This window comes from Lepisma saccharinum, chromosome 12 (assembly GCF_977018435.1).
Source record: "Lepisma saccharinum chromosome 12, izLepSacc3.1, whole genome shotgun sequence".
Taxonomy (NCBI): Eukaryota; Metazoa; Arthropoda; class Insecta; order Zygentoma; family Lepismatidae; genus Lepisma; species Lepisma saccharinum.
The window spans coordinates 31271743-31343831 of NC_139240.1; the positions used below are offsets into that span (position 1 = coordinate 31271743).

At 37.4% G+C, this 72089-nt stretch overlaps 2 protein-coding genes across 8 annotated transcripts; one reads left to right on the forward strand and one right to left on the reverse strand.

The window, feature by feature from the left end:
• Nucleotides 1–1021: 1021 nt before the first annotated feature.
• Nucleotides 1022–1378, reverse strand: LOC145996297 (protein GVQW3-like). The gene has a single exon (XM_083132727.1). The coding sequence runs from the start codon at nucleotides 1376–1378 to the stop codon at nucleotides 1022–1024; it is 357 nt and encodes a 118-aa protein (XP_082988853.1).
• Nucleotides 1379–2615: 1237 nt separating this feature from the next.
• LOC145996427 (protein arginine methyltransferase NDUFAF7, mitochondrial) lies at nucleotides 2616–60419 on the forward strand. Of its 7 annotated transcripts, none has more exons than XM_083132895.1 (9): nucleotides 2616–2666; nucleotides 5823–5891; nucleotides 19241–19512; nucleotides 24081–24191; nucleotides 30149–30421; nucleotides 33424–33537; nucleotides 36936–37079; nucleotides 58260–58433; nucleotides 60201–60419. In XM_083132895.1, the coding sequence occupies exons 2-9, from the start codon at nucleotides 5873–5875 to the stop codon at nucleotides 60360–60362; spliced, it is 1269 nt and encodes a 422-aa protein (XP_082989021.1). In that variant the 5' UTR covers nucleotides 2616–2666; nucleotides 5823–5872; the 3' UTR covers nucleotides 60363–60419. The 7 variants fall into 7 exon arrangements, with proteins under 7 accessions (XP_082989021.1, XP_082989027.1, XP_082989020.1 ...); XM_083132901.1 differs by having other exon boundaries at nucleotides 2644–2666; nucleotides 19258–19512; XM_083132894.1 differs by having other exon boundaries at nucleotides 2654–2701.
• The last annotated feature ends 11670 nt before the right edge of the window (nucleotides 60420–72089 follow it).

A 72089-nucleotide genomic window follows, 5' to 3' on the forward strand; every position in this document is an offset into this window, starting at 1 on the left:
TTCAGGTGAACTGTACATTGTCAGTAACATTCAGACACTTAAATAATAAGCTTTCCTGGTGGCGAATAATGAAGATGTTTTCTCGGGCAATCAACCAGGTGATTTCTGAATAGGCTTCCGAGCTTTTGAGAGCTAACATCACTCTCATCTTGGATTGAACTGAAGATGAGAGTGACGTTAGCTCTCGAAAGCTCGGAAGCCTATCCAGAAATCACGTGGTTGATTGCCTGAGAGAACCTCTTCATTCAGACACTTGTTTATTTGCACTGTTGATTAAATAAAGTCCTCAAACTTTGTTTTCAGTCCACTGAGATAGAATCTCTGGAATTTCCCTGACCTACTGTTCAAAGTTGACGAATCTAAACTGTTTAAATAATCCTGCCGGAAATTGAAAGTAGAATGCCCTTAATACTGGGCTCATAGAATTAACTACTTGTACTGTTGGGTTAATCGCAATGAGGAAAATATTGAGATGAAAGATGTACAGAGCCAGAAGAAAGTATGAGGGGCAGTCAAATGAAAACCGAACACCCGCAACAAAGTGACAGTGGAGTTTGTTTTATTCAAAAGTAATTGACACAATTGGTAAGACATTTATCCCACTGGGAGACGAGACGATCAATTCCAGTCTTGTAGAAAGAAGTAGGTTGCTGACGGATCCACAACCTCACCCACTGTTGCACTTCCTCGTCCGAATGAAACCGACGTCTACGAATGTCTTTCTTCAGGTCACCAAAAATGTGCCAGGGCGTTTTGACTTTATGGCACATCGCAGTTTCTGCAACGTGTCTGCATAGCGCTGTGCATTGATTGTGGCTCCATGCTCTAGGAAGTCGACAAGCAGAGGACCCTTGCAGTCGAAGAAGAAGCTCAGCAATACCTTATGGACAGCCTTGGATTTCTTTGGCTGGGGAGAATCGATGTGTTTCCATTGTTGGCTTTGCCGTTTGCTTTCGGGCTCAAAATGGTGGCACTACGTTTCGTTCCCTGTAATGATACGTGACAGAAACGCATACTCTTCCTAGTGGTACCGCTGCAAATGACTCAGACATGCAGTCATTCTGTCAATCTTTTGTCCCTCCGTCAGTTGATGTGGAACCCACTGCATGCAAATTTTTCGGAACTGCAGATGTTCTTTGATAATGGCATGCACAGAGCTATCACTAATGCCAATCTGAACACGAATTTCTTCCTCTGTGATTCGTCGGTCTTCCCGGATCAGACCATTGATCCTCGCAATCACATCAGGCGTAATGGCTCGATGGGCCTGTCCCGGGTGCGGATCGTCTTGCAGTGATGTGCATCCTTCGCGGAATCTCTTCTGCCACTCGTGCACACTTGTCAGGGACATGCAGTGTTCGCCATACACTGCAGACATGCGACAATGAATTTCGTGTGTTCCAGCACCCTCAGCCACCAAGAAACGAACCACACCTCTCTGCTCTTCTTTGCTTGCCTCCATTTCCAATGCTGGAGGAACACACTTTTCACTATGCATTTCTCCTACCCTACAGATGGCAGTATCGATTCGTAACAACAGTGTTGCCAACTTTTGCGAGGAATGTGTTTTATGGTGGGTGTTCGGTTTTCATTTGGCTGGCCCTCATATCTATGTCCATTGAACATTATGGTAGAATAAAATGTTCAAGAAGTAGGAAAAAGTGGCATTTCCAGGGATGATCGATGGGCAAGAGTGAATTGTGCAATAGGGTGGATTATAAATCATGGATGATGCAGAATATTTTGCAGGGAGGGAAAGGAAAGTATTTTTTCAAGTGGGGGAATTAAGCATAATTCTTTTCCATAAAAGTGTTGTCTCCCATGATAAACACTCCTTTAGTTTGTAGTTATAATGTTCCTGCAATGCCATTAAAAGAATTGTCACAAATCAAATTACATATGCGAAGTTGACAATGATTTCCCAGGGATGATGCTGTGCCCCACACCTTCCGCCCATTGTGTAAATATACATTTTTAACCAGTGACGTGCCCGAATTGTCTCATTTAGCCATATTGTCCTCTTTGGCGTTCTGGGGGCCTTTTTTTTTATGCCAGAAAGGGTTATGTTCTCCACCAACCTCTCCTTGGGCATTCCAGTGTTTAGAACCGACAATAAGTCTTTTTAAGATTCCACAGATGGGAAAATTTTACCGATTGTGGATGAATCACTATTTATTGTGGTAATTATGCACATGCATAACTTGTCGGAGTCAAGTGCCACCTGCACCCAATTTTAAAAGTTAATTAAACTCCTCGTATCTGGTAGGCAAAGTAACGAGTAATCTTTATGATTTCGCAAATTTAGAAAAATAGTCCTGAGCGCTAATTTTATGGGATATAAAACATTTGATTATTCCCCCCAAGGGTACGGTTATGATATATGACTCCATAAACAAGCGAGTGCTATACAATTCAGCAGCGTCAATTATGCAACACTTTTTTTCTGTACTAACATGGTAAATTTGTGTGTCGCGTACCCATGTACCCTCCGCTAACAACGCCCTAGACAGTCGAAATGCAGACCTTGCAAAGATGGCCGTGAATCACGTCATCATCCTAGCCACAGATTATATATATGGAGAATAGTGGCGCCATAACGATACTGTGGTGCTGTGTATATCGTATTCGTATATTTTGTACAGCATTGTGTTTATGTCTTTATGGCGGTACGTGTGAATTTTATATTTATGCTTCTGGTGGTGTAAGTCTGTGTTCGTCATATTTATTTTACTTTGAAAACATTTAAAAAGTATATTCCACTTAAGATAACATTAGAAGTAATCGAAAAATATACCTAAGCTTAGATATACTCGAAACACAGTTTGGAATTTTGTTTATGCACTTTATATACAAATGTATACATAAATTTCTGTGACTGGTCACATTGTGTGTAATTTTTTGTACCCAATTTTCGTGTTATTCGTTGTGACGGCGCAAGCTCCGATTGTGTAATTCCGAAATTGGTAACTGTTCGATCTCCGATCAACGGATTTCGGTAAAACTGTCATATGCGGGAAATCGCCCTAACTCGTTTATTCTCTACTTTTTTACGGTAAATATGCGATATCGCCCGGACGGATTCCTTCAAATTTTCAGGAGAAAGTACTTACTGAAATGAGTTTCTCTAGCATTCTGGACGTTCTTGGAGGTATTTTCTTTCACGGGAAACTAAAAACTTCGTATTTGAATTAATCACTTTTTACGTAAGAAACTTGCATTTTATGGAAAAAGGCATAACTTCACCTTAAAGAATGTTCCGTAATGCAGAAAAAGTAAGTACCAGTGGTAAAATTAAGGAAATAAATGAGTTAAAGGTGTCCGGGCGTTATCGCATATTTACCTTTTTTACATTCGTACTTACCTATTGTGCATTGCGAAAGATTGTTTAACAAGGTATTTAGCTTTTTTAAACGAAATTAGTATCTATTGTACACATATCGAGTAATTATTGTTCGTTTTTTTCTCGCTTCCTGAACACGCAAATTGGCGGGCAAATCTTGACCAGCGTTGTGTTTCAAACGGCAAAGCAGTGTTTCAACTTTCTTAACAGAAAAATTCCCTCACAGCCCCAAAAACCATTCGGGATAGTATCCAACAGGTAATCCGAATTTATCATGATATGCACAGGCATTTTTTACATGGTTTGATTTCTAACTATTTCTGTTAGCACATACTTCAGTGTCTTCAGAGATTTACTGCACGTTTTCTGAAGAACGATTTCTCCCACCAGTGTGCACATGTGATTATTTTTTTGCTAACAGTTGTTTACTGTCGACTTGTATACGAACTGCTGCTTCTACCCACTTCATATGCATGTTGTGGGAATGGATATTTCGATGTTAAATGGTTTCGTAATTATGTTAGGGGGTCAGGTTTAGGGCTCTTTGCATTAAAATGACGGTGATGAACATCGCAAAATTTCGTGTCCGAATCCACTGTAAACCAATAGTTTCTCCAAGCTTCGAAATTGCTTCCACATTAATTTTAAGTATTCTAATGCAACATTAATTTTAAGTAATCTAAAGCGCTTTCTAATACTCCTATAAAACTTGCGAAAAATCATTAAACATTCGAAACTTTAACCATTATCACCAATTGATAAGTACAATCGCCTATTTTGTGCCATAAACCACAGGTCACTGCAAAAAATAAAAATTATTGTCCATTTTTAGGAAATCACTCACACACACAGATGAATCATGAGATCTGTGACGATTACCTGCCTGCAGAGCCATAAGGAAGGGTGTACGCTTATTAATTTTCAGACATGTTAAGTGTGTGTATTGAAATGTGGAGCATTACTTTCAAGTATCTTTCTGTAGAAAGGGGTAAAATAATTGTGAAGTTATTGAATAATAAGATGTAAAATCTTATATCAATCTACCGTCTAACATGGAACAAAAGCAGTTCTTTTGTTTTTTTCTGTCTGAAGTTTTATGCACAGATAGGCTAATTGGGACTGGACCTACAGTTTAAAGTGGGATCCGAACAACTATGTGCTTTCACAGAGTATCAAACTTGGCACCCCTTGATTACAAGGCAACAAGTTTACCACTATGCCATCAAGGAGGCCCTCGTTGTCTGTGAATACTTGAGTTGGTCCACATGTGCATATCATTGGTAGGATTGTTTTTCATAGGTACTGACTATCCAAAATTCTAAGTATTGCATATTCTTAACTGAAATAAGCAACTAATGTTAATGAAGTTTGTTTTTCAAACCTCTCTTGTAGAGAACAAACTGCTGTAAGTTATTGTTTGCTGGTTGTGTGCAATATAACACCAAGTAATGTAAACAGATTCCAATGTTTGTTTTGCAACATTGCCAGCACCATTTTTTAAAATTCTGCCATTTCAAGAAGAAGTACAGGGGTCTCGATCTTTGGGCAAGTCTTAAAGTGCTGTAGGTACACTTTTATTTTTCCACCTGTAAGAGATGAGGCTTTGTTATATTCATCACTAAGAGAAATATTAAAAAGGTGGTTCTGTTTTCCACTCGCAGTCTAGCTGTTTTCAGATTTTCCAAAACTTTTAAAGCAGGAAAAGGTAAAAGAACAAAGCAAGAATTTATAAGATGGAAGTACACCTTTTTAATTTTTAGAACTTCATCAAAAGTCTGGGTATGACTTAAGATGACCGGATCCCTCTCCGAGTTTCTTCATATTTGACATACTTACTAATTGAGGCCTGCTAATGACGATTTTGAAGTTAAAATTTGTCGGAAACGTCTAGAAATTGTAAAATAATTGCTAACCATTGACATGTGGTTAGGGTAAGCAAACATAGTTAAAATTTGGTGTCATGGTAGTATCATGAATATATATATTTCCTTGTGAAACAAAAAATTTCGCAAACAAAGACTGTTTCCATTCCGAAAACTAATTTCTTATTTTTGCTTATTTTGCAATTTCTAGACTTGTCCGACAACTTTTAACTTCAGATTTGTTATTAGGAGGCCTCAATTAGTGAGTGTGCCAAATATGAAGACAATCTGAGAGGGATCCGGTCATCTTAAGTCGTTCCAAAGTCTGTGTCCTTACTTGGGACATGGACATATTTACATTGCATGAAAGGATATAATTGTACGATGCTTGCAGTTTTTGTAGATATCATACTATCAATGTTTAAAAGGAAAAACTAAGGTTGAAAGGAAATAATCAAAAATCAAACTTCTATGGTTCGGAACTGTCCCAAGTCCGCCACACAACCGTACCATTTGAATATTTTATTTGTTGTTGCATTTTCAACCCATTATAATAAGAGTATTTTTTCCTTGTACTTTCAGTTTTTATTATTTAATTTGATATACATTTTATATTACAGAAGGAAGAAGAGTTAAGCTGGAAGAGGAGTTAGCAGTTTTATGCTGACAAATGCTCAGAAGGGTGTTAGGTGAGTTTTTCTACTCTTCCGATTACAAGATACAATTTTGAAGCCATGTACAGAAAGAATTTTAAAAAGAATAATCACAAAACCAATAAAATTATATATAGAGTAGAGGCGGCAAATGTAGAATACCGTAGAATTACTTTATTTGTGCACATTTTGATACGAAAATTCAACAAAAAAAAATACAATACACATTCCTTTTTCAAAAAAACACTCAAAATATTTGAAATAATTAATGTGCTTTTGAAGAAAAGAAACATTAGTGAATAAAGTGCAAAATGTCAACAAAATGAAAGTGGGGGGTAATGCGGAATACAGTATACCACATTACCCTCATAATTAGAGATTACACAACTTTAAAACCAATAAGTTGCTGACCAAGGCAGTTTATTAAGATAAAAACACTTAACACGTAACGTTTCGACCCTGTATCAGGGTCTTCCTCAGACGAAGAACTAAACTAAACTAAAAAAAAATATTTTTTTTGCTTACCCCTCCCCCACCCCTCCTGCCTTTTTGGTTATGGATGAATACCTCCTCCTCTGGTCTTCTTCTTTTCTCTTCTTTCTTCCTTCTTCATACTTCTTTTTTTCCCTTCATTCCTTTTCTTCATCCTTTCAACTTTCTCTAACACACTCTTCCATTCCTTGTCTATCTTGAGTCATCCATTCCAATTCATGATGTCTTCTCCTTTCTTTTCTATTTCTTTGGCCTCCTTCCATTTTCTCACTAGTTCTCTCTTCTCTTTTCCTATTCGCCTAGCCGAATCCCATTCAACTTCATGTCCTGTTTCTCTAGTGTGTTTGAATATGGCATTCCTGTCTCTCTTCAATCTCACATCATCCATGTGTTGCTCTAACCTGTCTTTACGTCTCTTCTTCGTTTCCCCTATATATACACTTTCACATCCTCTGCACTTCACCTCGTAGATAACCCCTTCCTCTTATTCCTCTCTCTTTTCTTTCTTCTTCTTGCTGGCTATACTTAAAATAGTGCATCCTCCCTTCCTGTAAGTTCTTATACCCACTTTCCTCAGCACTTTGCATATCTTCTCTGTGGCATTGCCCATACTTCTTATACCAAACCATCTCTCTTTTTCTTTTTCTTCCTTCTCTTCCAGTCCTCTCTCTTTTATCTCTTTCCTTCTTCTGTTGATGTTGTGTCTGTCTTTCTTTTCATAGCCATTCTCTTCTAGTTGTTCCCACAGGCTATTAATCTTGGTTTCTTCTTCCCCTTTCTCTGTGCATATCTTCTTTATTCGGTCTTCCATATTCCTTATAAAATTACGTTTAGTTCCATCACCCACATCACTTCTTTTGTGGCAGAACACTCCTGCCGAACACTTCTTTTGATACCATGTAGCCACAATCCCCATTCCTCTCTTCTTTTTCATCTCAATATCCAAGAAATTTAATGTTCCTTCCTGTTCCGTTTCGAGCTCAAGGAATATCCCTGCTTTTTTTTTTTTTTTGTCTGAGGAAGACCCTGATACAGGGTCAAAACGTTACGTGTTAAGTGTTTTTATCTTAATAAACTGCCTTGGTCAGCAACTTATTGGTTTTAATATGGAAACAAGGCTTAATTATATTACAATTACACAACTTTGACACTTAACCTTATTGTTCTGTTCATTTATGTTAATTCGACATTCGTTATGCAGTTAAATGAAAAACTACATATTTACTTGCAAAAATTGCAAATAAACACATCTCCCTCTGATGCACTACAGAGCTCATGGGCCCACAATTCACACAATAAACACTGGATCCACTTACTGCCTGGAACATCAGTCAACCAATTCTCTCCACAGAACAGGTACTCAGTGTCTGGGTTCCTCGGACCTACACTTTCACCAATCACACTACAATGATCAGAGGTGATTCCATCACTTTGACGAAGTGGTTCTGCTTCTCCTCTTGGATTGTGCATTACTTATAGTTGGAATTGGAGATATATCCCGTGGTGTTACTGCATGGTTGGGTTGAGTTGATCGGCGAGTGTAGACAGCATTTGTAGACTTTTCACTTGGTGAAGTTGTTTCCTGTACAGGCGGTGTGGGATTTTCAGTTGGCGAATGGTTGTGGATTAACACTATCAGGAGGTAGAGAGGCGTCATTACTGGCTGTGTTGGTAGCTCCAATGAAATCGCTATCCCTAAAAACGTTTGGATTCAGGGGATGAATCCCTGTGCATTTGAATCCATTAACAGCAATCTCGCCTGACTGAGCACATAGGTAAGCTCTGGAAAAGAGTTCTCCTACGTCAAAATGAGTTGCTCTTCTCCCATGGTTACGGAGAAACAATCTCAACTCCTCGTTGTAATATCTCTTCAGAGGGCCCAAGAATGTTCTATCAAGAGGTTGTAGCTTATGTGTCGAGTGTGGTGGCAAAGAAATTATAACAACAGATTCTTCCCGAGCTAGGTCAATAACCTCAATATTCCTGGTGTGGCTGTAGTGGCCATCAAGTATGAGGAGTACTGGATCATCTTTGCTTGGCTTCACTTTACTGATGAAGTGACGAAACCAGTTAGTGAATATTGAGAGTTGAATCCAGCCTGAGGGATGGTACGCTGCGATGGAACCTGGAGGTGCATATTTCAACAGTTGAACATTTCCATTTTTCCTTGGAAAAATTAACATGGGAGGGACAAATAAACCAACCTCACTCATACATGTTTACTACAGTTATTAGTGATCCTCGCTTAGCTCAGAGTACCCACCTGTCTTTTCCCCTTTAATTCAATTATTTTGTCCTGTTTGGTTTGCACCACAGTAAGTCCACTCTCATTTACGTTATACACACGGTCAGGGGGGGAAATTGAACTTCTTGTGGGCATCTTCCAAGTTGTTGAAAATTTAGCCACGTTTTCGCGACTGAAGCCATTTACTCTCGCAAATGAGGTTCCAGTGGGATTTCGAAGAGTCACTACATCTTTATGTCTCTGCATAAACAATCTAAACCAGTCTTTACCAGCACATTCTCTTGCCACAGAGAATGGGTGCTTCACATTATTTCGAACAGCTAATTGATAAGCAACTGAACAAATGTCACGTTTTGTGAGTCCATAGTAACGAGATTCCATTTCTAAGACATAACTGACAAGATCATTTTCCATGGCTGGAGAGAAGATTGGCTTTCGACCTTCATGTACTCTTGCAGCGTCATCTGCAGATTTGTCAGAATGTTCTCTAACTAATCGAAATAATGTGGTCCGTGGAACATCATATGTTTTGCTGGCACGCAGAAATCCCATTTCTTTTTGCCTGACTGCTGTCACTGCCTACATAATTTTCTCTGGGTCCCACTTCTTCTGCTGTACTCCTCCTTTCGGCATTCTGGGAGGGTCTGTGAATCTGCAAAATATAAAGAGACCATTTTGAGCATTAAATATGCAGATTAAATATAGGATTTTTTGTCATAATACATTTACAGTAATTATTCTATCGTAACATGGGCACAATTTCAATTTTTTTTCTGCAAAGGTTTAGGAAAATCTAATTTCGTAATAAGAACAGTAATGAGGGCTGAAGAAGGAATGGCACCCTCACCTATTCCACATTACCCGCTAATCTTAAATTAGATAAAAACGGAAACTTCCAGGACACCTAATTGGCAATGCTTATTTAGCTACAACGTTGGTGAACAATGTCACATGGAACACTTGCAGAAATCTTACCTTGTGTTTGCTTTGTGTGTACAAAATGACTGTAACGAAAAGAAGTCCACTCCCTCCAAAACAGCTTTATGTGCTCTGTCAGCAAACATTTACAGTGGATGGCGGGGGTTGCTTCAGTGCTGCCATCTGTACATACCGTCTGATGGTTCTAAACTACCGCGATAGATGGTAGACGTATGTAGTTGTAAATATCATGGTATTCCACTTTTGCCGACCATTCCACATTCGCCGCCTCTACTCTACACTAAATGCATGGTCTAAGTTTCAATTGTTTAATTCCAAATTTATCTTGGTGAATATAGGCATGTTGTAAGTTGTTCAATTTCTAATGATATTTTTTAATGCATACTTCAGTGTCTTAGTGATTACTTATCTGTGTGTTTGCTGAAGAAATATTTTCACCTTCAATATACACTAGAGACTCGCTAATCCGACCATTCCTTGCACATATGGGTGCTGGATTCGTGGAAGTGCCGGATTATTGAGAGGGTCGGAAATTACGTACTACTATGTAGTTTAAACACATAGGAACTATACAGGCTGTACTTTACGTGTTTCCTTTTAGAACCCATATTATGTACTGAACTTTACTGTAAGAAAGTCACAATTTCAAATACTGTACGTATGTATAGCATTGTTTAACATTTTTAACTAACAACATTGTTGAACACGATAATTCATTGTTGTGCACATCATTTCTGCTTGAGTGACTACAGGCCGGATTTGGGCTGGACTGTTGAGGGCCAGATTAGCGAGAGTCTAGTGTACTCCTACGTGATTCTTTGTTTACGAGCAGCCATTCGTTTACTGTTGTCTTGGATACAGACTGCTCCTGCCATCTACTCCATATGCATGAGGTGCAAAGGGGTATTTCATTGCTAAATACTTTAAATGTCTGATCATGTAACTTCTTGTCTCGGTCACCAAACCTCTTTTGATCCTCAGATGAATATTGCAAAACCCCTAGTCAAACATGATGGGAAACCAAGAATGCCTTCTCACACAAGCTACATTTCAAATCATAATTTATTTGGTAGCAAATACTTAGTGAAGCTTTTAACTGTGCTAATTAGTTTTTCCAATTTTCGAACGTACTCCTATGATCGTTTCCAGTATTCTATAGCACTTCCTAGTCCTACAAAACTTGTGAAAAAGCATTAAACATTCGGAACCATTACCAAATGCATGTTATTTTATATTGATTTTTTTTTTTTGTAAAATGTGCAATTCAATTCTGTAGTGTTTTAATGGTAACACTGTTTAGCTTTGTTTCCATGTTAATAAAACATTTAAATGCTGACCAAGGCAAAATTTATTGTATAAAAATATACACTAAAAACTAAGAATTTATTGTGACCCTGTTAGAGGGTAGAAATGTTACATTTTTAGTGTATATTTTATACAATAAATTTTGTTTTTAATTGGTTATGATCTTTGCAGAGGGTCGCCAGGACAACCACGAAAGGGATTAAGCATGATAGTGAAATTTTTTTGGTTAATCTGTTTCGTTGTTCCTTTCATGGTTATTCCATTCACATTTAATCTGCTTCATGCTTAATCTTTTTGCTCTTATTCCTTCGCACTTAGTCCATTTTGTGCTTATTCTGGTGTTCAATTTCGGTTTCACGCTTAATCCGTTTTGTGGTTGTTCCTTTTGCGCTTGTTCTGGTTTTCAATTTTGGTTTGTGCTTAATCCATTTTGCAGTTGTTCCTTTTGCTCTTAATCCAATACTGAATTATGGTTTCACAATTAATCTGTTTCGTGCTATACCCGTCTGGTCAATTGTGTATTGTTCAGCTACGTGCATGAGAAAACAGTTATGGTTGTTGGTCTCGTGGTCTCTATCAACAACATGCAAAGAAATATTAAATTTTTATGGATCTCTTTCATGCTTAATACCTTTCGCAGATATTGCACCACCCCTGATAGCCTAACTACGGATATCTTAAAACATTATCTCTTTATTATTACCGTCATTATTTAAACAGCATTAGCACAGTGTTAGCAATAAATGTACATCATTAACCTGTTGGAAATGGTTGTTTGGTATTTATTTATTTAGGAAGTTTTGGTAATTTCCGTGTGGTGTGTGTTGTATGTCCTCACATATTCGGACAAAGTGACATTTTTTTTTTCAAATAGAAATTTCAATGGCAATTAAATACAAGTTTACACATGTTTAGATGTTAATGGCATAATTAAAATCATAATTCTTTACAATATGGATATGCACTGTTCTCATTACTACCCTCGGAAGATATGGCAGTTACATAGCAAATGCAGATCTAACTTGTTTTATAATTCTCTTATTTTAAATCGCTTTTTCTTCATTTCACGTTAATATTGACTAACAAGACAAATAACAAATTGATTTGATAATCAAACCCAGTGGAACATCAATGATTTTTGAGTATTCAAACTTATAGTCATTTTATGGTTGTCATATTGAACACGCTCATCTACTGCATCGACACTTGCTGGGAGTTTTGGATGTCCCTCTGTGTCCAGTGTGTAATGTAATTTTAACAGTACGGCACACTATTCACATTTTCAGATCACATTTTAATTCTCCCGATAACCCCTCCTACATACTGGGAGATGATGGTAGTGGTTATTATATGTTTTTATATTTCAGAGAAGTACTATATCATAATACAAATAGTAAAAAATATTCCATTCAGGTGTCCTTCATCCAGAAGACCTATTTACACAAAGGATATTCTTGTAATATAATAAAGTTACAGGAAGAAACAATATTCTGTATGTCTGTGTTGTATATTTTGAAAAAAAGAAAAATACATAAACTTGATAATAAGAGCTCTTTTATTATTATTACAGTAGAACCCAGATTTTTACATTTTCCTGCATTATACATTGAATCTTGATGGTCCCAATATAGAAAATTGTAAAATTTTCCATGATATTACGTTTTCCCACATTGCGAGTTTTGTCAGCTTGGTCCCGTGAAAAAGGTAAAATCGAGGTTCCGCTGTATTGTTATTCATTTTCATCAATAATTTTCAATCCACAATATCTTAACAGTATGTATATAATACTATGGACACTAAGAATTGGATTCTTGTGTATAAACTCTTCTTAACTAAGAGACACAGGATAGTTGCACTCAACAGGAAATTGATAATTAAAAGGAGAATGTGGTTGATTGGTTGTTTATTGAAACTAAACGTTGCTGAATTGTACTGTTGTATGAAACACAACTGGAAAATGAAAGAATGTAAGATGGAAGGAAAAATTAAACATATTATTAAACATAAAATTACTGATACTGGATATAAACTTGTGTGTTCCCAAACACAGTTAAAGTAAAAAAATAACGTACTAAATACCATATTTACTCATGTATAATGAGCACTTTTTTTCCAAAATGTGTGCCCCCAATTCTGTGCTGTATGTTATGCATAGATTAATTCAGATAACCAACATTAAAACCTCGCATGTTTTCACTATGTCACTGCGTATGACATGTATGTATCAACAGGTGCAAATACAAATTACAAGGTGAAATGGCAGTTTTCCATGATTCGTAATGGAACATTTTCTGACCTCACCATTCAACTGTTTATTGCTCTTCTCAATCAAAAACAAAGATGTGCATATTACACGTACGTGCATTATACTTTCATAAATCCGGTATTGCATTCTATTTTTAATTGTTTAAACTGTTTATTAAACTTAAAATAGCAATTCTGCTGCAAGTATGCTACTAAATTTTAATTGGCAAGTTTTTTTGTTTTTTTTTACTATTTGAAATGTTTTTGAATTGGCATTGAGTTATTTCATTCTTCATATGTAAATAGTTGTGAAAAAAGGTTGAAATTCTGATTCACATGAACTACCTAAATCTAAAGTTAAACAAAGAGCCATTAGATTTATTTTCCAGAAAGATAGTTGTGACAGCCTCATGGAACACTGATGTAGTGAATAGTGAACACTGCTTTGTGCCACTTTCAGAACTTTTTTTTAGTGTTTAAACAAGTTGCGATTGATCGTAGATATACTCACATCCATCAAATATTAGCCGTTCCATAAAATGAAAGTATGGATGAACACCTTGTGAAGATATTTCCAGTAGAACACAAGTAAAATTTCCGGCAAAAACTTGGCATTAAAACCAAATACATAGGGGCATGCATATTTCGTTTTTGACAAAAAAACGAAATTTGAAAAACACATTGTAGTGTTAATTTTTCATGTTTTTGAAAGGTGCGAGATGCATTTTGTGACCATGTTTTGTCACGAAATAATGCGAAATGAACTGCAAAAAGCGAAATTAACTCTTTAACACGAAATTCAGGGTTTATTCACCGACGCGACACCTTCTGAGGTCTGAATTATCCTGAGAGTTATGCAATTTCTGGAAAATTTATTAATTCTGCTGTTAATAATGGAGAAGCAAAAATGGACTCCTTTACACAGAAATAAACTTAATACTCTGATAATAAATGTGCTACATAAATGTGCTATTAGAAGTGAAATATTAATTCTGTGGAATAAGTGTAGTTTTTAAATCAAATTTAGGATTATATTCACAATTTTAAAACCACAATGTATTTTTATATACCACTTTTTCACCGCTATAACACCGATATTTTATTTTATTTACCGCTTTTGAACCCAAAATTGACTCTGTTTTTGTACCGAAATTTTGCTTTTTTATTTACCGAAAATATGTGCCTCTACAAATACACATATCTTTGAATTCATTTGATTCACAAATGGTTAAAAATATAGAACAGTTCATTGTTAACATCTTTGAGTCATCAAGAAACTTGTGTGATTAAATAAAGTTTGAGGGGGGGGGGTTGGTTCTGATATTTTTTTTTACTTTTTTACCATTGTGATTTTTTAGCATTTGATCCATGCCTGGGAACATTATTTTCATTATCAAAAAGGGCATTTGTACCTTTCTCTTAAAAATATGCAAATTTTCTTGACATTAGAGATAAGCATCAAGAGGAGTAACTAGGCTCAATCGGGTGTAACAATAGAATCGGCTCTCTCTGATTATAAATAGTATATGCAAGCTGCTGTTTGTGCATTTCCTATAGCCGAGATAACAAGTATTAAAAATATATATATCAACGGTGTCATTGGAATAAGAGGCTGGTGAACCAGGACAGAGTAAAGTAGATAGGACCTCTATATATATTTAGAGAACAGGTATTTATAATTTAATTACTAACTCCTAATAACCCAGTAAATGAAGGACCGAAAATGGTGTCGAGCTGAAATAATTTATAAAAAGCTAATTTTTTCAGAGTTTGCTCTTTGTTACTTCCCAAATGAAATCCCAAAAGTCCCCTAAAATCCCATGTGCGCATCACCTCCAGAATGGCGGACAAAGATGGCGGCCGGGCTCGCAACACGTGTTGTCCTATGTTCTTTAATAACTTTTGATAATATAAAGCTAAGTCATTCCTGTTTTCACTATTTTACACAAGAAATGTTGGAGAATCGGGTTAAAATATCCAGAAAATACATATTTAACAATACTAACAACAAAAATGTTACTTTATCATTTCCATACAATTTAATTTCTCTGACTTTAAATATAAATATCTATAAAAGTGAAAGAATAATGAAAAATATTCTAAATGGAATCTGTCGAGATTTTATCTGACTGCAAAATGATGCTCTTGAACATAAAATGTAGCTTACGTTAAAGTGATAAGGGACTATTTAACGAGACACGAGTGAAGCTGTTTGTTGTTCACCCAGCTATGCATATTGCACTTTTTAAGAGGCCCACTCATTTTCTTTTTTTTTTTATCACGTAGGAGGAAGTTATTAAAGATTATTCTCTCCAATAATATTGCTTGGTAGTCTTAATATGTGATAGTTTGTTGGTATCGTATCATTCACGTCATTCATACTACTGCAAGATAACCCGCTTTCATTAGCATGCATTAGCTCTTAAAGAGCAAGTAACGAAAAATTTTCGTTGTAATCACATTCGGAAAACAAACACTAGGATTCTTGGTGCATGAAGAAATGAACTCGTAAACTCTGTCGAAAGGTGTGTCTAAAAATAGAAGCATCAAACCTCAGTACGATTTATACTTTTCTTCTCTTTGCTTGCGAAGAAAGTAAGAAAACTGGACAGGGTTCCTGTATTGTTACCTTTGACCAGCCTCTTTATTGGAAGGCTGTAGGAATTGTCGCATCAGCTGACCCACGCAGTGATTTAGCTAAAGTAGTAGTCAAACTGGGAGGATTTCACCTATTAATGTCCTATTTAGGTATCATTGAACACATTATGTCAGGTAGTGGCCTTGAAGAACTTTGGGCTTTGTTGTATGCGCAAAATATTGTTGTTCACATGTTAAATGGAACTGCATACGCAAGAGCACTGAGAGCACATTTTATTAAGTACATAGCAGTCTATCAGCAGCTATGGAAGTATTGTAATTTAGGTGGTGAGGATAAGGAAACTAGAATACGTTCTAGTTTTGAAGATTTGATATCAGGCATTAAAACTTTAAATGACCTCAAGGCTCATTCAGACATGAAGAAACTAATAGCAGATCTAGCCGAAATAAAGGGACAAATTAAGGATTAAGGCTGAACAGCAAAATTGTGGCTGCAGTACCTAGAACAAGTAAGACTGATAATGCTTTATATTCGAGCAGAGCGTACTGGAGACTGGGACCTTTACTCCTAAGTGCATGGTTCCATACTTTCACGAAGCTGGACATCTGAACTATGCGAATCTGTACAATTTTATCTGCAACAGATGGAAGAATTGGGAAATAAAATGAAACCAGAAGAACTTGGGAAACTTTTTCGCCACGGATATTGTACTGTTGGAAGGAAAGACTGTTTTTGGAGTGGAACTGCAGCAGATATGGTAATTGAACAAAGTTTGATGAGGGCGATGAAAGTTTCAGGAGGCTTGGCTCATGGCCGAGGTATTACGGATTCCACATGGGCTCGCTGGGTCTTGTCATTTCCTATAACCATGGAGGTGAGTGAAGCCTTAGAAAACTTCTGTGGAAAACGGTCGTCATCATCGGAACAGCATGTAGAACTTAGACCTTCTCGCCAAGCTAGAGATGAAGAAGACATCAGAAAGCTTTCTGATTGGTTCAGTCTTTACAACCCCTTTGAACAGACCAACCAAAAGGAGCACCTCATCAATATTGCAACCGGGTTAGTAGCTGGCGTCAAAGTGAATTCTGATAGGGTGGAAGAGATTGGGTCAAAATCATTGTCTCAAATGACTGGTAAAACATTTGGAAGTATAGTTTTGAGGAGAAAAGAGAAAGTCGTGCCTATATCTGCAACACACAATACAATTAACATTCGGAATGAAGCTATTAACATCAACCCACTTCAGCTATTCAGTCGGATTGCTGCTGTGCTGCAGTCACATCAAGAACTGCGGGAATATTTTAAATATGAACTAGCACCTTACCCTCCATCTTTATTTGATGACATTTCAATAAGAAAAACCAGAAAATCTGTGGTTATGAATATTGTAGAGGCTATCGAATCCTGTGTACAACCACCATCAGAATTAACTTATATTATAGATGGTGGCTTCCTACTTCACACTGTCATTTGGTCTGATGTTGACACACACGCGGAAATTTGTAAAAAATACGTTACATATGTACAGAATCATTTTTCACCCTGTGAAGAAGTAGTTTTTGATGGAATGCGACAGGCAATAATACCAAAGATGTTGAACGGCAGAGGAGAACGATGTCTGCTACGATTGCATTCGAGGAAAAATATGAAGGTTACAACTGATCAAGCACACTTTTTACGTAACTCCGAAAATAAGGCTCGCTTGATTGACATGCTTAAGATTTACTTTCACTCTGTGGGTATCACAGTGTACCAAGCTGAAGGAGATGCAGATGCTCTGATTGCTGCCACTGCGGTTAGTATTGGTGACAAAAATATTCTGTTGCTGTTGTAGGAAGTGACTCTGACTTGCTGTCGATTTTAATTGCTCGTGGACATCCAAACAGTACAATGTATTTTATGAGGCCACAAACGAACAAAAGTAAAGGCAAATGCTTCCACATTTGCAATATTCAGAGAAGCCTAGAGTCACTTAAAGACAGTTTTCTGTTCTTCCTTCCATGCCTCCACATTTGCAATATTCAGAGAAACCTAGAGTCACTTAAAGACAGTTTTCTGTTCTTCCATGCCTTCACAGGATGTGACACGACATCTGCTTTATTCAACAAAGGAAAGCAGACTGCATTCAAGATTCTTCAGAAAGACTCAGAACTCTCTAAAGTAGTTACAGTGTTCAACAACTTTGATCTAGATCCTCAAACAGGAATTGAAGTAGGAGAAAAATTGATTGTGAAGTTATATGGAGTAAAGAACAATGTTTCTTTAAATGAACTCAGATATAATTTGTACAACAAAACAGTGGCTAGGAAACTATCTTCATCATTCAATTTAGCAATGTTACCTCCAACAAGTGCAGCTGCTTCCCAACACAGTCTCCGTGTTTATCTTCAAGTACAGCAATGGTTAGGGAATAATTTGGAACCAACAGAATGGGGGGTGGCACTCAAGAGAAGGTAAATTGTTTCCAGTTACAACAAACTTACCAGCTGTTCCCGACAACCTGCTCAAACTGATATCGTGCCAGTGCAAGATCACAACACAGAAAGGCTGTGATCATAGATGTGAATGGTGTGTTCAAAATTTTGTTACTACTGTCAAGGAAATTCTTGTAACAACATGCCAGTTGCTGATGATTCTGAAGATCATGAAGCTTTTTTGTAACAAAGGAAAACTGGAGGTGGATCATTCTCAAGATTAATACATGTAAGTTTTAATATTTCAGTATGAATAACATTAAGTTACTTTTATGTAGTATGCATGTATGGTGCTTTAACGCAAGCTAAATTTTATTTTCAAGAGCATCGTTTTGCAGTCAGATAAAATATCTATGGATTTCATTTCGAATATTTTTCATTATTCTCTCAATTTTATAGATATTTGTATTTAAAGGTGGAGAAATGAAATTATATGGAAATAATAAAGTAACATTTTTGTTGTTAATATGGTTTTGTGATTAATGTGTTTTGTATTTGTTCCTTTTGTGCTTATTCTAGTGTTCAATTTTGGTTTCTCACTTAATCCGTTTTGTGGTTGTTCCTTTCGCACTTATCACAGTGTTCAATTTTGGTTTTGCTGTTATTCTATTCATGCTTATTCAAGTGTTCTGTTCAATTTTGGTTTTGGAATTAATCCGTTTTGCTGTAATTCCTTTTGTGCTTATTCCTTTGCATTTATTTAATTTGCAGTTAATCTTTTTGTGTTTGTTCCTTCGCGTTTATTCCAATTGTGCTTGTTCTTTTTGCATTTAATCCTGTGATATATTTCACAGTTGTGCTCTTTCTTGCTTAATCCATTTCACAGGTATTCCACCGCCCCTTTACAGATTGCCTACATAATCTCAGTCACAAGAATTTTTATATTAAATGCCAGTTACTTTTGGTTGTTGATACATTTTAATCATTGACAGTTTGACACACATACGTGTGCCTTCGAAGTTATTATTAAATTTATTATTGCTACCTAAAGAGTTGTTGATATTCCGAGACCAGATTACATGTAAAATATAAGTATGAGTTTTCATGTTCTGTAACGATAGTTTAATATTGAACAAAATCCTCATAGGACACCTGCTTTCTAAGGGAAAGGCTGTGAAGGTCCAACAATGGAAAGCATTACAGTACATGGCTGTAAGAGAAAGCTCGACGCAGGAGGCAGGAAACATCATTGTTCGGCAGCTGAGGAGCAGGATACTTGCCACTGGACCTATCTCGGTAGCTGAGTATATGAAGGAAGTTCTGATAAATCCAGCCTCTGGTTATTACATGCAGAAGGATGTCTTCGGTCAGTCTGGTGATTTTATCACATCACCAGAAATCAGTCAGCTTTTTGGAGAGGTAAGACATTTCTTCTTTCTCTTACCTTACTGTTGTGGTGAATCGGGACTTGTTTATCCCGTTTTGCCACATTCTTCGGCCCACCCTGTATAAGAGGAATTAGACCCGATGCTTAGGATTGTTAGTTTGCTGAGAAACTTCGTTTGTTTCCCAAAAACTCGCATGGGATCGACGAGACTGCCACCTGGCGAGCTTCTCGGGGCAGACATTTTCCTTGTTAGGTGAGCCAGTGTTCTCTCCCAGCGGACTGCGATAGCATTAACTCCAGCAACGGTGCTCCATGACGTGATAGCCGCCTGAGTCAATGTGGGCGTGACTCAGCCTTTTTCTTCCCGTACACCTGGGACGTCGACAAGAACGTGGAACCTTACGGACATGGAGTTAAGTATTTTACCAAAAGGGTTTAGTTTACCGTGTTACTTTAATTGATAAATCTTGAATCTTTGACCTCCCTTTCCCCCCCCCCTTTTTACTTAAAAGTCTAGAATACATCGTGACTTCGGTTGCAAATAATTTCCTATCGCCGGGGCTAATTCCTGCAAAATATGAGAGTAGTTAAGAGAAGGAATGAATATGGACATAGTTTTTGTAAGGATAAATGTTTGTAAGAGATAGTGGGAATCAAAAAAAAAAGTAAATAAAAAGAATGTTCGACGTTGATCGTCGTAGCAAATTTTTGTGAAAACTGTTAAGGGGGTAATTCTTAACAGATTCTTGTTTGAAGGGACTTATTTATAGAGAACACGTTGTTACTATTGTTGTAAGAAATCAAAAAAACTGCACTTGTTAAAGAAATAAAAAGTATATTGAGAAAATACCCAATCTTACTGTTCAGGTAAGGAAGCAGGGTGCTGGATGCCGTTTAGGATAAGTTCACCTTCCCCTGTATAATTTCTTGGGTAGCAGGTATTTTTTTGGAGGGGCCAAAAAAAGCAGTTGTACGAGGGTCAGTATTTATATTTTGAGCCTTGTCAACACTGATTGAAGTTAGGCGCGATTTGACATTTGCACGGAATCGTCTGGCATTATTGACCATAACGTACTTCAAATGTTTTGTCAATAGCTTCATTTGTGTTGTTTATGTTGCCTTGGAGGTTGCGCGACAACAATAAAATGGAATTAACTCGTTAACATTTTCGTGCGATGATTTTTTACAATTTTCGACGTGGATTATCAAGACAAGAGTGCATCGATCAACTTACTTCCACATTTGGCGATGAAGCCCCATCCTTTGCCACTGTGAAACGCTGGTCTAACGAATTTAATCGTGGCCGCCATTCGCTCACCGTCGAGATTCGCGAAGGTCATCCAAAATCAGTTGTTGTTCAAGAAAACATTGATGCTGTGCAAAACCTAATACTGCAAGATCGTCATGTGACATACTGTGAGATTGAGGCAACCATAGGCATTAGTTCCACCAGCATATATAAAATATTACATAATCATTTAGCTGTGAGAAAGGTATGTTCTTGTTGGATCCCACACAATTTGACAAAAACTCAAAAAGACGCTCGCGTCAATTGGTGCAAACAAATGCTCAATAAATACAATTGTGTTGCTTCAAAAGACGTATATAAGATTGTAACTGGTGACGAATCATGGATATATGCATATGAGCCGGAACGTAAACAGCAGTCGACTGTATGGGTGTTTCAAGATGAATCCAATCCAACAAAAGTTGTTCGCGCTCGAAGCACATCGAAACAAATGGTCACCTGTTTTTTTCGGGGAAACTGGTCATGTGGCAACTGTGCCTTTAGAGGAACGTAGAACGGTCAACTCTGAATGGTACACAACAATTTGTTTGCCAGAGGTCTTCGGTCAAATACGGAAAACAAACAAATGCCGTCAGATCATTCTTCATCAAGACAATGTCAGCTGTCACACATCTCGTCTAACAACCGACTTTAGGAACAGTCAAAAAATCGAATTGATGGGTCATCCACCGTACAGTCCTGATTTGGCACCCAATGACTTCTTCTTGTTCCCGAATGTCAAGAATAAATTGCGTGGACAATGATTTTCGTCGGCGGAAGATGCCTTGATGCGTTCAAAAACCATATTATGGAGGTGTCTCAAGAAGATTGGAAAAACTGCTTTGACAAATGGTTCGAACGAATGCAAAAGTGTATTGACCATAAAGGAGAATACTTCAAGAAACAATCAAGCAGTTTTCAATGCCAAATTCCGGTTTTGCATTGTTAGGCTCAAAATATAAATAGTGACCCTCGTAGGTTTTCAGTCATATACACGTTAGTTCGTCGGGAGTGGGACTAGACGAGCCTGCTACAAAACTCCGGACCAGCTGGCTTTATATGCGAGAAGGAATTGGAGCAACGCACTATTTAGTACCTTAAAAAACTGGGATTTAGTAGTTTGACCTTTGCCCATTTTGATTTGTCTGATCCTTGGTTTTCTTCCTCACAGCACGCGAACCACCCATGATAGAACAACTAAATATATAAATATATTTTTGCATATGTATTTTTGGGGGGTGTGTTATTTTATACCTATTACAGGGAGATATCCAAGGGAACGCACGTACTTCCAAAATAATAAAAAAATGAGTTGTGACGGATTGCCAAGAAGAAGAACGAATTGGAACAAGACGTCACACTGTGATGCAGTTTTTATTGTTGCTTGGTATATTTCTATGTGACAGAAAATTGAGAAATAAATTTCTGTCCACTTTAAGCAATTATTTCTGTACAATCTTCATTTGCTGCTGATTCATTGTTTTCCAATTCATTGCATTTTCACACCGTACTCATGTTTTGTCAGTGCTTGTTTGTTATCAGTTCGATCTTGTAATCATGGAGTCATGGGTTTGTATTCTGGTGAAATTACAACTGTACCAGTGCACTATGAAATAAATCTTGGACAAAATTGTGCGATTTTTTTATATTTGTGCATACTAATCTCAAGGCCGACTGTGCCAGAGAGGTTAGCATGGCACACTACAACACTGAGGGTCTGGTCCTGGGTTCGATACCCGGTGGAGGCACATAGTGGTCCGGATCCCACTTTAAACTGTAGGTCCAGTCCCGATTTGCCTTACTGTGCATAAAGAGGACTTAACACACCAAATCAATCAAAACACCAAGGGTCCCAGGTTTGAATACCAGTCTGTACACGGCTGTTGCTTCATGAGTGTCCCTTTATCGATTTCATCATATCAACACACATCCTCATTGTCATGATTAGCCAAAAGTGGCAGAAAAGTGGTGCTAAATAATAAAAAATCAAATCAGTACTAACCTCAGTTTTTTCAATGAGTAGTGATGGGACAGATTATTCGGTATTGGCCGATATAGGCATATCAATTTATCAGAAAAATTACCGATTATTTTGCCGTTATGATATATGTATAAACATCTTATGATTTAGTGTAAGATTATACCATTTAGTTACAATTTTTATGGATAATATCCATGCCCTAATTTTTAAAAAGTAAATGTCTAAATGTGCAACTTCTGTTGCACTGCTGTCACCTCAAAACACAAATTTATTAAGTGGGTCATTAAACTATTCAGGTCATCAAGGGCCTTTGGAATTTTATATCGGATTAGTAGAATGTCAGTTATCAGTATCGGTATATCGGTATCAGCCAAAATTTCATATTGGCACATCCCTATCAATGAGTAATTCAAATCACCATTGGTCCTATCAGATTGTAATTATGTTTCATGTGCTGCAGTAGAGCTCGTTCAGTGGCCGATCCTATTAACTGGCCGACTTTCGATGTTGCACGAAAATGCATCCTTACCCCATCCCTCTTCCTGCCGAAACCACAGCTACGGTTGACAGTTGAAGGCATTGCCACATCTTTTCCCTCTTTTCGTATGTCAGTAGTCAACCTACCTCTGTGTATGGCCACTGCATTGGCGAATGGCATGAACAGTGGAAGCCCGATTTTATGTTCCAGGATTTTACATTTTCCTGCATTATACATTAAATGATGGCCCCAACATAGCAAAATGTGAAAAAATATCCCTCAATTTTACATTTTCCGGCATTTTTAGTTGGTCTCCTGAAAAACATAAATTCGAGGTTTCACTGTATATGAGGGAGGGATAAAGACACGAAAGAAAGAACAGACTGGATTGAATCTTTCGGAACTCTTGAAAAAAATGCTCAAGGGGACAAGGGAAGAAATCTCCCTTCGCTATCCTCTCCCTCTGTCCTGTTTTGGGAGGGGTATGGGAATATGCTTGGCAACTCCAAACTAGCTTCCTTTGTTGGTGTGTACTACCTTCAAAGATTTATGGCTGTGGTTTTCCCTCCAGTTGAGGGAATGGAGGACATTTAAAAAGGTTGAGGACTATAAGTCTACTTAACATTGTTAATATTATGCAGCGACTTGAGTTCATACAGCACTCAGAACCAAAGTTATGCATATTAATCACCAAATACAGGAGGCGTGATTCTGTAGAATGTTAGTGGTTAGTGTTTTGTTTTCTTCTTTTTGTCCTTTCTCTCTAGATATTCTCATGCACTGATGGAAAATTCCATTATCAAATGATTATGTTTGGATTTGTTAATAAGTAAATCTATAAATTATTATTCAGATGCTGGCTGTATGGGTTCTGAATGAGTGGAAGAAGATAGGATCTCCAAAACCTTTGCAACTGGTTGAACTTGGACCTGGACGGGGAACATTGGCTGATGACATGTTACGGGTATGTCGAAATAATTACCTCAAATGTTTTAGTGCTGCAACTTTTTCTGGTGTTGTTTCCCACATATTCTACATTTCACGGCTGTGCAAAACATAGCGCAAGCTGTTGAATTTACTTCTTACACATGTATAATAAGTCTGTGTCTTTTTTGCGAGAAAATTACTTTATCCCATTATTGATTTTGGTGACTCACTGTTGCCATTCAACAGTATTAACAGTCATCTGTGTATGGTCACAGTGAGAGATCGGAATCCATAGAAGAAAAAGTAGTTTTTTTTTTCTTTCTTTCTCCAGTAATACATTTGTGTAAGAAGTGATGTTTAAATTTTTATTATCTTCAATCCAAAGGTTAGTGTATGTATTGGTATCTTGTTGAAGGTAAGTTTGTTATGGAATATTATTTGATGACAGAAATTGTGTATTGGAAGCAATTTAAGCTGCACTTGATAATGGCCTCACTTGAGATAGAAGATCACAGGGTGGCGACAGACCTGGAAAACCTGGAAAACCGGGAAAAGTCAGGGAATTTGAGGTGTCAAAAAAAGTCAGGGAAATGTCAGGGAATTTCGTCTTGATTGACTTCGAACAGTCTTTTGACGAAAATTGTTATAACTCTGGCACTATGGGAGCAATCTACTTCGGATAACTTTTGTTTTGCAGCTAAAACATCAGCGCATGCAACGGTGTACAATTTACAACACCGGACCGAGGAAGGGGGCTTGGGGGGGCACGTCCCCCGAATTTCAATGGAAAAAACAAAAATCTGGAGTTTGCCCCCTCTTCTCCCGCTATTTTGGGGAGAAGGCGCAAACTTTAGTATTCTTTTCAAAGAATGGACATTTCTCAACAGAACGAAACATGTTTTATGTTCTTGGGTGCCATACAAGTTGAATAATAAGCCAAAATGTGATTATTATTTTTTTTACGAAATGTATAAGTAATTTACATTTTTGGAGGAAAATTGTTATAACTCGGGCACTAAGGGAGCAATCTACTTCGGATAAGTTTTGTTTTGCAGCTAAAACATCAGAGCATGCAGCGGTGTATAATTCAGAACGCCGAACCAAGTAAAGGGGGTTTGGGGGGAGCGACTACCGAATTTCAATGGGAAAAAAAACAACAAAAATATGGAGTTTACCCACTATTCTCCCGTTATTTGGAAAGAAGGTGCGAACTTTAGTATTCTTTTCGAAGAATGGACATTTCTCAAGAGAATGAAACATGTTTCATGTTCTTTGGTGCCATACAAGTTGAATAATATGCCAAAATGTGATTTTTCTTTTTTTACGAAAAATAGGCAATATGCATGTTTGGAGGAAAATTGTTATAACTCGGGTACTATGGGGGCAATCTACTTCGGATAAGTTTTGGTTTGCAGCTAAAACATCATAGCATGCAACTGTGTACAATTCAGAACACCGAACCGAAGAAGGGGGGGTTTGGGGGCGCAACTACCGAATTTCAATGAAAAAAAAATAATCTGGAGTTTACCTCCTCTTCTCCCGCTATTTTGGGGAGAAGGCGCAAACCTTAGTATTCTCTTCAAAGAATCGACGTTTCCAAAGAGATTGAAACATGTTTCATGTTCTTTGGTGCCATACAAGTTGAATAATATGCCAAAATGTGATTTTTCTTTTTTTACGAGAAATAGGTAATTTGCATGTTTGGAGGAAAATTATTATAACTCGGGTACTATGGGGGCAATCTACTTCGGATAAGTTTTGGTTTGCAGCTAAAACATCATAGCATGCAACCGTGTACAATTCAGAACACCGAACCGAAGAAGGGGGGGTTTGGGGTGGTGCGACCCCCGAATTTCAATGGAAAAGACAAATATCTGGAGTTTGCTACATTCTTTTCAAAGAATGGACATTTCTCAAGAGAATGAAACATGTTTCATGTTCTCGGGTGCCATACAAGTTGAATAATATGCCAAAATGTGAAACTGTTTTTTACGAAAAATAGGTAATTTGCATTTTTGGAGGAAAATTGTTATAACTTGGGCACTATGGGAGCAATCTACTTCGGATAAGTTTTGTTTTGCAACTAAAACATCAGAGCATGCAACGGTGTACAATTCAGAATGTCGAACCGAGGAAAGGGGGTTTGTTGGGAGCGACTACCGAGTTTCAATGAAAAAAAAAACAACAAAAAAAACATCTGGAGTTTACCCCCTCTTCTGCCACTATTTGGGAAGACGGTGGGAACTTTAGTATTCTTTTCAAAGAATGGATATTTCTCAAGAGAATGAAACATGTTTCATGTTCTTTGGTGCCATACAAGTTGAATTATGAGCCAAAATGTGAAAGAAACTCTGTTCGGAAATGTGGCATGGATATGTTGCGGAGGGGGGGGGGGGGGAGAGCTTGGCCATCAATATGAATTTCCCAGGCTTACTCCAGACCTGTGTCAGAGTTTCCACCCAAACATAAGAGTATGAAGGTCCAAAACGCACATTCATTTCGTAATCAGCACCATGATACCATATGGTATCATCGGACCAGTACGACCTTACCCTGATGATACCATAATGGTTGGTATCATTGGAGGAGTAAAGGTTAAGCCTCTAAATATTATGTGGTGAAAAATGCATTGAATTATCATTTTTTCTTGTCCGTATGGGAGTAGTAAGGGAACTTGTCAACAGATGGAGGGGATAAGAGCCGGTGGCGCCGTCCGATAGTTGTCAGACGTCGTAGTTAGGCATTTTGTTGGGCAAACTGAAGGAACATGGAAACAAATATGTTCCATTGATACATACGATTTTTGTCGAATATCACCACCCGACAAAGTATCTCACTACACCATGCGACAGAAATTGCATGGACTGAAACATCCAACAAAAATCGCATGCATAAACAAGAAGAGCTTTAGACTGCAAATATGCTGCTGGAATTTTATTACTCTTCTGGCTCACTTCACATTATTTAATGTAGCAGTGCTTACGAAGGTTTTCTTTCATCATCCTGACGCATTACTGGTTTCGCACAAGTTAACATACGTTTACAATGACATTGCACTATTCTTACATATCAAGAAGAACCCAACCAAATGGGATATATATTGAATACTGTCACGAAAAAGTTAAACATAAATCTACATTGGTGAACGTTATAAAAATTGGCAAGTGCATGCTCCCAACATCAAATTTACTGCAACACTAGTATTGAAATGAAATTAATGCCACTCTCTGTCCTGTCTGTTTAATCTCGTGAGAGATGGTCTTAAATTTCTCACTGAGTGAAGTTAATGTCCAATATTATGAAATAAAATACTAATAATAAATACGTAAATATTTTAATATCATATTTACTCAAATCATTCAATCATAACAGCAAATCACTTCCTTCAAGAATTGACTTTTCTCTGCCAGCCCTGCTAAATTTTCACTTTCCATCTACTGATTTATACGAGGGGTGGCCAGAAAGTAATTTCCAATTAGTAGGTACATTGATTTTTTGCAAACTCCAAAACCGTTAAAAATGGTAATTGCTGCGAAATTATGTTTAGGAATGTGCAGTGATGTCTAGACACATTTTTCGCCCGTTCGAAATATCGAAATAATGCGAATTTGGCAAAAAATGCGAATTGTAGGCATTTTTAGCGATTTTTTTAAAAGAAATGTCCTAAAACCATGAAATCCAACATCCTTGTCTTTTCTAGGCCATGTTTGTGTACAAAGAACATTCAAGTTTTCCAACATTTTACTCAAGAGTAAACTATAGAGTTATACGTACGTGAAATGATTCCGACAGCCACATTAAATCATATATTTCCCACGATTTTTTCAACTTCTATCAAAACCATTTGCATCACAGAGCAAAGTGGCAAGGTTATAACAGGAGATTGAGTGCTTATCTACCGTCACACGGGAGCCACATCTTCGTATTTGTCGCACGAGATATGTTTTGAATTACCACGCTAAGTGCGTTCTATCGGCATTTCTCGATTGAGTAATAATGGAGCTCAGTCGTTAGGGCATCTGACTACTATGCGAGAGACCCGGGTTCGATCCCCAGCGGGGGAGAACCGGGATGTTTTCCACCTATTCAAACTGCTCCGGCGCCCACCCAGCATCATACGAAGCTGGTACCTTGAGGAAACTTTGAGGGATAAAGGCAGCCAAGAGTGTGGTGCTGATCACATCATCCCCACGTTCAGCCGTGATCAAGAAAGTGTGGGGCCCTAACCCCACACCAAAATTTCATTATCTAAAATCCTTCCCTTAAAATTAATAAAGGGGTATGGAAAATAACTTTCAAGATATCAAACTCTCGCGAAGAGGCATAAGCCATGTGACTTACAATTTGAAACAGTAGTTTAAAAACACCATGAAGGTATAATTTCAGATATTTGCCAGAAAATGCGCTAAAATGAAAATGTGAATTTTGGGAAAAATTTTCGGCATAATCACCACCGTTGTTCTGGCATGTGTCGCACCATGGCACTAAATTTTGTATGCCCATGGTATATGTGTGTGACACCAAAGAGTGGAACAATCTCTACCGCAATGTAGCCGTCAAATCCTTGCCTTGCCAGAAACCTCTTCAGTTAAACAAAGAGATGAAAGTAGGTACATTCAAGGCCAGGGCTGTACAGGGAGTGGTCCAAGTTCTCTCACCTGAAGTGATGCAAAGGGCCCGTGTGTACTCAGCTCTATGGGGTTGTGCACATTCGATTGGCCTTCCGTGAATTGTCTGCACCATCATCTGACCATCCTATCACTCACGACGTCCGGTCTGCACAACTCACACGATTGCTCTGTGCCAAATTCTGAGTGTGCAATGTAGGCTACATCGCAGTCGGTGGGAGACTGTATGAGAGCTGCAATCTTTAACCTAGAACTGTCCTAAACCGGCTACATTGCAACTGTACCAGATTACAGCTACATGCCACTTCTTCCTGCCTGTATGTGTGTGTCGCTCTCTGACCACTAGTGCTGCGTATAGGTACCATTGGAGCTTTTCCAGGATGCCCCTCGTATATGAACTTTCAGAAGCTTTTATTATTAGTATGTTCCTGTTTTAATGTGTTGGTTAGCTAAATCAGGTACCTATACAATGCAATTCTATAAATTCCTTGATATCCCATCGATAATGTAAGGAAATATGACACTTTCTTTTGTTTGATTCAGTTGTTTCACTTATATGCAAGAGTTAAGTTGTTTGTTTTACAGAGAAGAGAGAAGTAGCTTTATGCATTGAAAAATGAGTCCGCACTCATAGTTTTTGCAAGCAGAGGGTTCCAAACCTCAGTGGAAATATCAACATATAATACCGAGAATGTATAAGGAGACTGATAAATTACAAATTGTATTTCTTAATCAGTCACTCTTATCTCATTTAGTCGTAACTTTACAATAAGCAAGTATGTTATTTTAAACTTACTGCATATGACAAAATTCCATAATCCTTCCTTAGCTTGTGAATTGTAATAATTTTCCAAATTCACGATTTTGCAGTTTGAATTCAAATGATCATAGAGAATAGAGAAATTAAGTCAATTTAATAGAAGATAATATTCATACTTAGCAAAACCATATGTGGATCTGTATGAGTTTATTATTTCCATTTGTAAAAACATCAATTTAGTTTAGTTTGTAATTGTCAGGGAAAAATGTAAATTTTGTCCTGGAAAACCTGGAAAAGTCAGGGAATTTCATTTCTGCTTGTTTGTAGCCACCCTGAGATCATATGCTGCTTTGATGGCCAAACACTGAATAGTCCATGTACGATCTTATCTTAAAATTAATCACGAATTAATATAAAAGTAAATGATGATCAGTTCTTTCTTTGAGGTCTAAAATTAAGAAATCACCCCCTACTGAACTATTAAAAACTAAAAATAAAACATTATTTAACAATGTTAATGGCATTTTTCATTTGACATGTAAAAATTGAGGACTCATCAAACATGCATTGTGTGTTGATGTGTGTGCTAGCTGATATTTATTTCAGGTGCTGAGTAAGTTGGAAGAGTTGAAAGACGTAACACTGCACTTGGTGGAAGTGAGCCCTCACTTGAGTAAGATGCAGGAGCAGAAACTATGTGTTTCTTCTCCCGTTGATCCAGATGTTCCCACAAGCTCAAATCCCCACCATTTTAATGCTCAGAGAAGTAAATATGGAATCCCTGTTTACTGGTACCGAAGCATTGAATATGTGCCAGAGGCCTTTTCCGTATTCATGGCTCATGAATTTTTTGATGCTTTGCCTATACACAAGTTTCAGGTGAGCATTTGTCGGTACCTTTCTTTCATTTTCCTTTCCTGATATGTTTAATCAATAATATGATTATTATAACAGAGTGTCTACCTGTCATGAAAGTCAAGAAAAAGTAAATAAATCAACAAGTAGGTAAAGAAGTCAATAAAAAGTCATGAAATTATGCATGTTGTCAAGAATTTTTAGTTTCACAATGGCTAATTTAGTGTATTTTACTTCACTTTTCTGTCTCTTTGGCTAATCGCAAAAATGGAGATGATGGGATAATCACAAGCATAATAGGTATGACAACAGTCTTGGTAGTCTGCCAAATTCAGTCCAGGATTCATAAATAGAAAAATCAGGTCTAATTCTCTTGTCAAATACAGCTTCACTTTCATCTTAACTGACCTTTTCGTAGGTTTTTGTGGTTAAATAAATATTTATTTTCTTAATTACTAATTTCTAACTTTTCCTAAGTAAGTGTCATAAATAAAGGTTAAGAAAATCGAAAAAGAAAGTCAAGAAAATGTCATGAAAAAGTCAAGAATTTTGAATTTATTATTTTGGTATACACCCTGTATAAGCTATGGTAGTCCAGTTGGTAGTGCACCTGACTGTTACAATGGAGACCTGGGTTCGATTCCTGGGGTGGGAAAATTTTCCATCAATGAGTACCTCTGATATTCACCCAGCTTCTAATAAATGGGTATCTGATGGAGTGGGGTTAAATGCATCCAATGTGCTGCTGATCAGTAGGCACAAAAAACTCTAGAAATAGGCAGTCAAGAAAAAGCACTGAAAATACAAATTAGACACTATGATCGATGGTCATCAACAGGTTTTCATAATTTTTCCCACTTTAAGAACTGAAAAAGCAGTTTCTTTGAAATAGACACTTATGAGTGAAATAGGCAACATCATACAACAAAAAAGTCTAATATTATTTTTAGAAATAGCCTGAAATGGATTTTAAACTCAAAGGCCTGCATTTTCTGGTTGGAGAAGAAATGGTAATTTAATTTTAAATTTTTAATATTTTCTCATTCGTATCACCCAGTACTGCATTTTGCAGAATCTGACGCATGGGCTCGCAGTCAGTAAAATCCACTCCGGGGCTCATGTTCTATGCCGTCCATGTGTATTTGTGATTGTCCTTTCACCAGTTGATCTAATCACCTTTCATCCTCATCTTCGCTATTAGAGCAGCAAATGAAAGTTAAATGAAGTAACAAAAATCAGGACACAATTTTGTTTTCCAGAAAGTGATATATTTCTATTTCTTGTGCATTTTTTAAATTATTTTTCCATATCATTATCAACAGATAAGAACATGCTTCATTATAATTCTGTAATACATCACCAGTGGCTATCCATTTCTGCTAAGAATATTATAAGGAACAGTTGCATTATTTTAATTCTCTACTGTTTGCTAAAAATTGTTTTGTTAATCACAGCATTTGCACTAGATGTACATTAAATGTCTTTCACGTAGTTTGTTGTCTTCTTGATATTTTTAATACTATGCTCATAAGTTTATTAAAAGAAAGATGTACAGGTTACAGATTATAGAAGTAATTAACATAACAGAATTAGATTTAGATCCAAGACTGCATATTAACCCTTTCGAGATGGATGACAAAATATTCGTCATGCATGGAAATTCCGCAAGGACGTTGCTCATTTTAAGCAAAATGTAACATGTTGGAAAATGTTTTTTTAAAAAAAAGTTGTAATAACACAATAAATGCCAATGAAGGCTCGTTTTATTCAGAATTTCCAAGGCTTTCGTTCGGTAAGGGCAACATGTCGATGTGCACCCATTTTTGGAAGCAACAGACAGAGGAATTTCAATTTTTTTTTTTTTTCGCTGATTGCCCCAAGTTATGTAATGGCGAATACATAGTATCAAAACGATAATACAAATAGTAAATTTTTAAAGAAAAAGAAGAAGAAAACTCAAGGAGAATGTTTATCACAACTGACCGGAAACTCCATCAGAAATTTGCCCATCGATCCGAACTAAAAGCTTGAAAAGGAGTAGGATTGTTCCGCAAGGGCACGAACTCTTACACCTGGCTGTCCAGAGAAAGAAAGAACATTTGCTTCCCACTGCACTGCACTCGAATCACTACTACCTTCATTCTCTTCTAATTGTTTTTCATCTTCCTCCCCCCCCCCCTTTCCTCTTCTGGTTCATCTTCTGACACACCCTGTATATCTTCAACTCATCCCCCGTGTCAAACCCCTCCTCCAACAAGTCACGAATTTCTCCTGGCCAAAGATATGCCATCACAAAAGACTCTTTCTTCTCACAACTAGGTTTCAAAAGCACTCACGTTCATAGCCCGATAACAAGAGAATGATTTGTACAGCCAAACTCCTTGTCTGCAAGTGCGTATGCCCATGCCTCTCCCCTCCCCCCCAGACCGTAGCCACGTTTTGGGCACAGATGCCGCGCAAAGCACTCTCGAATAACGCTATACAGAATGGCTTCCTCCCCCTCCAACTTATGCTCCCCCTCCCACTTCCCCACCTGTTGCAAAGTGGAAAACACAGGACAAACAAAGCTCTAATCCTTTTCTTCCTCCCAGAGCCAAATTTACTGCGTAGAAATGACGCTTGTTTAGAACTTGAAAGATGGAGCCCTTTAACTTATAAAGCCTTGAAAAACATGTGGGCATTTGTTGTGTCTGTTAACAATCTGCCTGGCAACAGGACAATGACGTCAGAGTCTACCCAGCGATGACGGTAGATGTGAGGTGGATGCTTGCAGATTAAAGCCAAAAAGATTGTTTTTCTTTTTTGTTTTTTTTGTTTGTTTTTTTTATTTATTTATTTATTTATTTATTCGGTTTCCTGTTTATTCAACATTCATTACGAAGATATGTGTTTGCTGAAATATTAGTCAACCGTCCTTCAGTTACTTTTGTCATCTGGAGGCTCCGCCTTGAAAGGGCTAAAGAAACACTGAAATGTGTAAAATTTATTCTTTTGTAGTTTATTATTTTTTCTCATTTTGGTTTCAGAAGATTGATGGCAAATGGAAGGAGATTTTAATAGATGTAGATCCCAAAGGAGAGAATTCATTTCGATTTGTTGTGTCGACTCCCACCACCCTGGCAACAAAATTGCTCATTAAGGTATCTACAGGTTTCAGAGTTTAGGAAGAATTGTGATTTTGCTGGGCCCTTGGAGAGGGGAAAATGTCTTTTGTAAGATATTCGTGAGTGATCTGAAATCATTTTTACATTTAATTATTCAGAATATCAGGAAATTTCTTGGAAATTAAATATTTAGTCTGATGTATTTACATAGTTAAGGCTCAGATGGACTTTAGGGCTACGCCAGTGAAACAGTTTTTGAAATTTCATCTCCTTTCAAAAAGCTCCTATGATATTCCAAACTATGAAAAATTACATCTACTTAAAATTCTTTCCAGATCCTACATGTGAATCTTTGTGTGATTTCCTTATATTGTCTTGGCAGTAGTTTAGTGGCTATGGAAGGCTATTAGACAATTGTGAATATCTAGATAACAGTTAAAGCAAAACACATGAAAACTCGTCAAAATTCTTTAGATGGAATTCTAATCAGATGTAATTTTTCAGAATGTAGCATATCAAAGCAGTTTTTCGACAGGAGAGGACATTTTGAAAACAACTTCACTGGCATTAGCCAAAAGTCCAGCCAAGTCATAAGCAGAGATGTCCAGCCAAGTCATAAGCAGAGATGTCCAGCCTCCGTTGAGATTCGGCCTCAGCCTCAGCCTCCAAGAGACTTGCGAGGCTGAGGCCATGTGAGGCCGGAGGCCAACTTTGAGCTCAGAGCCTGAGGCTGGCTGTTGGAGGCTGAAGTCCGATTTGGAGTTTGGAGACAGGGTCTATGAGGCTGGAGTCCCACATGGAGTTCGGAGGCTGTGCCTGCGTGAGGCCAGAGTCCACGATGGACTTTGGAGGCTGGCCTCGTGAGGCCAAAGTTAAATAGACATCTCTGGTAGTGATTGTAGTAAAAAGTAAACCTCGTATAATATAGCAAATGCAAATAACCCAAGTGTTGATGCACCCTAGAAAGTTTTCATTCCTTCAATTACTCAAGGAAGCCAGTAATACTTGAGAAATGCCTTGAAACAGGACTATAAGACTAAATATAAATAATTCTGTAATTCAGACACAGTATATATGAGTACGGTGGAATAATATAGTGAATATTTCTACACAGGATTATAATATCATATCACTGCAGCATATAAGAACCCAAACTGACTCAGACGCAATGGTGGAGAACGCTCACGACAATGAAGGGCCATTGGGTATATTCAGATGAATTTAACACCCATTGTTTTTCCAAGACACAACTACTTAGCTGTGTCAACAGGGTGGCAACAAAGAATCAGATGGAAGAAAAATGAAAGGGTAATTGTATGTGTGTGTTGAGACATGTTGTTTCGCAGTATTTCTTCAAGAAACGATAACTCCGGCTGTAGGCGACGGAAATTCATGAGACTTGGACAGTCAGGTTCAACATGTCTTGTCCCATCTTATGATGAACCTTAAAGTGGCAAGTTTTATGAAAACTTCTTGCACGCAGGAAGAATACAGAACATGGCATTTAATTTTCGCATCAAAGTTTCCTAACTGTACAACGTTGCACTCCTGCTATTGACTGGTCATCACGGACAGACTCTGTGTGGCCCCGCCCGATATTGCTTCTAAAACCGTACGCCATATAGTCCTGAGAGACGCATAGTGATGTTAGTTACAGTTAAAAATAAGCCTCGTATAATATAACAAATATAAATAACCCAGGTATTGACACACCTAGAAGGATTTAATTTCTTCAATCACTCAAAGAAGCCAGGCTAAGTTACAACATAGAAAACATGTTTTGTTTCACAAATCTTTATTATTTGTACTAATATACAATACACATTAATATTTTTATTATTGAACCAACATATACAGGGTAGCGACAGACCTGGAAAAGTCAGAGAATTAGAATGGTAAAAAAAAAGCCAGGGAATTTTGTCTTGACTGACAAATGTTTCTTTGTTGAACTGTGATGCAATGAACCTGCCAGGCATTTGATTTTGAAGAAGTCGTAATAAGCACTGCACTTAAATGGGAAATCATCTTGCCAGCCTTTAGTGTAAACTTTTAGGTCTATTATGCATTGGACACAACCACGGTGCCAGAAACAAGTAATGGAAGGTGGGGGAGGAGAAATTTCCAGTGAGGCAGACACATTTGATGAACCTCTAAATGTCACATGTAAAATGTAATAATATATTTTTTGTCTTGTCTGTTGGAGCTATTAAAAGTCGGATCTGTCGATCAGAAGGGTCACTCTGGCACCGTCCGAAAGATGTCTGGCACTGTAGTACGGCCTTGTGTGTACATTCTGAAGGAACATTGAATCTAACGAGGGCTTTTATCCAACCTGAATTTTTTGTCATGCCGTGGAACAACATTTGATCCGCCAAATATTTAGGCTTCATTGATGCATGTGATTTTTGTGGGATAAATCTGTAATGAAAAGATTATCCGAGTTGGGGAGAAGTTCCTGAAGATGAGAGTGACGTTAGCTCTCGAAAGCTCAGAATCTTTTCCACAACTCGCCTGGTCAATAGCCTGAGACAATCATTTCATCGTTCGTCGCCAGGAAAGCTTCGAGACTTACTTTAAAATTTCCGTAATTACTTTAAAATTAAAATATTTTATATTATTCACTAATTTTACTATAATCTGATAACCTCAATTGAAAGTATGAACTTGTAAATTAGCTCTCCATCTTTAAGCAGAAGGTCCTCCTCGTCTGTTGTTTATTGGAACAGGAAACCATGGTGCTATGAATTTAAATCTAGTGTTGAATGATGTTCAAAGCCATTACGCTGTCAACAAGCATTGTTTACTGATGTTGCGTTTTTTGAACTTTGCATTCTTTCAATCACAATCACATTACACCGTTCACTATGCAAAGAATAACGATCTCACCCTGTAATTATAAGGTGCAGAGTTCTATGTCTTGCTGAGACACATTGTACATGGCTTCGTATAACACTTTCAACTATAGGTCCAGTTCCTGACTCTAATTTCTGAAGGTAAGAGTGGCGTTAGCTCTCAAAAGCTTGGACGCATATCCTGAGAAAATCTGTGACCTGGCTCATGAAACCTCATCATTCATTCTCAGCCCCTGTACTTATATAAGAGTCATCATTGGCAGCGATACTGGCTTTGGTACCCTCTCCCCCTGATGGGGCCGTATGTAGAACACGTTTCATAGGGAGATTTCAGTCTGAAGTGACAGGCGACATGTGCCGCTTGGGAACGATCTAATTTGCAGCAACGTTTCACACCATGACAGACTGAAATGTTTAAGTTTACCAACATTGTTTTTTATCAGATCATCCTTATTTTCTAAACCTTTCTAAGCTCAAGTAGCTTGTGATGGTTTTCAACCTAATTTCATACTTTTGTAATATTTTTACTTGTGATGTCCAAACTTTATTCCCATGATATTAATTAGCTTGGTCTTTCTGTAGTCAGATGAGAGGAGAGAACATATTGAAGTAAGTCCCGAGAGTGGAGCAGTTATACAGCATTTGGCAAAGAGGATAGAAGAGGATGGAGGGATTGCACTCATTGTAGATTACGGTCATGATGGATCCAAGACTGATACCTTTAGGGTAGGTATGATTCTCAATTTACTTGTTTAACACTGCATGTGGATTTCTATGCATTTTAAACTCATACTCGAAGTAGATTAGAATGCAGGGTGGCGACAGACCTGGAAAACCGGGAAAAGTCAGGGAATTTGAGGTGTCAAAAAAAGTCAGGGAATTTCGTCTTCATTGACTTTTTTTATTTATTTATTTATTTATTTATTTATTTAAATATATAGTTATGGAACTCGGCACGGGAACAGGAAAGCTAGTTCGTAACTTTTAGGCCCCTTGTATGCGCAACACAACCAGTGATGGCAGGAGGAGAGAGAGAAATTTCTCTCGCCCGGGCTTCTCGGCGGAAATTTTAAATTCGAACACTCTTTGGAGGAAAATTGTTATAACTTGGGCACTATAGGAGCAATCTACTTCAGATAAATTTTGTTTTGCAGCTAAAACATCAGCACATGCAACTGTGTACAATTAAGAACACCGGACCGAGGAAGGGGCCTTGGGGGGCACGTTCACCGAATTTCAATGGAAAAAACATAAAAATCTGGAGTTTTCCCCCTCTTCTCCTGCCATTTTGGGGAGAAGTCACAAACTTTAGTATTTTTTTCAAAGAATGGACATTTCTCAAGAGATTGAAATATGTTTCATGTTCTTTGGTGCCATACAAGTTGAATAATAAGCCAAAATGTGAATCTGTTTTTTACGAAAAATAGGTAATTGGCTGCGGTGGCTCAGTCGGTAACTCGTCTGACTACCATGCTCAAGGTCCCGGGTTCGATCCCCGGCCGGTTCAAATCCGGGAACTTTTCTAACGGTGAAAGCGGCCCCGGCGCCCACCCAGCGTCGAATAACATGGGTACCTGGGGGAAACCCTGGGGGGTAAAGGCGGTTAGGGGCGTGATGCTGATCACATCACCCCCACTCACGACCGGATCAAGAAAGTGTGGGGCGTTACCCCCACACCCCCTATACGCCTTCATGGCGTGGTGCTATGCACAAGGGAACACTTTACTTTACTTTTTTAGGTAATTTGCATTTTTGGAGGAAAATTGTTATAACTCGGACACTATGGGAACAATCTACTTCGGATAAGTTTTGTTTTGAAGCTAAAACATCAGGGCATTCAACTGTGTACGATTCAGAATGCCGGACGGAGGAAGGCGGGCTTGGGGGCACGACCCCCGAATTTCAATGAAAGAAAACAAATATCTGGAGTTTCCCCCCTCTTGTCCCGCTATTTTGGGGAGAATTCGCAAACCTTAGTATTCTCTTCAAAGAGTGGATGTTTCATGTTGCTGGGTGCAATACAAGTTGAATAATGAGCCAAAATGTGAAACTCTGTTCGGAAATGTGGCATGGATATGTTGCGTAGAGGGAACGGAGGTTGGTCGTCAATATGAATTTCCCAGGCTTGTTCCGGACCTGTGTCAGAGTTATAACCCAAACATAAGAGTATGAAGATCCATAAAGCACATTCATTTCGTAATCAGCACCATGATACCATATGGTATCATCGGGCCAGTACGACCTTACTTGGATGATACCATATGGTATCATCGGGGGAGTAAAGGTTAAGCCTCTAAATATTACGTGGAAAATGCATTGAATTATCATTTTCTTCTTGTCCGTATGGGAGTAGTAAGGGAGACCTGTCAACAGATGGAGGGGATAAGAGCGGGTGTCGCCGTCCGATAGTTCTCGGACGTCGTAGTAAGGCATTTTGTTGGGCAAACTGAAGGAACATGGAAACAAATAGGTTCCATTGATACATACGATTTTTGTCGAATATCGCCACCCGACAAAGTATCTCATTACAACATGCGACAGAAATTGCATGGACTGCAACATCCAACAAAAATCGCATGCATAAACAAGAAGAGCTTTAGACTGCAAATATGCTGCTGGAATTTTATTACTCTTCTGGCTCACTTCACCTTATTTAATGTAGCAGTGCTTACGAAGGTTTTCTTTCATCATCCTGACGTATTACTGGTTTCGCACAAGTTAACATACGTTTACAATGACATTGCACTATTCTTAGATATCAAGAAGAATCCAACCAAACGGGAAATATATTGAACACTATCATGAAAAAGTTGAACATAAAACTGCATTGGTGAATGTTATAAAAATTGGCAAGTGCATGCTCCCAACCTCAAATTTACTGCAACACTAGTATTGCAATGAAATTAACGCCACTCTCTGTCCTGTCTGTTTAAACTCGTGAGAGATGGTCGTTAATCTCTCACTGAGTAAAGTTAATGTCCAATATTATGAAATAAAATACTAATAATAAAGACGAAAATATTTTAAAATATTTACTCGAATCATTCAGTCATAAAAGCAAATCACTTTCTTCAAGAATTGACTTTTCTCTGCCAGCCCTCCTAAATATTCACTTTCCATCTACTGATTTATACGATGGGTGGCCAGAAAGTAATTTCCGATTAGTAAGGACATTGATTTTTCGCAAACTCCAAAACCATGAAAAATGGTAATTGCTGCGAAGTTATGTTTAGGAATGTGCAGTGATGTGTGCGAAATAATGCGAATTTGGTATAAAATGCAAATTATTGGCGTTTTTAGATATTTTCTTTTAAAGAAATGTCCTAAAACAACGAAAAATTCCATGAAATCCAACATTCTTGTCTTTTCTAGGCCATGTTTGTGTACATAGAACATGCAAGTTTTCCAACATTTTACTCCAGAGTAAACTTTAGAGTTATACATACATGGAATAATTCCGACAGCCACATTAAATCATGTATTTCCCACGATTTTTTCAACTTCTATCAAAACCATTTGCATCACAGAGCAAAGTGGCGGGGTTCTAACAGGAGATCGAGTGCGTACCTAACGTCACACGGGAGCCACATCTTCGTATTTATCGCACGAGATATGTTTTGAATTACCAAGCTAAGTGCGCATCATCGGCATTTGTCGAGCGAGTAATACTGGAGTTCAGTCGTTAGGTCGTATGACTACTATGCGAGAGACACGGAGTCGATCCCCTGCGGGGGAGAATCTGGATGTTTCCCACCTATTCAAACTGCTCCGGCACCCACCCAGCATCACATGAAGCTTGTACCTTGAGCAAACTTTGAGGGATAAAGGTAGCCAGGAGCGTGGTGCTGATCACGTCACCCCCATCTTCAGCCGTGATCAAGAAAGTGTGAGGCCTTAACTCCACACCCCTATACACCTTCATGGAAAGTGCAGGGAACACTTTACTTTTACTTCCTCAAAAATCTGTTCCAACATATCAAACTGTCACAAAAATGCGTAGACCATGTGACCTACAATTTAAAATAATAATTTAAAGCACAATGGAGTATTAAGTTTCGGTATATTTGGCAGAAAAATGTTCTAAAACAAAAACTCGAATTTTGGGAAACGTAACACTAACAAGTCAAAAAAAGATAATGCCAATTTTTGGTGCCATAATATATCGGTATCTGTCACGTGAGATGAATTGATTTTATTTTTTTGGGTGTGTCGCCACTTATGGTCATTATGCACCCTTCAGTATATACGGGGAAAATTTCATTATCTAAAATCCTTACCTTAAAATTAAAAAAATGGGTATGGAAAATAACTTTCCCAAAATAACTTTCAAGATATCAAACTCTCACGAAGAGGCGTAATTTGAAAAAAGAATAACTAAATATCAAGGTCCCTTCTGATTAGGCATAAATAAAACAAGAATATCAGTTGTAATTTATTGCATAAGTGAGTCCTAACCTAATTTTCGGCATAATCACCACCGTTGTTCTGGCATTTGTCGTAGCATGGCACTAAATTTTGTATGCCCATGTCACATGTGTCTGACAGCAAAGACTGGAACTATCTGTACCGCAGTGTATCTGTCAAATCCTTGCCCTGTCAGAAACCTCTTCAGTTAAACAAAGAGATGAAAGTCTGTACATTCAAGGCCAGGGCTGTACAGGGAGTGTTCCAAGCTCTCCCACCTGAAGTGATGCAAAGGGCCCGTGTGTACTCAGCTGTATGGGGTTGTGCACATTCGATTGGCATTCCGTGAATTGTCTGCACCATCGTCTGACCATACTATCACTCACGACGTCGAATCTGCACACCTCACACGATTGATGGTGGCTCTGTGCCAAATTCTGAGCGTGCAATGTAGGCTACATCGTAGTCGGTGGGAGACTGTATGAGAGCTGCAATCTTTAACCTAGAACTGTCCTAAAACGGCTGCATTGCAATTGTACCAGATTACAGCTACATGCCACTTCTTCCTGCCTGCATGTGTGTGTGTGTCGCTCTGACCACTAGTGCTGCGTATAGGCACCATTGGAGCTTTTTTCAGGATGCCCCTCGTATATGAACTTTCAGAAGCTTTTATTATTAGTGTTTTCCTGTTTTAATGTGTGGTTAGCTAAATCAGGTACCTATACAATGAAATTCTATAAATTCCTTTCGTTAAATTTCTAATAGCTACATACCCTTTTTGTCAGCATTAATGGTATAACTGCATGTTGTCAGTTTCACAGTACTTCACTTGGATATACTGTACCAGTAGCGTACGCAGGATTTCGTCAAGGGGGGGGTTATTTCTAAAACTTTCTCCAAATTCACATTACCTTTGATTTATTATACTTTAATTAAATAATAATAATCACAATTAATTAATAATACTTATAATTAATTAATTAGCTGAATTACTACTAATAATACTACTAATACCACTACTACTATTATGTAGTAGAGATCTACATAAATATACCATTTATGAAAACAATAGAAAGAAATTACTTTCTAATCATTCAATTTTTATCAAATCCTGGGAGCATTTTTTTTTTTTTTTTGTTTTTTGTCTGGTCAACGAGGTGAGACATTTTAAGGGTGAAAAAAATCCATAAAACAAGAAAATATATTAAAATAAATTGAAATAATGAAAGTATGGAACTCATCCAAGGAGCTGCGGTGGTCTGGTCGGTAGAGCGTCTGACAATCACACGGGAGATCCGGATTAGATTCCCGAAATTGGTTGAAATTTTTCCGGCTTCTTCCCCGCATAAATGTCCCCGATAATTCACATCTGGATTGTCTCGCTGTTCTTACCAACAAAACATTTTACAATAGTTAAGCTTCTTGTCATTTGAATAATTGTCTAGTCAACAAGGTGAGACATTTTAAAGAGAGACATTCAAACGTGCTGCGGTAAATAATACAATGGGAAGGCAGACTAGTGACTGTATTCTTGTCCACCTAGCCTTTGTCTATACATTAGCCTCTAACAACGAACCAAGAATTTTCTTTAGTTAATTCTCATTGTTCACACAAAAAAAATACATGTTCGTTGAACACTGGCGTACGTAGAGGCATGGCCGATGGTTAGAGGCACATACTTTTGGTATATAAAAAAGCAAAATTTCAGTATAAAAACAGAGTCAATTTCGGGTTCAAAAGCTGTAAATAAAATGAAATTTCGCTGTTATAGCGGTGAAAAAGTGGTATATAAAATTACATTTTGGTTTTAAAAATGTGAAAATAATCCCAAATTTGATTTAAAAACTGCACTATTACACAAAATAAACACATCCCTTCTAATAGCACATTAAATCATTACCAGAATATTAAGTTTATTCCTGTATAGAGGAGTCCATTTTTGTTTTTCAAATATTTACAGCAAAATTAATCAATTTTCCGTGAATTGCATAACACACAGGATACTTCAGACTTCAGAAAGTGTCCCGTCGGTATATAAATGGTAAATTTCGTGTTTAAGAGTCTATTTCGCATTTTGCCGGTCATTTCGCATCATTTCGTGACAAAACAGGGTAGGAAAATGCACCTCACACCTTTCAGAAACATTAAAAATTAACATTGCAATGTGTTATTTCAATTTCGTTTTCTTTTTGTCAAAAACGAAATATGCATGCCTCTACCGATGATGCTACAGCCCCTACCAAAATTTTGAGAAAATCAGAATTTTCAAATAAAAATCCGTTAAGAACTTTAAAAAATCAAAATGTGTAAATACGAAACCTCTTATAAAGTGAGTCCCGATTACCATTTTTGTCTTTGAATACAATTTTAATAGACTGAAAAGCTCCAAAAATACGAAATATTTTATTATGCATCCTGCCCTCCAAAACAAAGCCATGTGTTATCCACATTTACTATTCCGGCCCCTCCCCCCCAAAAAAACTGCGTACGCCAGAGTATTGAACATTGTTGCAACTGAAATACAAAACATTTTATTTCTCTTTTAAATCATAGTTACCCTCATATTTCACTTTCAAGAACTTGTGCTTATTTTCAAGGCATCACTCTGAAAGACGCGTGTGCTTGGAATGCTGTGCTTTTCTCCATGCTACATGGAAATAATAATTCAAATTATTATTATTATTATTATTATTATTATTATTATTAGTGGTGGTAGTAGTAGTAGTAGTAGTAGTAGTAGTAGTAGATGTAGTAATAGTAATAGTATTGTCCCAGATCTCTGACTGTGGTAAATTGGCCATTTAAATTATTTTTTCACAGCATTTTTCATAATATTTCACAAGCTCAAGGGGGGGGTTTAAACCCCGTAACCCCCCCCCTTGCGTACGCCACTGTACTGTACTGAAGCAGAAATCCCATTGATAATGTAAGGAAATATGACACTTTATTTTGTTCGATTCAATTGTTTCACTTATATGCAAGAGTTAAGTTGTTTGGTGTACAGAGAAGAGAGAAGTAGCTTTATGCATTGAGAAATGAGTCTGCACTCATGGTTCTTGCAAGCAGAGGGTTCCAAACCTCAGTGGAAATATCAACATATAATACCGAGAATGCATAAGGAGACTGATAAATTAGAAATTGTATTTCTTAATCAATCACTCTTCACTCTTATTTCATTTAGTCGTAACTTTAAAAATAATCAAGTATTTTATTTTAAACTTACTGCGTATGACAAAATTCCGCAATCCTTCCCTAGCTTGTGAATTGTAATAATTTTCCAAATTCACTATTTTGCAGTTTGAATTCAAATGATCATAGAGAATAGAGAAATTAAGTCAATTTCATAGAAGATAATATTGGTACTTAACAAATCTATACCTGGATCTGTATTAGTTTATTATTTCCATTGCAAAAACATCGATTTAGTTTAGTTTGTAATTGTCAGGGAAAAATGTAAATTTTGTCCTGGAAAACCTGGAAAAGTCAGGGAATTTCATTTTTGCTTGTTTGTAGCCACCCTGAGAATGTTTTATGAAGTTCAAGTTCTGGATGAAGCATGGATGTGCTTTTGTGTTTTTCTCATCTTATTCCTTGGGGAAAATTCAGGGTCGGGTACCCTATCCTACACCCTCAAATTTTCAATATTTTTTTTCTTTATGAAAATTATGTGATCCAAATTGTGAATAAAAAAACTTGGAGCACAGAAAGAAGTATTTACGACTGTACAGCCATTTAAAGTTGAGATTTTGTCGTTTGAAATTGTTAAGTCCAAATTTCCCACCGATTCCGGGCTCCGCCCCTAGGCTAATTGACTTACTGCCCCCTACCGCTACCACGGCCCCGCCTTTATCTATAGAGTCCCTTTTAAAGGCATGTTAGAAATTGGCCGGAGTCACCTGCCCCCAACACTATTTCTCACTGTTTTCGGCATTGACACATGAAGATACCAAAAGTGAAGGCTAAAATTAAACCTAAGAAGGTAACTTACCTCTTTTTACCAAGGCCAGGTAAGTTAAATTTGTAAGTCCAAAAATGAAGTAAATCCTACGTTGAAAGTCCTTGTTGTCCTTTTCCACAGAATACCACCCTCCACTCCCTTCCGATCATAAAAATAAGAAGTTGCAAATTATCCCATCCCACAAGTCATTTAGAAAAAGCAACCCTTCCCTTTAAGGCCTGCAGTTGCCAAAAAGAAATAATTAATTCCAATTTCTGAAGTCGCATAAATGAAATCCAATGTCTGAAATGTCCAATCCGCCAATATATCACACAAATAACATATCACAATCGCAAATGTTCCCATTGCACAAGTCAATCATAAGAAGAAAAAGAAAAAAATCAGACGTGTGCCTGTGACATGAATCCATCATCCGCCATGATAGAAATTTTGAAAAACCTTTTTGACGTTACGCAAGGAATTTTAATTTTATAAAAAACATAACTTTTGTTGCACGTAGATCTAAAAAATTAACTTCCGCGCTATTAGCAAACACTGTTTGTTATGAGGAACTAAATATTTTCACGAAAATATTTGAAATGTGCCTGAAATCGAGGGTGTAGAAAGGGATACCAGAGCCAAAATTCATAGCAGCAAAGTGGTTAGCACCAGAGATGGCCATTTGACTTCGGCCTCGCGAGGCCCCGGCCTCCGAGTAGAAGGTTGACCTTACACGGCCTCAGCCTCCGAACTCCATCTCAGCGTCCAGCCTCACACAGCCTCGACCTCTGACCTCCAACTCGGCCTCAGCCTTGCAAGGCTGCTTGAGACTGAGACCCAGAGTCTGGACATCTCTGGTTAGCACAGCATGCTACAATACCACGGGTTCCTACTTCCGAATCCCAACTTGGGCATAGCTGTTTTTTGTGACAGTGTCATCATAAGTTTCATCATATCATCACTCATCTTCATCAATCTGATTAGCCAGAAGTGGAGGAAAAGCTGCAAAGTTAAATACCTGGTGGAGATATCTTGTGGTTCAGAATTCACTTTCTGTAGATCCAATCCCAATTAGCCTATATCCTCGATGGAATAGCAGTAATACTATCTTGCCAGCCTCTGTGGCAGAGTGGTTAGCACAGCACTCTACTATGCCGTGGATCCTGGCTTCGAATTCCAACCTGGGCTTGGATGTTCTTTGTGAGTGTCCCTTCATCAATTTCATCATCATCATTGCTCATCCATTTTCCACGATTAGCCAGAAGTGGCAGAAAAGCAAAGTAAAATGAATCAAATCAATCAATCAATCAGAGCTTCCTTTAAGTCCATTTTATATTCAGATAGGCTAATTGGGACCGAATCTACACTGCAATTTAAACTTTGTTCCGAATCACTTGAGAATCCTTGAAGGCTCTTTCTGTCCCCACCCCAATTTCTCAAGAGGTGTATGTTGTGTATATGAAATATTGTTTACATTCATCTTCGTCCTCAAAATTTATTACTGTCCACAAGTATTGCGTTTACGTACATCAATCATAGATCTAAAATATAACACTTAGGTTTTTGTTATTACATTTGTACCAGTTTTTAACATGAGGTACCCAGACTGACACTTTAGATACTGTATCTATTAGAAGTTTTTCATATGTGAGCATAAGTCTAGTGGAGAAGTGCCTTGAGGGAGGCAAATAAGCCTGGAAGGGGAAAAAAATACATCTGCTGACCTTCGTGGCTAAGTGGTTAGCACAGCCAAAATTAAATAGAGACCTTAATAGGCTATAATGATTGGAATGTCTAGAGTTATTCCAAAAATTGATATAAAAATGTAATTATTGATAATATTTTCATAAATGTAATACATCCATGGATATAGTTAAAATTGGAATATGTGTGTGTGTATTGGTAAAGCTGTTCAGTTAGGAACAAAAGCAATGCTAAATAACAGAAATCAAAATTTATATATATATATAAAAATGTGAATATCCTAAAATATTGGTAACTACTTGAGTTGTAAAAATGCCGGCTTTTTTTTAAAAAAAAACTGAAAATTTGGCTTTTTACCAGTTACAGCTAACCTATTTCACTTGAAGTTACTGTTATGAGTTTACACGTTTGTAGTGACATATTTTACAACTAACTAAAAAAATTTACATGATGTAGCAGATAAGAGACAGATATTGGCCAATCCCAGTGGACACATATTGCATAGTGGTTCAGATACAATTTTAACCCTAGCTTACCAAGGGGCTGCTTGCAGGCCCAGAAACTCTATTTTTTAGATTTTTCAACTGTTTGAAAATAAATTATTACATTGTTCCCTTGGATTTTCCAATATTTCTTATTATGTACTTTTGTTCATATAAGCATAAATGTAATGTAATTAGAAGGCAAAATGCACTTGGTGGGCATATCAGGTGCCATCTTTGAATGCGTCTCATTCAAGACACTCATGCCAGTGACAGTGTACATTTGGTTGGTAATGATGGTAATTATTATATTTAATAAACAACTGCACTTTTACAAACAAAAAAGCATTAATAAAAAATTATTATGGATTTTGTGAGTTTTAGTGAATGATAAAATATACAAAGGCTGTCGCAGAGAAGGTGAGACTAATTCCTGTATAGGAAAACAGCGACCTCCATTGGCTAGCAAATGTACTAGGATGAAAATTTAGTTCATTAGCTGCCAATTGAGACCAAAATGAGTGCAATAGGTTAAAAAGTCGTGACTGCGTAGCAGTTAAAAGACAATCATGTACATGGACCCCTCCAAGAATCATTAAAATCAAACAAAAAAATTACAATCCACAAAATTTTTATTCAGAATCAGCCATATCGAGTAGACTTACATCTTTTTCAAAATAGGCACCATTGACAGCTAAGCAAGCTTCAATATGCTCCTGCCACTTTGTGAATCTCTTTGAAAATTCGTCATCAGGTAGCAAACTGAAGAAAACTTGCGCTGCGGTGATCACTTCTTTGTTCGTCATGAAATGACGACCACGTAAAGCAGCCTTTAAAAGTGGAAATAGCCAAAAGTTGCAGGTTGTAAGGTCCAGGCTGCATGCGGGAAAATTTCTATTTTTATCTTCGTCACGTAATCCTGAAAAGCCCACGCGGTATGCGGGCATGCGTTATCGTGGTGCAATATGAAGGAGTTGTTCAAATGCGGCCTCTTTTTTGCTACGTGCTGGCACAGAGTCTCAATGACTCCTTGGTAATACTGTGGCTCTACTCAGTCTGTCTTGATCGGCATATGCCTGTTGAAACATTGCATATGTTTCTGCAGCACTTTTCCCTAAACGCCAACAAAATTTTATGGCATGTCCCTGTTCATCTTGAATACTCATCGCGAAAAGCAATGTTATACACAAAAACCTGGAGGGGTAAACGAAACTCGTTCTATGTAAATCAACACAGCTGCTCACTAACGTGGTTTCGCAACATGTGATAACTTGCTACGGAAACACAATGAGTCATCCTACACGATGCGACTAGTGCCGAAACCATAGGCAGTGTTGCCAAGCCAGGAAAAAATCTGTCTCACCTTCTCTTCGACAGCCTTTGTATGTGAGACACTCATGCAATAATTGGTTGTAATTTTTGTAATTATTATAATTAATAAATAACTGCACATATATAATCAGCAAGGGAAGCAGTGATCCAGTAGTAAAATGGTTTCTTGAATTTTAGTGCTAAAAAAAAGTGTGGGTCTGTGTTTCTTGTAAGGCAGGGGTTAAAGCTGATGAGCACATCTGACCATGAAATGGACTTAAAACAAGCTTTTACATGTTTGTATCTCAATTTAAATGTTGATGTCATAAAATATGAAACAAATGGTAATACAGCAAAATATTCGATGTTTTGGGACAATTAAAAATCTTTACTGTTCACAACACATATGCAGAAGTGTACGTATTACATGAATATGTGTGTATATCCTGTTTAATGGAGCTTTGAGACGGAAGCGACATGACATGTAGCTTTTGGAAGCCAACCCTTAGAAGTAAATGCAACCTTTCGAACCAAAGCAAGATAAACTGCAAATGTCACTTGGCCTGTACCGTTTTCTCAGGGAACTTTCAGACCAAAGTGACATGTGTCACTTGGGAGCAGGCCCCCAGTAATCCACTTAACCTTTTGAACCGAAGTGCGACAACGAACTAAACATATCTCTTGCATGTTGTTCGGTCTATACTGTTTTCTCAATGGTGTGCATTGTGCCGCTTCAGTCTGTTGTTCTTGCATGATAGATAGATAGATGTATTTCCTGTAAGAACCATACATGTAACACTAATTACAAGATTGGTATAGGAAACGTCATATAACATTACAATGTTTTATATACGTGTTATTCATTACTAATACAAAAAGTAGATAACAATTGATAATTAATCAAATTTGATTTGAAAAAAATCCACAACCGAATAAAAACAATGATATATAAGCATACTTTTAAGTTGATTTTTAAATATGTTCAGTGGACAGTCTTTCAATTTCTTAGGCAAATGGTTGTACAATTTATATCCATGAAAGTAAACACTCTTATTAAAATTAGATGTCCTGTGGCTTTCATAATGAATGTCATCTTTCTTCCTCGTTCCATACGAATGTACGCTACTATTTGTTTTAAGATTGAAAATATTTTTCTTCAGAAATATTAATGCTTCATATATATACAAACATGGTAATGGTAAAATCTTTAGGCTTCTAAACACCTGCCTACACGATTCACGATAATTGGCACCGATTACACTGTTCGGCAAAATTAAATTTTTTGTCGCTCCCATGAACCAAATTAGGTGATTCTTATAGATTTCGAGCTCCTGAGTTCGAATCCGCAACCCGTTTTTCTCCAAGACGTACCATTTTTGAGGGAGGGGGTGGGGGTGGGTTTCAATTACCACGCAAAGGTGCTATTCTCCCCCCATATAAAATTGCATGCTATCATCAGAATTTCAATATAAAACAAGCAGATACAACTACATAAAGAGTAAAAGTTCAACATTTGCATGTCAATTGGTGTTCCTGCTCCTCTTGTAATTTGTACAGGGTGTCTCGCATGTCGCATTCCAACAGAAGTCGGCCAACATATTCACACTCCATTTCCCACTGTAGCGCCTCTCCATGGTAGCTATTTGCTGATGAAACCTTTCACCGTGTCCATCGGAGACCTCACCCAAGCTGTACTGTTGAGGGAAGAAGTCCAAGTGACAATGCAGGAAAGGTAACTTGAGGGACATATTAAATCCCATGGTACGAAATGAAGTAATTAACCTGCCCACAATGTCTTTGTAATTAGGTGACTTATGATTCCCGAGATAATTCTTCAGTGATGTAGTCAAATTTCAGTTGTTCCATAAGCGACGGAATGTCACTGCAATACACCAAATCACCATCCTTTGTAAAATTAGGAACTAGGCTCACCTCTCTTTTTCTGTACATCGATATATTCACATCTCGGTCGAGTAGATTCCATTGTTGAAGTCGTGATGCAAGCAACAGGGCCTTGGTCTTCGGAAGGTTTAAGTCTCTGATCAGATCATTCAGTTCTTCCTGACTTATCACATGTGGTTCCTTAGTGTCAGACACTGGGGCGTAATTGGGATCTGAATGCGTACTCGAAGATTGTGCAACATCCTGACAAGTCGCAGGTTCTTCGTCGGATGAAACACTGCTCAGTGTGTACGAGTCTGGTGGTACGGGTACAGGCAGAACAACATCATGTGGGAGAGGTCTCCTCGCGGAATCCAAGTCAGGATACTGTATTTTATGCTTCGTGCCTTTTCAGAAACCTGTAATATTGGTCAGGCAGAAATAACAGTCTGCAACATGATCCCGGGGCTCGCGCCAAACCATAGGTACGGCGAATGGTATCGATTTATGTGTACCTTTCAACCATCCTTTTAGAGAATGCGCACACGAGTTACAACTTTGTTTGGGAGCCCAATCGCGATCCTGGTCGCCGACTTTACACCCAAAGTACAGGTGGTACGCTGTCTTTAGGAACGGTGACAATGCCCTACTTTGCTCCTTGAAGAACACTTCCCCACATATGTAGCAGAATGAATCTACCGAGTTTTTGCAAGTTCGTGGCATGTTGGTTTAACACAAATGTCAATATTTCACGCAGAAATATTTTTCCTTAACGATATAAACAGACACAGAGTAACGCGACTCTCTTACACCACGATCACCTCGGAAGTAAAATATCTGCTTCATGGGACAACGAGGTGGATGTCTTGGCACCTTTTTCCAGCCACATCCTGTTTGTCGTCTAGACAAGGAGGTGCCAACGAATGACCACAAGTTGATTACGAATCCTTTTACCTTGAAGGAAGCCGAGGTGACAGTGTAGGAAGAGTGTAACGAAAATAAAACGTTGAACTCCAATGTATACAAATAAGCCTGTCACACATAGTTAAAAATTGTAAGATACCATTCATTTTAGAGCCAGTCACTTATGGCTCATGGGACATCGTGAAAATATTTCTTCCAGTAGTAATGTTAAAATGCAATATTATTCACATTTTTGTTTTGACATTTATCTGGAATTCTCATAAAAATGTGTGTTGTGGCAGAATTAACTGTTTTTTTGGAGTGGGTGGGGTGTATTTGGAATTTTCTTCTATTTCGGGGGGGGGGGGCTTGTAGGGGCAGGGGAAAGAATGTTCCTAGGATATAGTAACAATTCTTGGATTGAGGTAAAAATACACAATTACGCATTCCAAGCATAAAAAATACAATTTCATTACAAAAATACAATTTTTCGGTATTTTTTTTATGGAAAATGCCCCCTAAAAAAAACCTTACGTGCTGGAACTTTTTCAATGCGATATTCGTAATCAGCGACTCGAAATCTATAAGGTACACCCTTTCATCCTCGTGGGAGGATTTTCATGCCGATCAGTGTTATTATTCTAACGACTCTTTTTTGTAAGATAAACAACTGTTTGGCACCAGGTGTATTTCCCCAAAACATAATTCCATATCTTAATCTTGAGTGAAAGTTTGCATGATAAGCCGTTAGAACAGTTTCTTTACTACATATTTTACTTAATACCTTAAGTCCATAACAGACTGAGCTTAGTTTGGAGAGTATTACATCAGTATGAGTATTCCATTTCATATTTTCATCAACAAGAACACCTAAAAATTTTGTATGTTGTACACAATTAATAATATCATTATTTATTTTTAGTATAGGTTTGGGACAATTTATCTTTTGTAGATTGTGGAATAGTATATAGGCAGTTTTTGATCTATTCAAAATTAGCTTATTTTCAATACACCATTGTGTCAAGTTGGTTAGTACTTTATTAGTTATAATTTCCAATTGGCACATGTCACCATGCTTAGTTATGATATTAGAGTCGTTTTCACGTTCAGAAGACACAATGGGCTCTTATGGGCAATGCTTTTCTTATGGGAAATACGAGCGCGCTGTTGTCAAATTTCTGGATTTACAAATTTAGCTTAAGTAAAATCGGTACCTGCAGTTTTGCAGGAAATTTTGTAGAGAATGCGATGGTGAACACAAAAAACTGGTAACTTGCTTATATAATTTTAGATAAATTAAAAACGCAAATTTTCTGTGAAAACAAAATTTTTACATTGTTTTCATTCCTAACGTTGAAACATGCCGTAAAATTGAAACTTTCATTATGAAAAAAAATGACATTGTTTTTTAATTGTCATAGGTGACGGTGGTACTCAGAATTTATCAATACTTTAAAGCATATTTGCATTAAAAAATATTCAAATAAAGTATGTGGAGATTTTTTATATTCGTGCAGTAGAAAATGTCGTCGCTGGCCATTTTTTGTTCTGTAATTCCAAGTAAAAACTTCCAGCGACAAAGTTGTGGAGAAAATAATGAAATTATTTTTTATAACCACTCAAAGGTTCCCAGAAATATTACTTCCATGCATTTGGAGTTTCTTTTTAACCCGAACCGCACGCGAAGTAAGGAGACGTTGTCTGGCCATCTTGAGCTGAATCACCGCAGCATTCCGGCTAATCACCACCAAGTTTTCCAGTTGTTATTTTATTTCCATTCAGTAAAAATATGAACTTCATGCAGTTTGTTATAATAGAATTGAAATTACTTAAATTTAATAATTGACAATTATTTCCAATGCTGCTGTTGTGAGCAACATTAGTGCTGTCGCAAATACACGTTGTTTTCGTTTACATTACTGTCAACATTAATGCTGAAATGAAGATCACCTTTCACATAAATTCATAGACACCATATTAACCTTTGAAAGGCTTTCCAACACGTGACAAAATATGGGGCTTCAAGATAGAAATATGACATGCCTTGCTTGAGTCATTCACGTCTTATCAGTTCACGTGGGCCATAACTCATTTGTTTGTTTGGGTTGCAACTTGAATCTAACCCATGTGCCAGGGTCCCCTTACTCCCCTCACTGTTTAGCCTTTTTCCCTCTCCCGAAAAAGTGTTTTCAGTTGTGTGAGCTCTCAGTGATTTTTACTTTTTTAAGTGATTTCTGAAGTGTCATATTCGTGCATTACACTCGCGTGTGTAGTGATCGCAATGGATCATAGTAAAAAGGGTAACTGTAAAGTTCACAGTATAATATTAATGTTAATAATTACATATAATTATCATTATATATACAAAATATGTAACACCTTCATTGTGAAGGAAGGTCATCATTTCCCAGCGACATGAGCTAGCGCTGTATTGGCAACACTGTGCGGTTTCTCCATAAGCCCCGTTGTCTCTTCTGAACGTGAAAACGACTCTAGTATCGTCAGCAAAGAGAATTATGTTGGAGTCGTTAATATTAGCTGGAAGATCATTAATAAAGATAAGAAAAAGTAAGGGTCCCAAAATGGAACCTTGGGGTACACCATGTTTTAGAGGCAAAACATTTGAATGATAATGACTAGCATTATGAGTAACTTCAACATACTGCATTCTTTTTGATAGATATGATTTAAACCAATCATTGGCTGTGCCTCTAATCCCATACTTATATAATTTCTCAATTAGCATTTTATGGTTAACACAGTCAAAAGCTTTTGAAAGGTCACAGAAAATATTTACAGTATTTAATTTTGAATCCATTGAATGTAAAATGTTAGAAATAAATTCATAAAGTGCAGTTTCTGTAGATTTATTTTCTATGAATCCATGCTGACTAGACGTAATTATATTAAATTTTGTAAGAAAGTCTTTCAATCTTTTATGCATTAGTCCTTCTAGGATTTTATCTAGCCATGATAATAGAGATATTGGTCTATAATTATCAATACTTGAGGTGTCGCCCTTTTTATAAATAGGTATAACTCTTGATAATTTTAGCTTGTCTGGGAAAACTCCAGCTCTAAAAGATTCATTACATAAAAAGGTAAGCACTTTTAAGATATTGGGGGAACATTTTTTAATTATAGCATCTGGTATCCCATCATAACCTGCACTTTTCTTCCTCATGCGGGCATTTATGAGAGAATCAAGTTCGTGTTCAGTTACGAGATATATGAACATAGAGTGATTATTAGTTTTAATTCCTTGATATCTTTTTTTATGTGCAGGGAGTTGTTGGATTAATTTATCAATTTGATTTATAAAGAAGGAATTGAAGTTTTCAGCTATATTTTTGGGTTGAGTTATTTCTTCATTTGCCACTAGTATTTTATTAATTCCAGGTTTATCATGTATCGTTCCAGATTCTTGTTTAATAATATTCCACATAGCTCTACTTTTATTTTTTGAGGTGGCAATTAATTTATCATATTCATATTTCTTAGCAGCAGCAATTACCTGTTTGTAAGTTTTCTTATAGGATCTAAAATACTCTTTAAAATAAGGGTCGGCATTTACTTTACTAAGTCTGTACAACATTTTTTTTCTTTTCACATGATATTCTAATTCCTTGCGTAATCCATTTTTTAATTGGAGATTGCTTATTTCTATATGGTTTGGCAGGAAAGGCTAATTCAAAGTTGTACTGGAATATCTTTATAAAGGCATTAAATATGTCGTTGACAGATTGAGCTCTGTACACATCTTCCCACGTTTCAGATTTTAAGAGTTGGTTAAAATAATTAATATGTTCCATACTAAAATTTCTTTTATTGGTATATATTGCATCCTTATTGATTTTATTTTTGTGAGTTTTTAAGTTAAGATTATTAATTTCAAGTTTCTGATACGAATGGTCAGACAGTCCAGCTTCACCTATACTTGATATGCAATCACTTTTAGTAATATTAGTAATTATTTGATCTATACATGTTTGAGAAGTAATTGTAATCATAGTTGGTTTGTCAATTATAGCATTTAAATTGAATTGTTTTAATAAGTTATTCATTTTTTTAGTATGGGTATGCTTAACTAAAAAATCAATATTTAAATCTCCACATATAATTAATTTATGATTCTTTTTTGTCAGATAATCCATTACTTTTATAAAATTATGAAAAAAGACATTAATATTGCTGTCCGGAGTTCTATAAATTACTAATACTGATAGTTGAAGAGAATCAATTACAATACCACAACATTCAAAATCTTTTTCTTGATGATAGTGATCAACTTTAAGTTCATCCGTAGCCATTTCGTTTTTTACAAAAATACATGTACCTCCCCTATTATATTTAGATCTACAAAAGCTTGCAGCCATTTTATAACCAGGCAGGTGTGCACTCTTCATTTCTACATAGTACATATACCAATGCTCGGACAAACAAAGAATATAACATTTTTCATTATCTATTACAGTTTCCAATTCAATAATTTTCCCATCTAAGCCTTGAATATTTTGGTGTAGCAAGCTTAGGACATTATTTTTGGAATTTATTTCATTACTTGCTTGTTTGAATCGCTTATTGATATTCATTTCACTATTTCCATCATCAACTGCTTATTGTCCATTAATATCTATGTGATGTGATATTGTCAGCATTAGATTTATACGATTGTTTCATCAAGCTAGGCCAGGTTTTATTACATAACCTGGCTAGATCTAGTCGTTTCCCTGTTGTGATAAAATATCAGGTAATGCTATGCTTTCCTTCCTATTATACACATTTCTATTCATTATACTCAGTATTACCTCACTAATTTCTTTACTTAACCTATTTTTTCCAGTCCAATTTAAATGTTGACCATGTCTTGTATGCTCTAGCCTATTAAATTTACTTACATCTACGACTGATACATTTTTAAAATGCTTACAGATGGTCCTGTATTTCTCATTTACTCGACTTATTTCATAATTAACTACAGACCATTCAGGTAAATCTAATCTGTATGGTAAGTTGACCACTACTACATTTGTGTGGGTTAGCTTTGCCAGATTTTTTTGGAGAGTTTTTGTAGCATCATCTCCTAAATTCTTTGAGACATCATTGCTCCCCCCAATTATCACTGTAAAGTCATTCGAGTTCATTCCTCTACTTGATTGGTCAATGTTTTCCATAACCTGATTTAGGTTTGCCCCTGATTTTACCATTCCAGTCACATGCATGTCCTTTAGATTGTCCTTGATTATACCTGCTAAGTTTTTTCCATGACTATCACTAATTAGGTTCACTTTACCACTAGATTTTTTGCCATTCACTGCAAATCTAGACCGTGATGAAGGATTTTTAGATATTCTATTTATCAAAGGCACATGATCACTTTTTGAAATATCTAATTTATTTTCTTCCACTTCCAAGAGATCAAAGAGGTTATTTGAAGTAAAGTCCTTTTTTGTTTCTAGGTTTTTGAGTCTATTTGCCCTCCCTTGAACAACTTTGCTCCAAGTAAACTCATTTGCGTTATTACTTTTGTTTGCATGTCCAGTGTCCTCATGGTTTAATAGCTTGATTTTGAGTTCACTATTTTCAGCCTTCATATTTTCCAAGTCTTCTGTTAAAAGTTCCACTATTTTCTTGAGATTGACAATTTCATCTTTAATCTTACCTGGAGGAATTTGATTTACATTAAGGCCTCCTGTTGGATCCGAAATATATGGGTCTGATTCAGTCACCAAAATGGCGGTACATTTTTCACAAATCCAATCATTCATTGGAACGTTGTCTTCCTTAATATCACAACACTTGTCAAAGTGATACCATGAATCACAAACATCACATAATATGCCATTCTTAACTACTTTTAGACATTTATAACATTTGAAATCATTTACAAATTTAACTTGTTTACGGAACGATTCTGTTGCACCACTCTGACCACCCGCCATCTTCACTTCAATGCATGGTGAATGTTTTGCTTTTTACTGAAGGAGACGTGTCGCTTGTCATCTGACTTCAGTCAGAAAGCTCCTTCAATGGCACGCATCATGTTGTCTCGGTCTTGTTTGTGCATGTGTGGTGAATACTTGCTTATAGTGTTGTTTCAGTCTGAATGTTCTCTATACTTAACCAGATTGTTAGCTACTTCATCAGAGATTAAGATTTAATTTAGCCTGTAAATCACAGAGAACTTGCAAGGACTGTTGTTGGAAAAAGGCCGGCTTTTTGATAGAAGGTTCCTTTTATGATCATGACTGGGCCTCTGGAGTGAAATAAAGTAATTTTGTTGCCTTGTAATAAGAAGGGGTCTGAGGTTCAATCCTTAGTGGAGGCAGACTGATTCGGATATCATATCAAACTGTATTTCCAGTCTAGATATCTTAAATAGATTTTTTCCCATTTGCAGCCAATCTATTTGCTTCTGCTTCAGTTTTAGTGCCAGTGATTTTCAACCTCCGGGCTGCAGTAGGTCTGTTGCACCTAGGGGTTGACAACTAATTTAAATCTAATTTTATATTTGATAGCAAGTCTATACATAATTGAACTATGATTATTCTATAGTTGATATATTAATATTAATTAAGAGTGCATATTAATTTCCATATAAACTTTAAAGATCAGAAATGTATTTAGGAGTAAAATTGTTGGAATCAGGGCATCGACTTGTAAAAAATAAATTTACTGGGCTGTGGTCTCACAAAGGTTGAAAACCACTGCAACAAGCAGCCAAAATACATCACTAATTGCTCCGTGGCTTGGTTTAGACTGCAGACTAACGAGGCTCTGGCGACTGGCCCTATGGCCAGTATAATTCTGTGTTTTGTCCTTATTTGTGCTGAGTGCCCTTTTTAGCCTCAGCTTTTAACCAATGTAAGGAACTTTTAGTTTTCAGACATGCTTTTATTTTTGTTATGATAAGGGGCTGGACCCCATATAGTGTGACGGGTGCAAAATAGCCTGTGCTGACGCACCAAAAAAAAATGTTAATTCAAATTCAAAATTATCGAATTGTTTTGCACTGTTTGATATTTTCTCTCTTTATATTTTTTTTTATTCACTATTTGATGCCACAAACAGCATGTTCCTTATTGCAAGTGGTGATATTTCACAAACAAACTTCTCTGTAGCATCATCATACTTAATAGACTTGAAAGAAGAAATTGGTATGATGCATTGCATTCTGTGTTGAATCAAACCCAAAATGATTAATAATGTGAATGAGTTTGCAAAACATCATCACTTGCAACAAGAACAAATCTGCAATCTTGAATATGTTGCCTGCTCTTGTAGGCTTTCCGGAATCATCAGCTTCATGATCCCCTGAAGGATCCAGGCACTGCCGACTTAACGGCCGATGTTGACTTCTCTTATTTACGTGAGTTGGTGAAAGACAGGCTGCTAACCTTTGGACCAGTCAACCAGAGAGACTTCTTCAGAGCCATAGGAATCGATATTAGATTAGAGGTACGAATTCACATTATGAGGATATTATTCTCTATTCAGAAATGACTTGAAACATGTGAGAAAATTACCCTTAAAATTATTAAAAATGACATTAATTTTTAAAAATAATGTGTAAAGTTACTTTAGGCATTAAAGTGTAAGCTTGGTACTTTTGAAAGTGGTTAAAAAATGTATAACACAACTCTATGTTTAGTTCCTGAAACTGAACCAGTGAAAAAACAGTGGCAGTAAAAAACTTCTTATGTCACATAATGGCAACAGACTTGTTAAGAACAATACTATAAAAAAACACTTTTAAGAGTTTGTTCAAACTTTTGATTCCATCTCGGAATCATCAGGGCTGGTCAAGAGACTGCGAAGGGAATGTGGTTAAGGTTCCGCTGGTGATACTTTCTGTGTCTGCCGGAAGATGTCCTTGCAGTGTTGGTAAGTTCTTCTTTGTTGAGATTGATGGCTGAGGGAGATAGGTTTTTAAGTTTCAAAACTTTCTCACGCTATAAAAACAGAAGTATGGTCCACGTGTTTACTTCCTTAACATCGAAGACTAAAGAAAACCGCCGCCACAAACGTGGGTGGGGATAAATAGCGGGCAAGTTGTTTTCGTCCAATGACACTCAACGTTCAGCCATTGGGCGCAGCTGTCATTCTGCTCGTCTACTCCACGTGGAGTCTCAGTCACATGACTGCGGATACGCTGTTGCCGTACTGTGCAACCGTGGAAAGGTGGTTGTGAGCAGAGGGACAAGGTGGCGTAGAGTAGATGTGTGGCAACACTGTGCGGTGAATTTGATTGTTGTAGCTGGTGGGCATGCTCCGTCGACTTCAAACCCAGCCGGTCTTTAACGCAGCTAGCACGTCGACTATACAATGTAGCATTCAAACCTGGAAAATCCATAGGCCAAAGCTTAGCAGGCTTCAAAACTTACAAGGATCCTTTAATGAACTCTGGTATCTACAGTATTAAATGTGAATGCAACATGTAAACAAAGTCGTAAATAAATAAATAAATAAATAAATACAGGACAATGAAAAAGACCTATCAAAGACAGATTCACAGATCTCACAGGATAAATATGCAGGAAAGAAAGTTCTAGATTGACCAAACACGTAATAGAAACCAACCACTAATTACCTAAAGATTGTGTTTTCTTTTTGGCACAGGCTAAAGGTAAAATATAACTGGGTGTTAAGGAAGGTGTGCACATGATTTAAAAAACAAACAATCTCAATGAAAATTTATGTGGAAATCTTTATTTATCATGCGATAACACGGTCAAACTTAAAAACCCATCTCCCTCAGCCATTAATCTCAACAAACAAGAACTTACCAACATGGCAAAACTGCAATGACACCTTCCGGCACATACAGAAATTAGCGCCAGCAGAACTTCAACCATGTCCCCCTTCACCGTCTCTCGACCAGCCGTGATGATGATTCCGAGATGGAATCAAAAGCTTTGACAAACTCTTAAATATTTTTGTGTTGTTTTTAACAAGGGGTATTTTATGTTATCACATAATCATATTATATCATAATTATATGTCCCTGGTTTTCGCATACCTTAGGGAGATTCCACACCAGAAAGACAAATGACAGGTGTTGTGTGTCTTGTGAGAAATTTACCTGTTGAATGCAAGATTGTGCCACCTGTCATGCTGCCAGGGTGTGAAGTGTTGCTTGGTTTGTTCCCAAGTGACATGTGTCGCTTGCCACTTCTTTATGATATCTGTTAAACTGCTGACACCTAATGTTCTCTTTGTTTTCAGGTTCTGCTAAGAAGTGCCGATGAAAAGACCAAGGCGAATTTGCTGTCAGGTTACCACATGCTTACTGACGGAGACAAAATGGGAAATTCATTTAAATTCTTTGCAATGTTTCCAAACGTTCTCAGAGAACACTTGCAAAAGTTTCCCGTGGCTGGCTTTTAATGTAGTTGTTTGTTAGAATTTTGTTTATATTATTTGTTATAAAATAAAATAAAATATACTTTATACTATTTGTGTATTGGTTTTATAGGCTTAATTGAGAGCAGACTGGTTGTTGAGATACTTTTCTACCTTATGAAGTTTAAAAGATTTATATTTTGGTTATTGCAGGTTCAAACCCTACAGCTAGCTTCCATAAAAAAGGTTTTCCACGGTTTTCCGTGACCAATTTCTGGCAATTACTTGTATGATATTTGTAGGGACATTGAATTTTTGCGATGCGCGAAATGTGAAAAAAAGATGCAATTTTGAACATTCGGCATGTAACTACACCCCGAATGATGAAATATGCATGAGTTTTATTTGCGAAGTAATGCAAAATGTGTGCTTTTCCACGAAATGAACGCTTTTTCGCGAAATAACCGTGAAATATCATCAAATTAAGTAGAAAACATGCAAAAACCGGTAATCGAGGTTGTGCGCTCAAACTGTCTATTTGTAACGAAACGTTTGCCTAAAGTTTCCTACCACTTGCAGCTGTAGAACGTTTTATCTTAAATCACATCAGGAAGATGCTGCAAATTGGGATTTCCCATGCACATAATCGCAGTTCGATAAGTTCGCTCCCTGTCAAGCTGCATTCCTTTCTTCCCCTGAATATCCAATTTAGAAATGAAGTGATTTTGTGTTGATGTTTTCTTACAGTATATAAAAATGAAGTAGTTTATCAATTTGTAGCTCTTTTGTATGTTGTTTCCTCTCATAATGAAAAAGTGTGTGCTTTTTTTTCCACCGCTGATGTAACATTTTATTTACCGCTCTCCTCAGTTTTTATTTACCATAAATTTGTCTCCCTAGATATTTTTAACGAAAGCCTCACTTTTCCATTATGGTTACTCTAATTGTGCAAAAACAAGTAATATCATTTAAATCCACCAGCAATCTAATAATATTATTCATATTCAGAGTTCCAGTAAGCCCAGTATAACATTTAGTACATAAATGAGCACTTATCCTCCTCTCAGAGTCCCAGTTGAGCTTCATAGCTACTATGACCATCTTGCTGTGAAAGTATGCTTTTAAACTTCCTTCCCTTTTGGTTCCTGTGCTATTAGAAAGTCATTTGTCTTATACTTTGGGTATCTTTCTTTTTATTATACAGGGTTATTTGAAGTGATTGTCGGAGCTTCAATATTTTTTTCTGGGTAGGTCATGAAACATATGGCATTTCGACCGCACCAATTGATGGAGACACGCAAAATTTTCTTTCGAAATAGACAGTGTCCTGTACTCAGGCATTTGGCCGTTGGGAGGCAGGTTTTACAAGATTTTCATCAATCTGTCATGATTCTCAAATGTTAAAGCTTGAATCAACAATGTCTGTATGGCTTTTTCTTAGTCATTTTCACAAAATATGTCACATTGTCAGTTTGGTATGCTAAGTTCCACAAGTGAATGGAATTTTTCATTGAAAAACATTGACTGAACAGACTATGAAATTCAAGCACAAAAAACCACCTTCTCAGAGCTCTGACCCGCCATCTTGTAAAACCTGCCCTCTAGCAGCCAATGCATAACTACAGGACATTGCCTATTACAAAATAAAACTTCGAGAGTGTCTCCATCAATTGATGTGGTTGATTATAATTGCCATATGCTTCATGCTCTTTCTCCCCCCCCCCCAAATATTGAAACTTCAACAAACATTTTGAATAACCCCGTATTTTATTTATTGAGCAGTGGTCTACATTTTTTATAGAGACTTGCATTAGCATTCTTGTGAAATCCAGTTGTTGGTTTTCCAGATGTTGCTGAAAATATTTCTTCTGCCAAGGGAATGACTGCTTGTGTAATATGTCTTGCACTCACACAGTGCATCATCATAAACACCCAAGTATTGAAGAAAATACCTCTTGTACTTTGCTAGCTTTGTGTCTGTTGCATGTGAATTTTCAGGCTGTTGTCAGCCTGTTGGATGTAACCTGGTGACATGAGATACACATAAGTTTCTAAAACTCTCTATCGCCATCTTTACTTATCCCATTATGCACTATAAGGCCCACTTTAGAGGAAAGGATTTTCCTTAGCATAGTTCTTTACATTTATGCCATAACCAAAATGCTACCGTGTAAAGTGAAAAATTTTATGGCATTTCTCAAGGATAGGATCCGTAGCATAACCAATCAGAAGCGAGCTCTAGGTCACGAGTGCAGATGTAATGGCAGCCGTGCAAGATCTAAACAATGTATCACTTCATATTTTTAAAAGCCAATAACTATTCTTCCGAGAGGAATAACGTTTCCTATAAAACAGTATTAGGATTTTATAATGTATGGAGTACACGTATGTTTGTTATTTCAAATGTGAACACCGTGCACTCACCATAGATGGTATAACTCGATATGCCTTTTGTGCTGTATATATCATACATTGTAATCGAAAAAGCTAACCGAAGTGCCAAAATGTTACATGAAATGCTTCCGTGTAGAGTACCATCTGCTACAAGATTTTTGGAAGAATTTACATAGCAATTATACTAGGAAAAATGTTAAAGGAAATGATTCCATCTAAAGCCAGTCTAAAACCTCATCAGAGTATTCCAAATCGGGTGTAATTAATTAATTTATTGAAAGGGTATGAATTTTTTTATTTATTATTTTTGTTATTTAGCATTGCTTTTCCACCACTTTTGGTTAATTCCGACAATGAGGATGAATATGATGAAATTAATGAAGGTACATTCACAAACAACATCCATGCCTAGGCTGGGATTCAAGCCGAGGACCCCTGTGATAGTAGCACACTGTGCTAACCACTCTGCCACATGAATTTTCCCCAAAGAATAAGATATATATGCAAACTACTCTCCCTAGTAACAACCAATGCATACAATAACTTACAATGTAGGACACAAAATTAGGTGGCTGCCTGAATTTGCAGTGTTGCCACATCGATGCAAGTGCACTTACTTGCAACTGGATTTCTTCTGATGTGTATGGCAACTTATTTTTAGCCCAGTTTTGTAAAATATGTGATACGAAAGTGACATCAATATGAGTTTGTTGTATGGGATAACAAGAACCCTTTATTTCTTTCTTTGTTACCTAGATTTGCCAACACCACATGGTGAAAGATGCAGACCTGCAAGTTGTAAGCCTCACTCACTTTGCATTTCCTGCATGTGACACTAGCACATTTCTGCACAGATGCCTAACATTGACCACAATCAAGTGCCAGAAAAAAGTCCTTATATTTGCCATTGTTGAAAATGATTATATTTTCACCATTTGATGTACCAGCCACTCCATTAGTGAAGATAATCTCCAAACCTTGAATTACATATTTGAAGGGCCAGAGCAAACATTTTCATAGTTTGTAATAGAAGCAAAACATGGGTGAGCATCAAATGTTTCAATTTTATGCACATCCCAACCCTGAATTGTTAGACTCTGTCTGGATTCAGTCTCTAGGTTCTCGGCCTATGTATAGGACCGTTGGCAACCCACCATTGTGAGGAAATTGGGGAGCTACGAGTGAGTAGCATAACCCAGTCTCGTGCTGACCCCCCGTCACCCCATTACTGGTTGAAGATCTCCACATTGTGGGAGGGAGACTGGCAGTCAGGAGATAGGCCAAGGCCCTTTGAGGGCTGTCGCGCCATGGAGTATTAACCCTTAACTGACACTAAAAAAAATTACACTTTTTATTTTGTTTTTCATGTACAGATAATGTTTAAAGATACAAACTCGTTATCATGCTACCTTGAAGTATTTTTGTTAGTAGTAACAACAATGTGTTGATATGATGATGTATTCATAGTAACAAAAAAAAAACTGGCACCTTTTGATAAATATATTTACTGTATGACAAAACATGAAATGATTATAACTCAACTAGCTGTACCTTTCTCTGCAATCTTGATATGTGAGATGTCCAAATGTGAAAATAATTACAAGTAAATTATATTATATTATTCTAATTATACAAAGGTTATTCTTTAAGTAAGGTCTGTTTTGCAATAGAAACGAAGTAAGTAAATGTTTTTCAAAAAATCATTTATTTTCTGAATTTACATACATTTCTCTATTTTTCTACATAATTACCTTGCCGTTTAAACATTTATCGTAACGAACTACAAGTTTTTGGATACCCTCCTCATAGAACTCTGCCGCCTGTGATGATAGCCAGTTATTCATGGTCGTTTTTACTTCATCAAAGTCTAAATGCTTGCTGCCAATGAAGGTCTTCAGATGGCAGAAGAGTGGTAGTCGCTAAGGCACAAGGTCTTTATGAATACCATTTGAAATTGACCGTGAGTGTGGAGAGTGCACGTGCAGACTCCCGGCACTCTTTGAGCAGCATCATGGCAACTGTGTTGTGGGACAGGCAGGGTGTTTTGTTAGTGAACTTCTTGCTGCAATTAACTCAGCTTCCGTGTATAACTGGTTATCATCACAGGCAGCAGAGTTCTATGAGGAGGGTATCCAAAAAGTCGTAGTTCGTTAGATAAATGTTTAAACCAGCAATGAAATTATGTAGAAAAATAGAGAAGTGTATGTAAATTAAGAAATTAAATGGTTTCTTGAAAAATATTTACTTACTTTGTTCTTATTGCAAAATGGACCGTACTTAAAAAATAACCCTCATATTAATTACAGGAATTATAAAAGTAACACAACTACAATTTGACCATTTTCTCAGAGCGAGACTTCGAGGCATAATATTGTGCAGTGAAATTCTACCATGTGCTGCTGTACTTTAAACAACTTACACGGTTTTAAATATAAAATAAATTAAATCTTCAGTCTCTCTGCCATATTTAGCTTCTTCTTCTACTTTGGCAGAGTCACCTTCATTAGCCTCTCTATGTTAACTTTCCTCTGTAGCGATTCACCTTTACTGACCTTATATTGACTCCCAACACCATTGATAACATTAATGTCTCTTACGGAATCATCCAAGGTTGAAGGGTTGTCTTCTGTTGCACAGGGTACAGTATACAAGTAAAATGTCACCATTATATTTGGAGTTATTTTATGAAGTTCGTTTTACTTCTGTCTTGAAGTTTAAGATGCTTCTCCCTCCCTTCCTCTTACAGGAAGGGAGGGAGAAGCATCTTAAGAATAGCGAAGAATGTAAATAAGAAAAAGGAAAACAGAGAAGAGGAAGAGGAAGGGATTATCTACGAAGTGAAATGTAAAGAATGTCAGTGTGTGTACATAGGAGAAACGAAAAAGAGGCTGAAAGACAGGTTGAAACAACATATGGATGATCTACGACTTAAGAGAGAGAGAATGCGATATTTAAACACACGAGAGAAACAGGACTTGGCATAGAGTGGGATGAGGCTAAGCAGATAGGAAGGGAGAAGAGAGAAAATGGAAGGAGGCCAAGGAAATAGAGAAGAAAGGTGAAGAAGACACAATCAATTGGAATGGGGGACTGAAGTTAAACAAAGAATGGAAGAAGGTGTTAGAAAGAGTGGAAAGGGCAAGAGAGAAAAAGGAGAGAAGAAGGAAGGAAAAAGAGTGTGAGATAAAGAGTCCAACCACATTCTATATGGAAGTAAATATGTTTAGCCTTTTAGGTGAAAGTACAGTTGACAAGGGAAAGCCACCTGCTTGAATGTTCCAGAAGAACTTTCTAATAGTCTGGAGGGGAGTAATCTGTGACGTGCACTGAGGAGTAGCTAGTCTAGCAGAGATAGATCAATCAATCTCACATCTCGAATTATATTCAAATCACAATATTTATTGTCTTGTTAAAGCCACCACAGCTCATACGCAACACTTTCTTTTCCACGCGCTTCTCGTCCATCGGTGTTCTCCGCGGGCAAAGCTGGCTGGATACCCTAGCTCGCTCTTCTTCCGCCAGACCAGTTTTCAGGTAGAAACGGCCGGCCCAAGGAAAAGGAAGATTTTTACCTCTACCTCTCTTGTCCCCTCGCCCCCCGCTGCAATGGTTGAAAGCCCAGGCTTTCAGGTCCCCCAGTCTATCTCCTATAGGACAGATAGGGGATTGGTTTCTCATAGATTTTTTGTAAATCCTGTAAAGAACTCAGGGTAAAATTTTCTGCAGTATTTATGTTCTCTGTATTTACACAACTTGTTACACGTTGTACAATATGTGTGTATGTATAATATGGGATGTAGTTTTATTATTTATGAAATGGGAACATGTTATGTGCAGACAATGATGTTATGCTTTCTTTCTTTTTTTCTTTTACAAATGTGGAATATATTGCCTAATGATTAAATTACAAATATATGCTCAGGCTCTCTCTGACTCTCGTTTTAGTAGTGTTTTATTTAAATATACTACTCTTGGTCTCTAACAGTCATAAATACGGATGTATTTATTTGGGCAAGAGAACGCGTGTTCATATTGTTGTTGGTTTCGTTTATTTTACTTCGCTTTTCTGCCACATTTGGTTATCGCGAAAATGAGGATTGAGTGATAATATGATGAAATTGGTTATGGGACCTCATATGAACAATCCAGGCCAGGATTCGAACCCGTGATGAGTGCGCATTCTTGTCCTATGTGTTGCAGTGAATAATGAAATAATTTGGAATAAAAAATGTATCTCAGAACTCAAAAAGTCAAATGAATATCATTGAAGAAACTACAAAAAAGTGTGTTGTGTTTTGTTACCTGTCACCAAATCAACCAAGCGTGTGGGAGTGTTTATCATAGCGTGCTACGACACCAGGATTTCCGGGTTCGAACCCCGACCCAGGCATGGGCATTCCCTGTGCTCGTCCCTTCATCAATTTCATCGTATCTTCGCAATTAACCAAATGTGACAAAAAAGCGACGCTAAGTAACAAAAATGAAATCAAATCATTGATTGATTGCTCAAGTTGTTTCATTTTACTTCGCTTTTCCGCCACCTTTGGTACAACAAAATAGATGAAGGAACACACACAAAGAACACAAATGGCCAATCCGAGATTCGAACCCAGGATCTCTGGCTTAGAGTCAAATCAAATAGTTTTTTACTTTCGAATGTGGGTGGGGGTTACGTGTACTTTTTTCTGGTACTCATTCATAATTTTGCAATATTTTCCTGTTATTGACATTCTTCTTTTTTGTAGGAATACTGGCCCTAAAGGGAGGAGGGGTATGACCCACACCAACCCCCCCCCCCCACCCTTGAGCACGCCACTGACTGCTACCCCAAGTGTCGACGTCACCGCACGTCACTGGGAGTAATGTTTGTGTATATATATCGTCCTGTTTTTGTATCTTGTGACATTTGTACTTGGTGCAGAGTCTGAAGAAGACCAGAAGGATGAAACGTTACGTTTAGTTTGTTTTATAATAAAATAAATTACTGCCTTGGTCAGCATATTCGAGTTTTTCATAATGATAACTATGAAATCTAATTGATTTATATTAACATAAAGCACAAACTAAACAAAAACTTACACATAATAAAACCACTTGAACTAATTCATAATTTATTTAATATCCTTAACCAGTAAGTCAAGAAATTAGCTTCTTTGCCAAATCTGATATGTATAAAAGTAACAAATTAATTTCCTTTATGTAATTAATAGTATTATTATTAATAATAATAATATATTTTAATTGAGTAATTTATTTTTACTTTTAATAACATTACAAATATGTATATCATATATTATATGACCTATAACACTGAAGAACAAATTCAAACCTTTTTTGCTCCTTTGAACGAAAATAGGTGATTATTTATAATTCGACCCTGCTGAATCCAAATCTGAAAGTAGAAATGCTGTATCACCCATCATTTCCCCTGGATTTTCATTTTTTGTTTTTAATAAAAATTTAATTCCCTTTGTAATAATACATCGATATTTGAAATTATTTTTGTTTGTTTGCTCATGAAATAAGATTTAAATATTGAAGTGAATAACTATTAAATATAAAAAAAATAAAAATATATATTTGGTCTAGGAATTAATTTGTGCGGTTGTTACACACACATTGAAGCTGTAGTTCAAACACGAAATACATAAATACCTTAAGAAAAATATTGTCCATCGCGAGCCACCACTTTCGCCCATCTGTCAGGCAAGTTACGGATTCAGTGGCGAAAGAAGTCATCCTTTGAAGCGATCCAGTCAGAGACCCATTTTTCGATATCTTCTGAAGAAGTGAACCGCTGTCCAATCAAATCGTTATTCATGCAATCGAACAAGTAGTAGTCAGAAGGAGCAACGTCTGGTAAATACGGCAGGTGAGGTAAAACTTCCCATCCGACATTTTCTAAATAGGTTTTGACCGGTTTTGCGACATGTGGGCGAGCCTTATCATGTTGAAAAATAAGTTTATCATGTCTGTTCTCCCATTCTGGTCGTTTCCTGGCCAGAGCTTGCTTCAAACGCATTAATTGTCGTCGATAACGTTCTCCATTAATAGTTTCACCCGGTTGCAGCAGCTCATAGTACACCACACCTTTCATATCCCACCATATGCACAGCATAACCTTTGCACAGTGAATATCTCATTTCGGTTGTGATGGACATGGTTCACCTGGCTTCACCCAGGCCTTTTTTCGTTTCGGGTTCTCGTAATGGATCCACTTCTCATCGCCAGTAACAATGCGATGCAAAAACCCCTTTCTTTTCTGTCTTTGAAGCAGCAATTCGCAAATGGTTTTTAATCTTTCAACGTCTCGTCTTTCAATTCATGTGGAACCCAATGTGACATCTTTTGAATCATTCCCATGGCTTTGAGGCGTTTGGAAACTGTTGTTTGATCAACGCCTAATGCTTCTGCAAGTTTTTCCTGTGTTTGACACGAATCCTGATCGAGCAATGCTCTCAATTGTTCGTCTTCAAATTTTTTTGGCTGTCCAGGTCGCTCTTGGTCTTCCAGGCCGAAATCACCACTTCTAAACCGTGCAAACCACTTCTGACATGTTCGCTCAGCTAGTGCATGGTCAACATACACTTCCACCAAAATACGATGACTTTCGGTAGCACTTTTCTGCATGTTAAAGTAATGAAGCAGAACACCCCGCAAAAACACTTTATCTGGCACGAACTGCGCCATGTTCAGAAGACTACAAAATGCTGTTGTCGACGCGTCAGTCAACTGCCCTATACTACGAACGATGCGCGCTGACAGGAGTTTTCAACGCATGTGTGGATACACGGAACTGTGGGACGATACGCTCGTTACACCATCTCTTGCCCAGGCGCACGAATTAATTCCTAGACCAAATATATAGGACCAATTTTGACTGTTCAATGAAGAAATTTCATGCAAAAAAAAAGGAAAAAAACACATTTTTACTCACATTTTCAAAATGTCTTTCTTGAACTCTGCCGTTTGTAACTGCCACCAGAAACCTCTTCCTTGAGGTTCCAACAGTAGTCTGCTAACATGTTCTGTACCGATTTTCTTGCATATCGTTTCTCCATGACAGAAATATCCTGGTGAAATCTCTCGCCTCATTCGTCACTAACCACGCCCAAGTTAGGGGGGGAAAAGTCCAAATGTGAATGTAAAAAGTGAATTTTCAAGGACATATTGCACCCCATGCGCTGATAACACTTCAACAAGTTCCTTGTAGTTGTCAGCTTTCACATTTACAAGAAAATTACAGCATACTTGTCTGAAAGCTAACCATGCGCATTTCTCTTTTTCTGTTAGCAATTCCACAAAGTTGTCATCATGAATGATCTCACGGATTTTCGTCCCTAATATATATGCCTTGTTTTAACTTTAACTGAGTTTAGGAAATGTTTTACTCAAGTACCCAAAACCCTCACCGTGTTTATCCAAAGACTTAAGAAAATTCTTCTTCAGCCCTAACTTTATATGCAACAGTGGGAACAAAATCTTGTCTTTCTCAAGTAGAGGGTGATTCCTAGCACTCTTCTCTCCAGGAATTAAGTTTTTTCGTATGGGCCAATCCACAATGTTGTAATGTTTATCTCTTGCCCGGCTGTCCCATTCGCAAAGAAAGCAACAAAATTTTGTAAACCCAGACTGCATACCTAATGGTATACCAATCATTTTGAGGTCTCCGCATATCTGCCAACCATAATTTATCACTTTTAATATAACTTAGTATCCATATTTTCATATGTTTCCTTCATAGTGGAAGAATGGGCAAGGGGTACTGATGGGTATATATTCCCATTATGCAACAATACTACTTTTAAACTATTCTTAGATGAATCTAAATATAGTCTCCACTCTTTGGGTTGAGACTCCTTCCAAGTTCTTGCAGAAGGCCTTCTCATCAGTAAGTTATCTCATTACTAACAAAAAAAAAAAATGTGTCAGTGATTGTTGGCGTTTCCGATATGACACCTTAACACCATCTTGTAATAAATTCCACCCTCGGAGACGAGAACCTAATAATTCCGCTTGAACTTTAGAAAGGTTGAGGTATCTGACTAGATCATTTACTTCGGATTGGGAAATAAAGTGAGGTATATTTGTATCAGAAAAATTTGGATCGGTGTTTGAATATGAGGGTCCAGGTTTGTCATCTGGAGAAGCACTGCTTGGTTCTGTTTCATCCACTGTCCATTCTTTAGGAGGCTTAGGAATTGGTATAAAATCATGACTCATAGGTTTCTTGGCTGAAGGAACATCAGGATAAAATATAGAATGTTTTGATTTAGAACTACAAGGTGTACAACTTTGCTTCCGCCGTTTTCCAACAGGTGGCAACAACAGGAAGTAGCGGTCGAAAGAAGCAGATCGCAGACGTCACGCAGTTAGCTTGGACCTCTGTCAAGATAACCCCATTCAAACATTAGTCGAGTGGTGTGTGCATCGTGAAGTTCTTCGCGATTGAAAATGTCAGTGTACGAGCCAAATTCTCGCCATTTGCGGGAGGTTCTACTTTTTTGTTTCAATATGAAGAAAACTGCGGCTGAGGCTCATCGAATGCTCTCCACTACGTATGGTGAGGATGCTATAAGTGAGAGAACCTGTCGTGAGTGGTTTCAACACTTCAAGAACGGTGACTTTAACTTCGAAGACCGGCATAGTGGTGGAAGACAGAAAGTTTTCGAAGATGCAGAATTGGAGACATTGCTGAGTGAAGACTCGCGTCAAACTCAAGAAGAATTGGCATGGGTATGATTCAGAAAGAAGGAACTTGGGTCCCGTATGAGCTGAAACCAAGAGACGTTGAATGGCGTTTGTGTGTTTGTGAACAGAGGCAAAAACGGAAGGGATTTCTGCATCGGATTGTGACCGGGGACGAAAAATGGGTTCATTACGATAACCCAAAATGCAAAAAATCATGGGGATATCCCGGCCATGCTTCCACGTCGACGACCAAACCGAATATTCATGGCTCCAAGATCATGCTCTGCATTTGGTGGGACCAGCTCGGCGTCGTGTACTATGAGCTGTTAAAACCAAGTGAAACAATCACAGGTGCTCGTTATCGAACGCAATTAATGCGTTTGAGCCGAGCATTGAAGGACAAACGGCCGCAATACAGCGAGAGGTATGACAAAGTGATTTTGCAGCATGACAACGCACGACCCCACGTTGCCAAAGTGGTGAAAATGTACTTGGAAACATTAAGATGGGACATCCTACCCCACCCGCCGTATTCTCCAGACATCGCTCCCTCTGATTATCACCTGTTTAGATCAATGGCTCGTGAACTGGCTGACCAACACTTCCGATCTTATGAAGAAGTCAAAAAGTGGATCGATTCGTGGATCACCTCCAAAGATGAACAATTTTTTAGACGCGGCATTCGTA

Coding starts and splice junctions, on each gene's coding strand:
- LOC145996297 (XM_083132727.1), bottom strand. CDS start 1,378: ATGTCTGCAGTGTATGGCGAACACTGCATGTCCCTGACAAGTGTGCAC.
- LOC145996427 (XM_083132895.1), top strand. Junction 19,513..24,080: donor TCAGTCAGCTTTTTGGAGAG/GTAAGACATTTC, acceptor ATTATTATTCAG/ATGCTGGCTGTATGGGTTCT. Junction 30,422..33,423: donor TGCCTATACACAAGTTTCAG/GTGAGCATTTGT, acceptor TTTTGGTTTCAG/AAGATTGATGGCAAATGGAA.